Raw genomic sequence first — 62541 nt, 5'->3', positions numbered from 1 at the left:
TTCAGGCCTTTCAGCTTCCAAAGCACCTTCTCCCTCTTAACAGTAATACACTCACTTCTGACCCCTGACTCTCTCGAACATCCAGCATACTGCTAGTGTCTTCCACAGTGGAGACTGATGCAAAATACTTATTAAGTTAATCTGTCATTTCTTTGTCCCCCATTACTACTTCTCCAACATCATTTTCCAGCGGTCCGATATCCACTCTCATTTCTCTTTTACTCTTTATATATCAGAAAGCACCTTTTGTATCCCCTTTTATATTATTGGCTAGCTTACCTTCATTTTTCATCTTTTCGCTCTTTATGTTTTTTTTAGTTGCCTTCTGTTGTTTTTTAAAAGTTTCCCAATTCTCTAACTTTCCATTATATGCCCTCTCTTTTGCTGTTATGCTGTCTTTGACTTACCTTGTCAGCCACAGTTGTCATCCTGCTTTAGAATACTTCTTCAGGAGGTACGAATGTTGCATTTTCCTAATTGCTCCCCGAATCTCCAGCCATTGCTGTTCTGCTATCAAACCCGCTGGTGCCCCCTTCCATTCCACTTTGGCCAGATCCTCCCTTTACTCCATTATAATATGGATATATCTGGCTTTAGCTTCTCCTTCTTAAACTGCAGGGTGAATTCTATCATATTATGATCACTGCCTCCTCTTAAGATCCCTAATTAAATTTGTTTCACTACACAACACCCAATAGAGAATTGTTTTTTACCTAGTGGGCTCAAACACAAGCTGCTCCAAAAAGCCATCTCTTAGGCATTCTCTAAATTCCGTCTCTCGGGATCCAGCCCCAACCTGATTTTCCCAATCTTCCTCCATATCGACTTGTATATTGAAATCCCCCAGGACTCTTGTGTGACACAGTTCCTGAAGAGACAGTTTAAGAGAAGCAAGTGGGGGCAGTCAGCACGTTTTGTGTGCCACAGTTCTTGATGAGACATTGGATTGTGCAGAATTAGGGGCTTGGCAAGGTTCAATAAAAAGAAATTTGCTCATCAAGGCCTCAGTGAGGGGAGGAAGAGGACGTAAGTAGATTTTTTTTCATTATTTATTCTTTCCTTCTTATTGTACATTTGGAGCAGTGAGAATGCGAGGCAGGGTAGTGGAATGCTCCTCTTGCAGGATGTGGGAAGGCAGGCCCACTGTCTCTGATGACTACCCCTGTAAGAAGTGCATCCAGCTGCAGCTTCTAACAGACTATGTTAAGGGCTTGGAGCTGGAACTGAATGAACTCCAGATCATTCAGGAGTCTGAGGGTTTAGTAGACGGGACAGACAGGGAGGTAGTTACGTCCAAGGTGCAGGACACTGGTAACTGTGTCTTTTCAACTCTCTCTCACAATCCAACGTCTCCTTGGGAACTGTGGCACGCAACTGTCATGGGGGATTTCATATGCAGGTAGACTGGGAAAATTAGGTTGGTGCTGGATCCCAACAGAGGAAATTTGTAGAATGCCTACATTTTAGAGCAGCTCATGGTGGAGCCCACTAGGGGCGGCTCTGGATTGGGCATTGTAGACTGATCCAGATTTGATTAGGAAGCTTAAGATAAAGCTTATGATACAATGATCGTAATATAGTGGGATTCACCCTGCAGTTTGAGAAGGAGAAACAAAAATTGGATGTATCAGTATTGCAGTGGAGTAAAGGGAATTTCAGAAGCATGAGAGAGGAGCTAGACAAAGTTGATTGGAAGCGAACACTAGCAATGATGACAACAGAAAGCAATGGCTGGTGTTCGAGGGGAAATTCAGAAGGCCCAATAAAGATACAGCTAAAATAAGAAGTATTCTAAAAGGACGATGATGCAATTGTGGCTAACAAGGGAAGTCAAAGACAGCATAAAAGCAAAAGAGAGGGCAGATAATATAACAAAAATTAACGGGAAGGTAGAAGATTGGGAAACTTTTAAAAAACCAATAGAAGGCAACAAAAAGAGCCATAAAGAGAGAAAAGATGAAATACGAAGGTAAGCTAACCAATAATATAAAAGAGGACACAAAGTTTTTTCAGATATAAAAGAATAGGAGAGCTGAGAATGGATATCAGAGCACTGGAAAATGACCTGGAGAAGTAGTACTGAGGGGACAAAGAAATGACAGACAACTTAGTAAGTATTTTGCATCAATCTTCACTGTGGAAGCCACTAGTAGGGCAGTGTATGGAGTTGAGAGGGATAATAAATCAGCCATGTTGGAATGGTGGAGTATTCTCAATAGGGTGAGTGGCCTAGTTCTGCTCTTTCAACTTATGGTCTATATTATAGACCACCAAACAGTCCATGGGATTTAAAGGAGCACACTTGCAGAGAAATTGCAGACTGTTGCAAGAAACATGAGGCTGTGATAGTAGGTGATTTTAAATTTCCACATATTGACTGGGAGTGCATACTGTAAAAGGTCTGGATGGGAAAGAGTTTGCCAGATGTGTTCAGAAGAGTTTCTTTAATCAGCACATAGAAGTCCCAACTAGAGAGAGTACAACACTAGATCTCATATTAGGGAATGAAACAGAGCAAGTGACAGACGTTTGTGTAGGAGAACACTTTGCATCTAGGTAATCATGGAAAAATGTTTTTCCTCCCCCTCCCTTCTTCTATTCCCCACTCTGGCCTCTTACATCTTCTCACCTATAACTTCCCCCGGTGCCCCTCCTCCTTCCCTTTCTCCTATGGTCCATTCTCCTCTCAGATTCCTTCATCTCTAGCTCTTAACCTTTTTCACCCGCCTGGCTTCACCTGTTACCTTCTAGCCAGCCTGCTTCCCCTCTTCCCCCCTTCCCCCCCACCAACTTTTTATTCTAATGTTCTCCCCCTTCCTTTCCAGTCCTGAAGATGGGTTTCAGCTCAAAACATCGACTGTTTGTTCATCTCCATAGATGCTGCCTGACCTGCTGAGTTCCTCCAGTACTTTGTGTGTGTTGCTTTGGATTTCCAGCATGTGCAGAATTTCTTGTGTTTATAATTATGGAAAAGGATAGGTCTGGTCCTCGGGTTGAGTTTCTAAATTGGAGAAAAGACAAGTTTGATGGTATCAGAAAGGATCTGGCAAGTGTGGACAAGGACAGGTTGTTTTCTGGCAAAGGTGTACTTGGTAAGAGGACAGCCTTCAAAAGTGAAATTCAGGGTTTGTATGTTCCTGGCAGAATAAAAAGCCTATTAACAATTTAGAGGAACTTTGCTTTTAAAAAGATATTGGGGCCTTGGTTAAGAAAAATGATCTGCATAGCCTGTATAGGCAGGTAGGAACAAATGAGAAACTTGAGGAGTATAAGAAATGCAAGAGAACACGTAAAAATGAAATCAAGGAGGACTTAAAGAAGGCATGAGGATGCTCTACCAGACAAGATGAAGGAAAATATTAAGGGCTTCTACAGATATATTAAGAGCAAGAGTATACCATGGGACAAAATTGGTCCTCTGGAAGATCAAAGATCAAAGATATGGGAGAGATCTTAAATGATTTTTTTTTGCAACTGTACTTACTCAGGAGATGGACACAGAGTTTGTACAAGTGATGCCAAGCAGCAGTGAGGTCATGGACCCCATCAGATTACAGAGGATGAGGTGTTTGCTGTCTTCAGTCAAATTGGAAACATAGAAACATAGAAAACCTACAGCACAATACAGGCCCTTCGGCCCACAAAGTTGTGCTGAACATGTTCCTACCTTAGAAATTACTTTTCTAAGCTCCATGTACCTATCCAAAAGTCTCTTAAAAGACCCTATCGTATCCGCCTCCACCACCGTTGCCGGCAGCCCATTCCACGCACTCACCACTCTCTGTGTAAAAAAAAAACTTACCCCTGACATCTCCTCTGTACCTGCTTCCAAGCACCTTAAACCTGTGCCCTCTAATGGCAGCCATTTCAGCCCTGGGAAAAAGCCTCTGACTATCCTCACGATCAATGCCTCTCATCATCTTATACACCTCTATCAGGTCACCTCTCATCCTCTGTCGCTCCAAGGAGAAAAGGCTGAGTTCACTCAACCTATTCTCATAAGGCATGCTCCCCAATCCAGGCAACATCCTTGTAAATCTCCTCAGCACCCTTTCTATGGCTTCCACATCCTTCCTGTAGTGAGGCAACCAGAAATGAGCACAGTACTCCAAGTGGAGTCTGACTAGGGTCCTATATAGCTGTAACGTTACCTCTCGGCTCCTAAATTCAATTCCACGATTGATGAAGGCCAATACACCGTACGCCTTCTTAACCACAGAGTCAACCTGCGCAGCTGCTTTGAGCATCCTATGGACTTGGACCCCAAGATCCCTCTGATCCTCCACATTGCCAAGAGTCTTACCATTAGTACTATATTCTGCCATCAGATTTGACCTACCAAAATGAACCACCTCACACTTATCTGAGTTGAACGCCATCTGCCACTCCTCAGCCCAGTTTTGCATCCTATCAATGTCCCACTGTAACCTCTGACAGCCCTCCACACTATCCACAACACCCCCAACCTTTGTATCATCAGCAAACTTATGAACCTATCCCTCCGCCTCCTCATCCAGGTCACTTATAAAAATCACGAAGAGTAAGGGTCCCAGAACATATCCCTGAGGCACACCACTGGTTACCGACCTCCATGCAGAATATGTCCCGTCTGCAACCACTCTTTGCCTTCTGTGGGCAAACCAGTTCTGGATCCACAAAACAATGTCCCTTGGATCCCATGCCTCCTTACTTTCTCAATAAGCCTTGCATGGGGTACCTTATCAAATGCCTTGCTGAAATCCATATATACTACATCTATGGCTCTACCTTCATCAATGTGTTTAGTCACATCCTCAAAAAATTCAATCAGGTTTGTAAGGCACGATCTGCCCTTGATAAAGCCATGTTGACTATTCCTAATCTTATTATACCTCTCCAAATGTTCATAAATCCTGCCTCTCAAGATCTTCTCCATCAACTTACCAACCACTGAAGTAAGACTCACTGGTCTATAATTTCCTGGGCTATCTCTACTCCCTTTCTTGAATAAGGGAACAACATCCGCAACCCTCCAATCCTCCAGAACCTCTCCCATCCCATTGATGATGCAAAGATCATTGCCAGATGTTCAGCCATCTCCTCCCTCACCTCCCACAAATTAGTGTGGATAGATCCCCAGGGCCTGACAAGGCATAAAAGTCCTGGGGAAGGCTAGTGCAGAAATTGCAGGGACCCTAGTAGAGATACTTAAAACATCCTCACCTATGGGTGAGGTGCCAAAGGATTGGAGGATAGCTAATGTTGCTCCTTTGTTAAAGAAAGACTATAAGAATAATTCAGGTAATTATTGGCCAGTAAGTATTGGAAAATTATTCAAAGGTATTCTAAGGGACTAGATATATAAGAATTTGGATAGACAGGCACTGATTAGGGATAGTCAGCATAGCTTTGTTCATGGTAGGTCATGTCTAACAAAGTTTATAATTTTTCGAGGAAAGTTGATGAAGGCAAAGCAGTGGATGTTGTCTACATGGACTTCAGCAAGGCACTTATCAACGTTCCAAATGAGAGGTTGGTCAAGAAGGTTCAGTTGTTTGGCATTCAACTGATGAGGTGGTAAATTGGATGAAACATAGGCATCGCAACAGAAGCCAGAGGGTGGCAGTAAATGATTGCCTTCCAAACTGGAGGCCTGTGACGAGTGGTGTACCACAGGGATCGGTGCTGGGTCAGTCCATGATTGTTTGTCATCTGTATCAACAATCTGGATGATAACTGGTAAACTGGATCAGCAAGCTGGTGTAGTGAACAGCCAGGAAGACTATCAAAGCCTGCAGTGGGATCTGGACCAGCTGGAAAAATGGGCTGAAAATGGTGACTGGAATTTATTGCAGGAAAATGTGAGCTGCTGCACCTTGAGAGGACCTACCAGGAGAGGTCTTACACATTGAGGGGTGGGGCACTGAGGAGTGTGGTAAAACTGGGATCTGAGAACACAGGTCCATAATTCATTGAAAGTGACATCACAGATAAATAGAGTCATAAAGAAAGATTTAGGCACATTGGTCTTCATAAATCAGTGTATTGAGTACAGGAATTGGGATGCTATGGTGAAAATGTATAAGACATTGTAAGGCCTAATTTGAAGTATTGTACACAGTTTTGGTCACCTACCTATTGGAAAGCTGCAATTAAGATTGAAAGAGTGCAGGGAAAATTTACAAGGATGTTGCTGGGACTCGAGGCCCTGGGTTATAGGGAAGGTTGAACAGGTTCGGTCTTTATTCCCTAGAATATAGTAGACTGGGGGGAGATTTGATAGAGGTATACAAAATTATGAGGGATATTGATAGGGTAAATGCAACCAGGCTTTTTCCACCGAGATTGGGTGAGACTGCTACTTGTGGTCATAGGTCACATGTGAAAGGTGAAATATTTAAGGGCAACATGACAGGGAACTTCTTCACTCAGAGGGTGGTGAGAGTGTGGAATGAGCTGCCAGCACAAGAGGTGGATATGGGTTTGATTTCAACATTTAAGAGAAACTTGGACAGGTACATGGATGGGAGCAACATGGAAGGCTATGGTCCGGGTAGAGGTCAATGTGACTAGGCAGATTAACGGTTCAGCATGGACTAGATGGGCTGCAGGGCCTGTTTCTGTGCTGTAATGTTCTATGACAACTACGACTATCATACATTGCCCTTTTTAAATGTCTTTTCTATCTCCCATTGTAACTTGTACCCCACATCATGGTTACTGTCTGGAGGCTTGTGTATAACTCCCATCAAGATCATTTTACCCTGGCAGTTTCTTAACACTATCCACAAGGATTCTACATCTTTTCATTCTATGTCACCTCTTTCTAAGGATTTGATTTTAATTTTTACCAACAAAGCCATCCCACCCTCTTGCCTACCTGTCTGTGCTTTCAATACAATGTGTATCCTTGGATGTTAAGTTCTCAACTCTGATCTTATTTTAGCCGTGACTCAGTGATGCCCACAACGTCACACCTGGTAATCGCTTGCTAGAAGATCATTTACCTTATTCCATATACTGTGTGCTTTTAAAATAATACCTTCAGTCCTGTTTTCATTACCCTTTGGACTTTTCAACCTTGTTACACTTCAACACATCCCACTGACTGCAATCTTGCCCTATCATCTAACTGTCCTTCCTCACAGTCTCGCTACACACCGCCTCTACTTGTATACCAACTGCCCCATCGTCAGCCCTATTTCTCCAGTTCCATTCCCCTGCCAAATTAATCTAAACCCTCCTCAACATCTCTAGCAAACCTGTTCGCCATGACATTGGTCCCCCTCGAGTTCAGGTGTAACCCATCCTTTATCTACAAGTCATACCTTCCCTAGAAGAGAGTACAGTATAATGATACTGAAACCCTGCCCCCTGCATCACTCTCTCAGTCATGCATTCATCTGCCAATCATCCAATTCTTACCCTCACTGGCACATGGCATAGGCAGCTATCCAGAGGTTACTACCCTGGAGCTCCTGCTTTTCAGCTTTCTACCTATCTCCCCATGTTCTCTCTTCGGGTCCTCCTCCCTATGTCCCCTATGTCATTATGACCAAATGTACCGTGACTTCTGGCTGTTCATCCTCCCGCTTTAGAATGCTGTGGACCCAAACCGAGGCATCCCTGACCCCCGGCACTTGGGAGACAAAGAACCATCCAGGCTTCCTCTTCGCATCCACAGAATTTCCTGTTTGCTTTCTAATTATGGAATCCACTATCACTGGTGCACTCCTCGTCTCCTCTCTGAGCCATAGAGCCAGACTCAGTGCCAGAGACACGGTTGCTATGGATTCCCCCTGCTTGGTCGTTTCCCACCGCCCCCCAACAATATCCAAAGAGGTATGTGTATTATTGAGGGGAACGGCCACAGGGGTACTCTCCACCGGCAGTCTGAACCCTTTCCTTCTCCTGACAGTCAGCAAGTTAGTTACCTCCTCATTCTCCCATATGAGCCAAAGGTCAGCCAGCTGCTCTGCAATCTTCTAACATGCTCTCTAAGGAGCTGCAGCTCCGTACACTTCATACAGAGATGGTAGTTATCAGGGAGACTGGAGTTTTCCCAGAGTTCCTACATCTCACACATATCACCAGCCTGGGATCCATTCACAAAACATTAGCTATGTACTAACAAACAAAGAAAAACAGAACTTTTCTAGAAACTGCCTTAGAGCCCCAATCTGTTCTCACCAAAGCCAGTTGAGCCAAAGCCTCCCAAGCTAACCCTAGCCCACTCCAACAATGGCCAATCCCACAACGGCTGCTCTGCTTACACTTCTCTTCTTTTTATTGGCCCTTGCTAAGTTACTAAAACCCCAAGCAATCTCCCATTCAGCAGACGAGTCCTGATAGGCTCTGCTTATTTTTTTTCTAAACTGGTGCATAAACTTCATAAGTAACTGTCTCAAACTCTCTCTGCAATCTTCCACTTGGCAGTCAAGTCCCACCAGGCCCCGCTCATTTTTTAACACTAAATGACAGCCTGCAGATTGTGCCAACAGCAATTTCAGGAATTTGCTGCTTGACCGATTTGCCATTTAATGACTAACAGTTAAACGCACATGCTAGGAAACAACAGGAATTCTGCAGATGCTGGAAATTCAAGCAACACACATAAAAGTTGCTGGTGAACGCAGCAGGCCAGGCAGCATCTCTAGGAAGAGGTGCAGTCAACGTTTCAGGCCGAGACCTTTCGTCAGGACTAACTGAAGGAAGAGTGAGTAAGGGATTTGAAAGTTGGAGGGGGAGGGGGAGATCCAAAATGATAGGAGAAGACAGGAGGGGGAGGGATGGAGCCAAGAGCTGGACAGGTGATAGGCAAAAGGGATACGAGAGGATCATGGGACAGGAGGTCCGGGAAGAAACACAAGGCGGGGGGGGGGACCCAGAGGATGGGCAAGGGGTATATTCAGAGGGACAGAGGGAGAAAAAGGAAAGTGAGAGAAAGAATGTGTGTATAAAAATAAGTAACAGATGGGGTACGAGGGGAGGTGGGGCATTAGCAGAAGTTAGAGAAATCGATGTTCATGCCATCAGGTTGGAGGCTACCCAGAAGGAATATAAGGTGCTAGGAAACAAGACGGTTTGGAGTTCCTAAACACAAAACATCCTGCAAATACTGGAATTTCAGAGCAACGCAGAAAATGCTGGAGGAATTCAGCAGGTCAGGTAGCACCTAGGGAGGGGAATAAACAGTCAAAGTTTCAGGCTAAGAACCTTCATCAGGACTAGCCAATCTAGATGAAGGGTCTCAGCCCAAAACCAGAAAGTAGAGGGATAAACAGGCAACTGGCTGGTTCTGATGAAGGGTCTTGGCCCAAAATGTCAACTGTTTATTCCCTTCCATACATGCGGCTCGATCTATTTGGTGTTCCAACTTTCCATTAGACAGCTCACAGACTTTGCTATTCTTACTAACGTCAGCTTAAAGTTCAAAGTTCAAAGTAAGTTTATTATCAAACTAGATACAGTGCCTATAAAAAGTATTCAACCCCCTTGGGAGTTTTCATATTTTATTGTTTTACAATATTGAATCACAATGGATTTAATTTGGCTTTTTTGACACTAATCAACAGAAAAGACTCTTTCATGTCAAAGTGAAAACAAATTTCTACAAATTGGTCTAAATTTATTACAATTATTAAACACAAAATAATTGTTTGCATAATTTCTCACCCCCTTCAAGTCAGTATTTAGTTGTTGCACCTTTGACAGCAATTGATGCCCTCACCTGCATCTCCTCCATTTCCTGCACTTCTCCTTACCTACCACCCCACCAGCCTCCGGATCCAGCACATTATCCTCCGCAGCTTCCACCACCTTCAACAGGACCCCACCACTAAGCACATCTTTCCTTCTTCACCCCTCTCTGCTTTCCGTAGGGATCGGTCCCTCCGCAACTCCCTTATCCACACATCCATCCCCACGCATCTCCCACCTGGCACTTATCCCTGTAAGCGTAAGTGCTATACCTGTCCATACGCCTCCTTTTTTGCCACCATTCAGGGCCCCAAACAGTCCTTCCAGGTGAGGCAACACTTCACTTGTGAGTCTGTTGGGGTCATCTATTGCATCCGGTGCTCCCGTTGCGGCCTCCTCTACATCGGTGAAACCCGACACAGATTGGGGGATCGCTTCGTCGAACACCTCCGCTCCGTCCGCCACAACAGACAGGATCTCCCGGTTGCCACCCGCTTCAACTCTGCTTCCCACTCCCATTCAGATATGTCCATACATGGCCTCCTCTACTGCCATGATGAGGCTAAACTCAGGTTGGAGGAGCAACACCTCATACACTGTCTAGGTAGTCTCCAGCCCCTTGGTATGAACATAGAATTCTCCAATTTCCGGTAATTCCCTCCCCCTCTCTTCCTCTATCCCTATTTCACTCTGCCCCCTCCCCCAGCTGCCTATCACGTCGCTCATGGTTCCGCCTCCTTTTTCTACTACCCATTGTTTTCAGGGCTATAATGTCCCTGCTTCCCCTCCCCCACCCCTTTGTCTTTCAAATTACCGGTCTTTCAACTGAACATACAAGCATTCTTCAAATCCTTCCCCCTCCTTCTTTGTTCAGTCCTGACGAAGGATTCCAGCCCGAAACGTCGACTCATTGTTTCCACTGATGCTGCCCGACCTGCTGAGTTCCTCCAGCGTGCTGTGAGTGTAGCAATTATAGGCTTGAGTCTGTGTGGATAGGTCTCCATCAGCTTCGCATTTCTGGACACTCTAATTTTCCCCCATTCCTTTTTATAAAACTGCTCAAGCTCTGTCAGATTGCATGGGGATCATGAGTGAACAGCCCTTTTCAAGTCCAACCACGAATTCTCAATTGGATTGAGGTCTGGACTCTAACTTGACCATTCCAGGACATTAACTTTGTTGTTTTTAAGCAATTCCTGTGTCGCTTTGGCTTTATGCTTGAGGTCATTGTCTTGCTGGAAAGCAAATCTTCTCCCAAGTTGCAGTTCTCTTGCAGACTGCATCAGGTTTTTCTGAAGGATTTCCCTGTATTTTGGGGCATTTTGCTAATTATGTGAGTTCTAAAAGCAATTGGCTACACCAGTGATAATTTGATGTGACATAGTAAAGGGGGTGATTACTTATGCAATTAATTATTTTGTGTTTTATATTTGTGTTGGCACGTGGCCAAGTATTTAATGCATCGGTCTAGTGATCTGAAGGTCGCTAGTTCGAGCCTCAGCTGAGGCAGCATGTTGTGTCCTTGAGCAAGGCACTTAACCACACATTGCTCTGCAACAACACTTGTGCCAAGCTGTATCAGCCCTAGTGCCCTTCCCCTGGACAACATCAGTGGTGTGGAGAGGGGAGACTTGCAACATGGGCAACTGCCGGTCTTCCATACAACCTTGCTCAGGCCTGCGCCCTGGAAACCTTCCAAGCCGCAAATCCATGGTCTCACGAGGCTAACAGATGCCTATATATTTATAATTAATTTAGGTCACTTTGTAGACATCTGCTTTCCCTTTGACATGAAAGAGATTCGTTCTGTTGACAAATGTTAAAAAAAGCCAAATTAAATCCACTGTGATTCAATGTTGTAAAGCAAAACAACATGAAAGTTTCCAAGGGAGGTGAATATTTTTTTATTTATTGGCACTGTATATGTCACCATATACAACTCTGAGATTCATTTTCTTGTGGGCATACTCAATAAATCCATAGAATAATAACCATAACAGAACCAATGAAAGACCGCACCAACTTGGGCATTCAACCAGTGGTCAAAAGACACCAAACAGAGCAAATCAAAAAAGAAAGAATGATAATAGATAAATAAGCAATAATTATCAAGAACATGTGATGAAGAGTCCTTGAAAGTGAGTCCCTATTACTGTGGGAACGGTTCAGTGATGGGGCAAGTGAAACTGAGTGAGGTTCTCCCCTTTGGTTCAAGAGCCTGATGATTGATAATTGTTCCAGAACCTGGTGGTGTGAGTCCTGAGGCTCCTGTGCCTACTTCCTGATGGCAGCAGCGAGAAGAGTCCTGGTGGTGGGGAGTGCCTGATGATGGATGCCCCTTTCTTGCGACAGCATTTCGTGTAGATGTGCTCAAGCGTGGGGAGGGCTTTACCCATGAAGGACTGGGCTATATCCACTACTTTGTATAGGGTTTACCATTCAAGGGCATTGGTGTTTCCATACCAGGCTGTGATGCAGCCAGTCAATATACTCTCCACTACACATCTATAGAAGTTTGTCGAAGTTTTACATGTCATGCTGAATCTTCCCAAACTCTGAATGAAGTAAAGGCTCTGCCGTGTTTTCTTTGTAATTGCACTGACATAATTGCCCAGGACAGCTCCTCCGAAATGTTAACACTGAGGAATTTAAAGTTGCTGACTCTCTCCACCTCTGACCCTCTGACGAGAACTGCCTCATGGACCTCTGGTTTCCTTGTCCCGAAGTCAATAATCAGCTCCTTGGTCTTGCTGACATTGAGTGAGAGGTTGAGTTTGTAAACCTACCTAGCTGTAATTCCACTCAGCACCTGGTGATTGAGTAACTGACATTTTGCGATCTTTGCCAATTTCCTAAAGAGCACAAATCTTTACAAACTAACAGGTTGCTCCTGAGTTAACAGCCCATCCTTGTATCTTTGATCTTCATAGAGCAATCGAGTCACACAGTATGCAAACAGGCCCTTCAGTCCAATTGATACATCCAAACTAAGCTGCCCACATATCGCCCTCTAAGTCGCCCCTGTCCACATACATCTAGATGGCTTTTAAATGTCACTGATGTGTCTGCATCAACCACCATTCTGGCATTTCATTCCAAACTCACAACACCCCTTGGCATGAAGGGGTCGCCCCTGATGTGCCTTTCAAATCTCTCCACTCTGATCTTAAACATATGTTCCTTGATGTTAGCAACCCCCCCCCGAGAAAAGATCAATTGCTTCCACCTGTTTAATCTCCTCCTGATCTCATTTACAGTACCTCTGTCATCACTCCTCAATATCCTACGTGCCAGAGAACAAAGCTCTAATCGATGCAATTTATCCTTGTAACTCAAGCTCCGAAACTTATAGAGTCATAGCAGAGAAACAATCCCTTCGGTCCATCTAGTCCATTCTAAACTATTATTCTGCCTAGTCCATTTGATCTGCACCCGGACCATAGCTCTGCACACCCCTCCCATCCTTATAACTATCAAAATTTCTGATCAAACCCACATCCACCACTTCTACCCTCATCTATTTCAACACTCACTGTCCTCTGAGTGAAGAAGTTTCCCCTCATGTTTCCTTTAAACCATTTCAGCTTTACCCTTAACCCATGAATTCCAGTTATATATCACCCAACCTCAGTGGAAAAAGCTGGGTTGCATTTACCTTATCATAACCTTCTTAATTTTATATACCTCTATCAAATCTCCCCTCTTTCTCCTACACGTGAGAGATTAAAGCCCTAGCCTATTCAACCTTTCCCTCATGACCTGGCACACGCTTAGAAATTTTCTCTGCACTCTATCAATCTTGTTGATATCCTTCCTGTCCAAACAAAAGTCTGATAAAACTTTTCCAGTTTACTAACATTTTGGGGTTAACATAATGTGCTGAAAGAGAGTATGCAGACATTGTCCAGTCACACTAACTGAACACAGATACCCAAGTAAAACTCTATCTTTGGAGAACGCTTCACTGAACACCTACGCTCTGTCCGCCAGAGAAAGCGGGATCTCCAGTAGCCACACATTTTAATTCCACTTCCCATTCCCATTCTGATATATCTATTCATGACCTCCTCTATTGTCACGATGAGGCCACACTTAGGTTGGAGGAACAACACCTTGTATTCCGTCTGGGTAGCCTCCAATCTGACAGCATGAACACTGATTTCTCGAACTTCCAGTAATGCTTCCCCCCACCCTTAACCGTTTCCCATCCCCTTTTCCCCCTTTCACCTTGTTTCTTTGCCTGTCCATCGCCTCCCTCCGGTGCTCCACCCCCTTTTCTTTCTTCCATGGCCTCCTCTCCTCTCCTGTTAGATTCCCCTTTCTCCAGCCCTGATTCTCTTTCACCAATCAACCTCCCAGCTCTTTACATCACCCTGCCCCCTCCCGGTTTCACCCATCACCTTGTGTTTTTCTCTCTCTTCCCCCCCACCCCCAGCCCTACCTTTTAACTCCATTCCTCGTCTTTTTTTCTCCAGTCCCGCTGAAGGGTCTTGGCCCAAAACATCCACTGTATTCTTTTCCGTAAATGCTGCCTGGCCTGCTGAGTTCCTCCAGCATTTTGTGTGTGGTACTCTATCTTTGAGAACCTAGTTCATACAACTTCAGTGTTCAAACCTGAGAGTCAAGGCCATCAGACACACCCAGACAAAATAACGATGCTAACAAAAGCTTGTTTACACTTACTTAGTACCGGGCAGTCATTTTACTAATTCTTAAATATTATTGGCCTTTAACATGTAATTGTTATTGGTTTTTAACATCTGAAATATGGATTATGACTGATACTTAAATATGCAAATAATGAGATTCAAGGATGCGCAAGGCTCCACAGTGGAGAGAGTGGAAAACATCAAGTTCCTTGGGGTGCAGATCTCGGACAATCTCACCTGGTCCAAGAACACCACTGGGATTGTGAAACAGGCCCAGCAGAGATTGCACTTTCTGAGGAAGCTTAAACAAGCATCACTCCCCACTAACATCTTAACTACATTCTACAGAGGCGTGGTTGAGAGTGTGCTGACCTTTTGCATCACAACCTGGTACTCCAGCTGCAGTGCTGTCGACAAAAAAGCCTTGCAGAGGGTGGTTAGGGGAGCAGAGAAGGTTATTGGGGTCTCCCTACCTTCTGTCCAAGACCTCTTTCAGAGTCGATGCCTCCAGAAGACACGGTACATCACTAAAGACCCCTCAGACCCTCTCCATGAACTGTTTGTTCTTCTGCCATCAGGCAAACATTACAGGAGCATCAAAACTAAAACCACAGGGCTACTAAACAGCTTCCTCCCACAGGCAGTCAGACTGCTAAATAGCTGCTCTACCTGACTCTGCTTTGGACACTTTTAACATGCACTGGACACTTATAACTTGATTTTAACTGACATGTGGCTGTTGTGTTTTACTATTTATTGTTATGTTTATTATTTAGTGTTGCGTTTGTTACGTTATGATTGCACTGCCCCTGAGAAACTCTGTCTCATTCTGCCCTGCAGAGCTGATGTACGGTTAGAATGACAATAAAGTTTTTTGAATCTTGAATCTTGAATCTTCTATTGGAACTATGACTGTATAAAAATGGACAATTTTGAACTTTAACTTCAAAACAATTTAGTGAAAGGGGCAGAACTGTTCTCCTTATGCACAATAAAGTGTGACTGAAGAACGAATGCAAGTCGATTTAATCAGTGACAACATAATCTATCCATGTAACTCAGACCCCCAAGTCCAGGAAACATTCTAGTATATCAATTCTGTATTCTTTCTAGTTCTTTCTAAGTTTTCCCTATAATGGGGTGATCAAAACTGTACACACTACAACAATGTGGCTTCACTAATGTCTTAGTGTGTTAGGTCCACCTCCTACACCTTATAAAGTGGCTACTGAGTGCTGCTGCTGCAGCCCACTCAGTTTACGATTCGAAGTTTTGTGCTTTCAGAGATGCTCCTCTGCACACCACTGTTGTAACACATTGTTATTTGAGTTACTGTTACCTTCATGCCAGCTTGAACTAGTCTGGCCATTCTCCTCTGACCTCTCTCATTAAGAGGGTGTTTTTGCTGACATTACTGCCGCTCACAAGATGAGCTTTTCGCACCATTCTCTTTAAACCTAGAGAGTTGCACGTGAAAATTCCAAGAGATCAGCTGTTTCTGAGATACTCAAACCATCCTATTGGACACCAATAATATGTTGTTGTTCGTCCATCGTTGACGTCAATGAGGACCTTGACACCATAATGATGGTGTTGAGACTAGCGCGTGATTTGGATTTAAGTGAGGGAGAGTTGCGCAGCGTCAGCCTCACTCTCTCTTCCCAATTCCCATCTGGATCCAGTGGCAAGACAGAGTCTAGACGGCTGGAGATGGGACTAGGCACAGTGGATGACCAGGACGTCTCCTGTGTCTTGTCCTGCTCTACGCGTTCCACGACGCTTGCAGAGACCGCCTTCTTGACCGTTGGACCTTCCATTGGTCTCGTCCGCTCAATCCGCCAAAGTCTGTCTTCACATGCTGGGATAGACAACTCCCTATCTCACCGAGGGTTTGAGACCCGTCGGCTACCCTCACCTGGTTTAGCCAGCTTGTCAAAGTCGTTGCCCAGGGTGTGGCTGCTGTCGTATGCAAACAGCTACGGGGAGCCACAGGTGAGAGCTGAGTGCCAGGTGGGGACCAAAGGTGGACTAACCGCCCTGAAAAGGACGCGACATGTTCCCCCACCAGAGGTGCTACCCCTCCCTGACAGCCCATATATACCAATAATATAAAGACCAACAGGTACACGGCTGAATCGTTCTGTAGAAACCCTGCACATTTGATCATAAGACAAGGGAGCTTGGTTAGGCCCTTTGGCACATCAAGTCTATGCAAAAGCTATATTGACAACTGCAGTAGAAATGGTTTTGGAAATCAAACAGCCTTCATGTTTATGGTCAGGGAATAGACTCCCAAGATTTAGATTGAGATAGTGGAGACAGTTGCTTGTGGAGTTTTAAGCCCTGGATTTAAAAAGCAAACAAGCCTGTTGGAACATTCTTTGGCGATTAAGATGGTTTGGGTTAATAGGTGCTTGGCAGGGGCCAATAAAAAGAAGGTAGATTTAAGCAGAGTAGCCATAATGTGAGTGGGACAGAGTTGGAGTGAGGAACAGAGGCTTTGGCTGAAGACGCTGCAGCAAGGATGAAGCTGAGGCTAGGTTAGGGCTTCTGTCAGGGTGCCCTGTCTTTCTCTATTAGCGCCTAGCTACAGTAGTGAGAATGTATCCCAGGTCAATAGTGTCTTCTCATGCACTATTGTGGGGGATTTGGAAACCTCAAGTTTCCTTGATTCTGACATGTGAGAAATGCATCTTAAAGATCACATTAAGGAATTGGAGCTGGATAACCTTTGGCTGATTCAGGAGAATAAGGAGGTGATAGGTAAGAGCTGCAGGGAGGTACATGCCTAAATTGCAGGAGGCAGGTAGCAGGGCAACTGTCAAGACAGGGAAAGGGATTAGTTAGAGAGTGCAGAGCAGCCCTATGGCTGTTCCCTTCAGTAATCAGTATACCACTTTAGATTCTGTTGGGAGGAGGGCAGAACGACATCCCAGGAGAAAGTTGCAGCAACCTGGTCTCTGTGGTTCGGAAGGGGAGTGGGGAGAAAAGGAGTGTAGTGGTAATAAGGGATTCAATCGTCAGAGGGGCAAACTGGAGAATCTGTGGTCATGACAGAGGTACTCCGGGATGATATGTTACCTCCCAGTTGCCAGGGTTAGGGACATCGCAGATCAGGGCCACAGCATTCTTACGGGGGTGAAGAAGCAGCCAGAAGTCAGAGTACGTAATGGTACAAACAATATAGGTGGGAAAAGGGATGAGGTCCTCAAGAAGGAATATAGGGAGCTAGGTAGGAAGCTGAAAAGTAGAACCTCAAGGATTGTAATCTCTGGATTGCCGCCAGTGAGGTAAGGGTGATTTGTCAGACGAATGAATGGCTGAAGAATAGGTGTAAGGGGCAGGGTTTCAGATTTATGGATCATTGGGATCTCTTCTGGTGGAGGTATAACCTGTTCAAAAGAGACAGGTCACACCTGAACTTGAGGGGAACCAATAATCTTGTGGGCAGGTTTGCTAGAGCAGTTGGGAAGGGTTTAAACTAGTTTGGCAGTGGAGGGGTGCAATCCAGAGTGATGGGGCAGAGGAGGGGACAGCTGGTGCAAAAGTGTCAAGACTGTAAGGAAGGAAATGCCGTGGAAAGGGCATATTTGCAAACTGTTTAGATGGGGCAAAATTTGTCCAGGCAGGATTCCTGACACCGATACAACAAAAAGAGTTCATTGTGATTCCCCTTGGTGTATGGGAAAATAAAATGGAAATTTACAAGACAAAATGGTGTTAGGTTGAAGTGAGATTGTTTTGTGAAAGTACACGAAACCAGTCCACAGCAATGTTTTGAGAACGTCAAGGAAGTACAAGTCTGCAGCCATAATAGTGGAAAATAGTGAAAAACATGTTTGTCTGAGCTTGAGGCCGTAAGAGATAAGTGGTACTGCTGGTATCACCAAGGGAGTTATAAGCACTAGTGGAAGGGGGTTTGAAGCTTATAAGAAATGGCAATTCCTTTGAGAGTAACAGTGAGTGAGAGAGAAGGAAAGGGGAGAGCTGTGCTTTAGGCTAGGTCACAATCAGCACTAGTGCTAAGAGTTGGAGAAGATAGGGACAAGTATGTCATGGGAGTTAGAGTATCTTGATTCTGTTAGAAAGGGGGGGAGGCTGCATGAAGTTTGTCAACATTCTGCAGATGAGCTTGTTTAGTGGATAATCAAAGTATTACTTTGATTTCTGTACTGCTACTACTGTAGACATTTTTTTTCTGTATTGCATTTGTGCTAGTTCTAATGTGTTTTCTTGTGGTTTAATACATGTGAACTGCCTCCCTTTGTCTGCAAATGTCCTGATAGAAATGTTTAAATAATTTTCAGTATACAATTGGCATAGTCGGCAGGATTCAGCAGAATAGATGCTATATTTTGCAAACAACAGGATATTTCGGAGGATGAGACTGAGATTAAGATACCAGGGTGGATGGAGAACACCCTACAGTGTCGTGGCAGTGGCCAACATGTTGTCCACGCTTTGCCCTCCCATGAGCTGAAAGGCACCAGTGGAACCTGTGTTTTCTGAAGGAGGAGGATGAGTTTCAGGAGTTTCCAGCAGAAGGCTGTGCAGGTTCAGATGAGGATGCCAAGATATTGAATTGATCATGTACATTAACAAGATTAATGATGGGGAAACAAGAATCAGAGTTTTGAAGTCAGAGGAGGGGATGGGAAACATTAGAAATAAAGCAGGCAGTAACCCCCAGCTAACTCGCAGGGAGGTGTTTCAAGTCCTGTTAAAGGAAATAGTGGATAAAGCAAAGTTGATGGTATGCCCAGGGGAGCCAAGTATGCCTTATGGGAACATCACTGTGATAATAAGAAGGCTGAGCCTAGACCCTCACTTGGACGAAGAATCAACTCCTGGGTTTAGGTGGAGAGGCTGATTGAGAGAATGATGGACTTCAGGGGCATAAGGATTGATCCAGAATGGCCCAGATTCCCCCAACCTCTCTGATAGGGGTGGGGTCAGTCAAGATAATGAAGCCTTACATGACTGTAACTTTGTGGTGGGGAGGTGGGAACAAACAAAAGTTTAATGCTTTGGTGGACCCAGATCCCAACTAACACCAGGGGCCCCTGGTGCAAGTAGAGGGTTTAAGGGCAAATATAATGAAAGCACGGGAAATAAGAGTATCGATTGGCTATTGGGGAAAGGCCGCCAATGAAAGCCCAAGTACTGATAGCCATGTTACCTGGAAATATAATTGGAATGAATGTGCTGCAGTGACAGACAGTGCAGACTAAATTAGGGAAGTTCATATTTAGAATTTTCAAAACAACTGTTTTAATGGGAGCCTCTTACAATACTGTCACCAAGAACTATGGTTTGTGAAGCAGTACTGAGCACTGGGAGCACATTCAGAGATCTCTGACACTATGGCATGCAACCTCAGAGTATAACAGTGCTGTCTGGGCAGCGAAAAAAAGTAAATTAGATAGCAACTGGAGGATGACAGTTGATTATTGTCAGTTAAGTGTGTCCCTTCATAACTGCTGCACAGTGACCTTAGTGGAAAGAATATCAGAGGAAAGAAATGGTAGGCTGTAATAGATATGGCCAATGCATTTTTTTCCTTTCCCCTGTCACCAGAGTCACAGGATCGATTTGCTTTCACATGGGAAGGCAGACAGTACACTGTTACCAGATTGCATCAGGGGCATGTGCATAGACCTACCTTGTGTCATGGATTGATAGCACAAGACCTCAAGGTATGAACTCTCTCCCCTAATATAGAGGTAAGCCCGCTATATCGATGACATAATGCTAAGAGGATACACAGAGTGGGGTAGGTGAAGCCCTGGACACACTGGTAAGACACATGAATGACCGATTGTGGGTGCTGAAGAGCCAGACAGTACACTTCCTGGGTATCCAGTGTGTCTCAGGACACCAAGTAATCCCGGACAAAGTACAGAGTAAGATAACTGAATGGCTACTCCCACCAATAAGCAAGACCCAAAGGTTTGGGGACTATTGCAGGTGGCACATAGCACACTTAACTGTTTTGTTCCAACCATAATATAAAGTAACTAGGAAGAAAGCAACTTTTAAGTGAGGTGGAGAGCGATAACACTTGTTCAAGACCACTGAGGAAGCAGTGGCTCAGGCCCTGCCTCTGGCTCCTCGCTTACCCAGATTGCCCTTTGAGCTAAAGGTACATCAGGACACCACTGTATGCAGTTTATGGCAAAGACAGAGTGGCGTGAACACTCCCCTAGCATTCTGGTCCCACACCATGCCAAGTGCAGCTGAACAATACACATCCTTTGAAAGACAACTGCTAGCCTGCTACTGGGTGTTGGTGGAGATGGAAGCCTCCACCGATGGGAGCCAAATCATTTTGAGACCCGGCCTCCCTATCATAATGTGGGTGCTCTCAGAAGCTCCGTTAACAAGATGGGGACACCACAGCAAACTTCTATTGTGAAGTGGAAGTGATGCATTGCAGAATGGGTGAATAAGGGCTTGAGGGAGTCAGCAAGTGTAGCCCACATGCCTGTGGATAAAAACTGTAGAAAACCACCAGCCTTCCCTCTCCTGTTGCATGGGGTGTACCATACAAGCAGTTGTCTGAAGCAAACACCATCTTGGTTTACAGATGGCTCCAGTCGCTGACAAACCGGTGTCCAGGGGCCGGACAGCAGCCACATTGGACCCAGTCACAGAACCACTTGCAGCAGCAAGGAGCGTGTGGCTCCAACCACACTGAACTGATGCTGGAAATCTGAGCAACACACACAAAATGCTGGAGGAACTCAGCAGGCCAGGCAGCATCTATGGTAAAAAGCACAATCGATGTTTCAGGCTGAGACCCTTTGACAGGACATCGGAAGGACCTCAGACCGAAACATCAACTGTACTTTTTTCCATAGATGCCGCCTGGCCTGCTCAGTTCCCTCAGCATTTTGTGTGTGTTAAATCGAATGAAGATCACTACTTTCCATGTAGACACTCTCTAGAAAGATACTTCTCTATCCACCACCTTTAATAATGAAGTGGACCAGTTAGATCAGTTATGCCAGATCAACACCCCTTAATTCCATACGAAGGGACAATGGGCATGTAATATAGCTGGTCATTTGGGGGTACATGGTATGATCGAATGGGCTAAACGAGGTATATCATAAGATCATAAGATATAGGAGCAGAATTAGGGCATTTTGCCCATCGAGTCTGCTCTGCCATTTCATCATCCCCTCTCAGCCCCAATCTTTTCCCTTCTCCCTGTATCCCTTCATACCCTGACTAACCAAGAATCTATCAGCCTCTGCCTTAACTATACCCAATGGCTTGGTCTCCACAGCTGCCCGGGCAACGAATTCCACAGATTCACCACCGTCTGGCTAAAGAAGCTCCACCTTATCTCCATTTTAAATAGGCATCCCACTATTCTGAGGCTGTGTCCTCTGGTCTTAAAACTCCCCCACCATTGGAAACAACCTCTCCACATCCACTCTATGGAAACCTTTCAACGTTCAGTAGGTTTCAATGAGATCACCCCCTCATGAGTACAGGCCCAGAGCCATCGAACACGCCTTTCCAACCCTTGGAATAATTTTTGTGAATATCCTGTGAACCCTCGCCAATATCAGCTCATCCTTTTGCAGATAAGGGGCTAAAGCTGCTCACAATACTCTAAGTGAGGCCTCACCAGTGTGTTATAAAGCCTTAACAGTACATCCTTACATTTATGTATCGTACTAGTCCTCTCAAAAACAATGCTAACATTGCATCTGCCTTCTGATGAATGTCCCTTTACACCTCAGATTTATAATTTTCTCCCCATTTAGAAAATAGTCTACATTTTTTTTTCTTCTACCAAAGTGCATGACCATACGTATCAAGCAGTAGTGAATCAAGGCAACTGGATTTGCTGTGTTGTCTAAAAGACATTTCGTCACTCATCCGAGAGGCTTCTTCAGTTCTGATCCATGGTAGGTAGTTTTCCTGCTTATAAACCCTGAGAGTTGTTTAAGGGATAGCAATCACGTGAGGGTCGTTAGGAGTCATAGAGGTAATGAGAGGGTCATTAGTCTTACCTTTGCATGAACGGAGGTGTGAACCGTAGTGGAGGAGCAGGGGTAGAGATGTTAGGATCGCATTGTAAGTATCTGATAGGTGGTGTCGTACCCCACTCTCTCTGTTCAGGGATGGGTTTTCCAGTTTGACAAAGATGGCTACTTTAACCCCTCTTTCAAACCACCGGTCCTCCTGTCCAAAATGCGCACATTGCTGACATCAAAGGAGTGTCCCTTGTACTTTAGGTGTAGATATACAGCTGATTCTTGACCTGAGGTGTCAGCCCTCCTATGCTGGGCCATCTGTTTGTGAAGTAGTTGTTTTGTCTCACCGATATACAGATCTGTGCAGTTCTTATTACACTAGACAGCATATACAATATTGCTCTGTTTATGGTGGCTTGAAGGAGGAGTTAAAGACGCCATTTTTGTTAAACTGGAAAACCCATCCCTAAACAGAGGGGTTGGGGTAAATTATCACCTATCAGCTACTTACAATGTGGCCCTAACATCTCTTCCCCAACGTCTTCACAATAGTTTACACCTTCATTCATGCAAAGATAAGACTAATGACCTTCTCATTACCTCTATGACTCTTAATGACCCAGCTATCCCTTAAACAACTCTCAGGGTTTATAAGCTGGAAAACTACCCACCATGGATCAGAACTGAAGGAGCCTCTCGGATGAGTGGGAAAAGGTCTTCTAGACAACTCAGCAAGTCCAGTTTCCTTGATTTGCTACTGCTTGATATACAATGACCTGGATGACTGAGAACCTTCATAGACATATTGCATGACCATACATTTCCTGACACTGAATTCCACCTGCCATTTCTTTGCCCATTCTCCTAATCTAAGTCCTTCTGTAGCCTTTCTGCTTCCTCAAAACTACCCACCTGTCCTCCTAGCTTCACATAGTCCACAAACTTGGCCACAAATCCATCAATTCCATCATTCTAAATCATTGACATAAGGTGTTAAAAGAAGCGATCCCAACACAGACCCCTGTGGAGTCACTGGCAACCAACCAGAAAAGGCTCCCTTTATTCCCACTCTTTGCATTCTGCCTGTCAGTCAATTCTCTATCCATGTTAGTATTTTACCTGTAATACCATGGGCTGTTAACTTGTTAAGCAGCCTCATGTGTGGCACCTTGTCAAAGGCCTTCTGAAAATCCAAGTACACAACATCCACTGATTCTCCTTTGTCTAACCTGCTTGTTATTTCTTCAAAGAATTCCAACAGATTTTTCCTTAAGGAAACCGTAATGACTATGGCCTATTTTATCATGTGCCTGCAAGTACCCCGAAATCACACCCTTAACAATCAACTTCAACATCTTCCCAACCGCTGAGGTCAGACCTATAATTGCCTTTTTTTTGCCTCTCTCACTTCTTGAAGAATGAAGCGACATTTGCAATTTTCCAGTCCTCCAAAATAATGCCAGAATCCAATGATTCTTGACTACCTGTGGACATGATTAAAGAAGTAGTTAATTATCAGCAGCTTAAAAGAACAGCACTCCCTGAGAAGCTGCCTGCCCATATTAAAAGGTATGACAGACTGATTACATTGGACTCCTGCCATAGCAGTAACAATTTAAATATTTGCTTACCTATTCCGGTCTGTCAATGGCAATTCCTTGTACAAAATCTGACCAGGATCATACACTGAAGGGGATTACAAAAGTTAACTAGTTATTATGGGGACCCTCAAATATATTGGTCTCATTTGCCGGGACAAACTGTGAAAGACTGAGTTGCCAATAAAGGCATCTAATCACAAACAAGAGAAAATCTGCAGATGCTGGAAATCCGAGCAACACACACAAAATGCAGGAGGAACTCAGCAGGCCAGGCAGCACCTATGGAAAAGAGTACAGTCAACGTTTTGGGCTGAGACCCTTCGCCAGGACCAATAAAGGCATTTATTGAGTGTATCACATAGCCTATCACCCCAAAGCATCAGGGCTGAACAAAAGAAAAACAGACTTTTAAAATAATAGATTTATTTACTGAAACCAATTCACACCTTACAGGTGTGGATGACTGTACTACTCCAAGCCTTGAACAAGCTGAATACCAATGACCAGGGTGATCAAGGGTACTCCAGAAACAGAGGATAAGGGGTTCTGAAGACAGGGCTCCCGTGGTAGGAGGAAAGGTATGAATGCATATTCCAAATTTTCCATTTTGCAAGGGGGACATTGCAGCAAATGGAGATGGTAACAATTATTGGACAAGTTCCATCTCTGGGTAAGACCAAAGGAAACAAGGATAAGACTATCTGGTGTGTTTAAACAGGGAGAAATTGACCAAGGGAAAATGATTTAAATCTTTGTAAGCCTCCAAGAGAATCATGACCTTGTCATGGTTTGGAGGCTTTGACTCTTGGTAGGGTCACCCTTGCCAAACATGTCAAAGGGTAGAGGTCAGACTATGAGTGGTCCACTGGTCCTCCAGGTTTGGGGGTTCAGCTCAGGGCTAAAAGGCAGTAAGTAAGTAAATCTTTGTAAGACTGATAATAACAGATACTTTGTTTTCTCCCAGGTGAAATAACAGCCCTGGAATTAATTTTGTCAATGGCATGGACCTTCCCCTGAGTAGAGGTCACGATCTGGACGGGTGGGAAGAATGTACAATGGCCATCTATAGAAGAAGATGTCCTCTGATACAACACATTTCTGTGAAATGTAACCATGATTAATTGTGATCAGCTTTGCATTATTCAAAGTATGGAACTGGGGACTAAATAGAGGGCAAGAATTAATTATAATGGTGGTTGTTTATAGTGAAGATTATTTTAGCTTGTTGCTTATACAGAATTCACATTATAAGCCCACTACTTAAGTAATTATAATAATTCTAGTTAACTTTTATTTACTATAATTTTTGTATTATATACCAATGAGGAATTAAGAGGAGTGTAAGTAAAGAGTTAATTGTGATTTCCCCCTTGGTATATGCTAAAATAAAATGGAAGTTTATAAGACAAAATGGTGTTAGCTTAGAGTGGGATTGTTTTGAGAAAGTACAAGAGGACCAGTCCACACACAGAAATGTTTTGAGAATGTCAAGTAAATACAAGTCTGCAGCCATAATAATGGAAAATGGTAAAAATCATGTTTGTCTGGGCTGGTGGTTGTAGGGGATAAGGGGTACAGCTGGTACCACCAAGGGATGGAAAAGTACTAGTGGAAGGGGTTTGAGTATAAAAAGGGTAACTCCTTTGAGAGTGACAGTGAATGAGAGAGAGGGAGAAGGAAGAGTTTTGCCTTGGGCTAGGTCATGACTGGTGCTAGTGTCAAGATTTGGAGATGATGGGGGCACGTATGTCCAGAGAGTTAGAGTACATCAGTTCAGAGCGAGAGAGCATGAAAGAGAGAAAAAAAGGCTGCATGAACTTTGTCAGCATTCTGCAGATGAGCTTGTTTACTGGTTAGCTATTAGTTTGATTTCTGCACTGCTACTACTGTAGACATTTGTTTTTCCTTTCTATATTGCATTTGTGCTGGTTCTAATAAAGTGCTCTCTTGTAGTTTAACACGGGTGCAGTGCCTCACTTTGTTTGCAAATGCACTGAGCTGAATCAGAAAAGAACACAACGAATTTTAAAGTACTTTTACCATAGCCTTGGACAGGGATAGAAGTAGATGATATGGGAAAGCATCTATTTGGGGAGGACAAACTATGCTGCTGTTAGAGCCTAAATTAGAACAAATGTACTGAGTGAAATCCACAATTAAAATGTAAACAAGTAAACAATGAGGTCTTGTAGGCCCGTGTTTAATCAGCATAAAACAATGGATTATGTTAAATGGCCTGCATCAAACTAGACAAAACTGACTAAATTAATTATACCATTATGTCTGAGTCCAAGGAAGCTTGCAGATCAGACCAATTTTGTCATCTAGCACATCAAACACAGTCGCAGGTATAGTTGATCAATCAATAGATGGGATATTTGTGTATTCAGAGAGTCAGCCCTCACAGCATTAATTTTGGGTGTCTGGAATCTCTGTCCACAGAAGCTTTTAGACCAACGTGTGGACAATAAACCCAAGACCATCAGAAGACTTGTGAGTCTCACATCAGTGGTGGGAAAACTATTGGAGAGGATTCTAAGAGACAGAGTTTACAAGCAATTGGAGAATCATAGTCTGACAGGGATCATCAACATAGCTCATCATTGGACTGATCATGGCTCAAGCACCTGATTGAACTCTTTGAGGAAGTGATAAAACAAATTGATGAAACCAGAGCAGTAGATGTGGTGCATAAGGTTCATTCAGAAATCCAGGAATGACTCGATGGGCCAAATGGACCATTTCTGCTCCTATAGCTGATGGAAACTTGGTTGAGTGGATTCAGAATTGGCTTTCCCACAGAAAGTAAATGAAGCATATTCTGCCTGGAGGTCAACGACCAATGATGTTCCACAAGAATCTGTTCTGGGACTTGTGCTTCAGGATTTTTATAAACGACTTGGATGAGGAAATTGAAGAGTGCATTAGTAAGTTAGCAGATGACACAAGGGTCACTGGTATTGTGGATACTGTAGAAGGTTGACGTAGGTGAAAGGTATGGACATGGTCTTCTTCCCCACGTAGGAGAGCCTAAAACTAGAGGGCATAGTTTTAAGGTGAGGGGGGTAAGAATTAAAAGGGTTCTGAAGGGAAACATTTTCACAGAGGGTGGTAGGTATATGGAATGAGCTGTCACAGAAGGTGATGGAGGCAGGGAAATTACAATGTTTAAAGACATTTAGAAGGTAGGTAGATGGATAGGAAAGGTTTAGAAGGATATGGGCCAAATGTAGGGAAATGGTATTAACTCAAATAGAAGTTGCAGAACCTGGGCCTCTGTATCTCTCTCTTCAACTGGACCCTCGCCTTCCTAACTGGATGACCACAATCTGTGTGGAATGGTGATACCATATCCTCCTCGCCGACAATCAACACTGGCACATCTCAGGGGTGTGAGCTTAGCCCACTGCTCTACTCTCTATATACACATGACCGTGTGGCTAGGCATAGCTCAAATACCATCTATAAATTTGCTGACGATACAACCATTGTTGGTAGAATCTCAGGTGGTGACAAGAGGGCGTACAGGAGTGAGATATGCCAACTAGTGGAATGGTGCCACAGCAACAACCTGGCACTCAACATCAATAAGACGAAAGAGCTGATTGTGGACTTCAGGAGGGGTAAGACGAAGGAACACATAGCAATCCTCATAGAGGGATCAGAAGTAGAAGTAGAGACAGTTCCTGGGTGTCAAGCTCTCTGAGGATCTAACCTGGTCTCAACATATCAATGTAGTTATAAAGAAGGCAAGACAGACTATACTTCATTAGGAGTTTGAAGAGATTTGGCACGTCAGCAAATACACTCAAAAACTTCTATAGATGTACTGTGGAGAGCATTCTGACAGGCTGCATCACTGTCTGTTATGGAGGGGCTACTGCACAGGACCGAAAGAAGCTGCAGAGGTTTGTAAATCTAGTCAGCTCCATCTTGAGTACTAGCCTACAAAGTACCCAGGACACCTTCAGGGAGCGGTGTCTCAGAAAGGCAGCATTCGTTATTAAGGACCCGCAGCACTCAGGGCATGCCCCTTTCTCACTGTTACCATCAGGTAGGAGGTACAGAAGCCTGAAGGAACGCACTCAGCCATTCAGGAACAGCTTCTTCCCCTCTGCCATCCGATTCCAAAAAGGACATTGAACCCTTGGACACTACCTCACTTTTTTTTTAATATACAGTATTCCTGTTTTTGCATGTTTCTTAATCTATTCAATATCCATATACTGTATTTTATTTATTTATTTATTTTTCTTTTCTATATTATGTATTGCATTGAACCGCTGCTGCTAAGTTAACAAATTTCACATCACATGCTGGTGATAATAAACCTGATTCTGATTCTGACAACTTGGTCAGCATGGGTAATTTAGGCTAAATAATTCCCATGCCGTGTAACTCCATGACTCTAGGATACTTCAATTTTGTGTACTACCCAAGAGGCTGTGAAGCATTATCATCAGTATGCTCAGCATGGAGATAAGCAAGTTTAGTGCTGGAAAGTAGCACTGAAGTAAAAGTTCAGATGTGATTCTGAATGGCTGATTTTTTTCCTGCTTCTATTTCTTCTGTTCTTGCTTCCAATACACTGCTCTCCTACTTCACAGGTAAGCACACAGACTCAGCTATTGAATAACATTAATCTCAACCATCATCTTTTCCCCTGCTTACCATAAACAAAAATAACCAATGAAATCGTTCCAAAGAGCCTGAAACTTACATGATAAGTCTTGATTTCCAACTACTGGTGCCTCAGAAGGGTTGGGAACTCCTCACAGAAAACTGCTAATGTGGTTTAAATAAGAGCACAGTTTGCAGTTCAGTAATCCAAGGTGTAGAATCTTCAAGCATGACAGGGAGAGAACAGGGATGTAGAAGTTGGCATGCATTATTAATTAAGGATTCCGCTACTGCATGATTACGGGAATGTATCCTGAAAGCTTTTTCTAATATGGGGATAGAGCTTAATAACAAAAAGGGGAGGCTATAATTTTGCCGGATTTGTTTCAAACAGTGAGAGATATAGCAGGTATGTAAATCACAGAGCCGTAAAATACTGTAATAGGGTTATCGTAGTAGGGGACTTCAACTTGCCCAATATTAACTGGAATTATCTAAATATGAGAGGTGGGTTTTCAAAGTGCATTGAGGAGAACATGTTTGAACAAGTACACTGACATCCGGGAACAGGTTCATTCAACATGTAGGGGTCATTCAAAAATGAAATACAGACAAGTCAGGGTTAACTAGTTTCCATAAGGTTGAAGGATATGGACAAGCCAAGAAACCCTGAATATTGAGGGTTGGATAAAGAAAAAGAAGGAAGTTTTAAATAAGTACTGAGAGCTGAAAACTGGGAAGGCATCTCAGGAGAATGCAAGAAAGTACATACCTAAAAACTTACAAACGCTTGTAGATTAGGAAATTAGAAAGATCAAAGGGGCATAACATATCACTGGTAGCCAAGATTAAAGAAAATACTAAAACACTTTATGTATTTAAGGGCTAGAGTGAGGGTTCTCAGCCTTTTTTTTTATGCCATAGACCTCTACCATTAACTGAGGAGTCCATGGACCCAGGTTGGGAACCCCTTGGTCTAGAGGGTAATCGGGGAAACTCCAAAAAGGAATTTGTGCATGCAGTTGAAGGATAGGGGTGAGGATTTAACTAAATATTTCTCATTTACACTTAGAAAGAAGAAATACATTCTGCTTCCAGAATTCAAGGGCTGGGGTTAATGGTGAAATTCTAAAACAAGTTACCGTTAAAAGATCTATTGGATGTCTTAGCTGGCTTAAAAGTGAATAAATCCTCAGGACCTGATGAAATCTATCCCAGACATCTTTGGGAGGAGATTGTTGTAGACTTGAAAGAGATTTTTAAATCTTTATTGGAAACAGGTGTGGTACCACATGATTGGAAGAGAACAAATTTGGTTTCCTTATTCATGAAGAACTGATAAGCCAAGTTGAGGAGTTATTAGGAAAACTTCCGAGGGACAGGACTACTCTACACTTAGAATGGCAGATATTAATTAAGGTAGTCAACAAGGCTTTACTAGTGGGAGGTCTGACTAATTTGATCAAATTTTTCCAGAGGTAAGATGGGCACATATGGTCCACAAAAGGTGGCACGGTGACAGTCATTAGCACAACGCTTTACAGTACCAGTAACCCGGGGTCACTTCCCACCACTGCCCTTGAGGAGTTTGTACATTCTCCCTGTGACTGTTTGGGTTTCCTCCAGGTGCTCCGATTTCTTGCTACAGTCCAAACACATCCCGGTAAGTAGGTCAATTGGTTATTGATTAGGCTAAGTTTAAATTGGGGGATTGCTGAGCAGCACGGGTCAAAGGGCTGGAAAGGCATATTCTGCAATGTACCTCAATAAATTTAACATTGATGAGTGAGGTGACACATTTTGGGAGAATTAATATTACTATGATACGTAATTTTGATGGAAGGGTCCAAGAGAATATTGATAAACAAAGGGTTCTTAGTGTGCAACTCCAAGGATCATTGAAGATAGAAGCTCAGGATGATAAAGTGGTAGATAAAGTAGATAGATTATTTCTTTGTTCTACTGTCAATGCCTGCAAGAAAATGAATCTCAAGGTAGTACAGTGGATTCCGGTTAATTGGGCCATCAGGGTAGCCACTTATTTGGGGCAACTTTTAAAGAGCAAAAACTAATCAAGGAAACCAGCCGGGACACTTAGTTGGGACAGGAGATCGTTGCCCGACAGTTTCTAACTAGCGTTAGTCATGTGCACTTGTATTGTCATTAGACACTACACCGCGCTTCGAGCAAACAGTTATTAAATAGCGTTAGTTATGCGTGTTTGCATTATGTTATACACTTGGGCTGATGGATGCCAATTCAGAAATTTGTGATTTTTGATAATTTTATATTTTATTTTATCTCTAAAACTTTCAGACACTTGCTAAGATGCCATGAAAGTATTTGACACTAGCTGAAAAGCTGGAAATAACTGGAGGTAACTGGAGTGCTGCAATCTACAACTACACATAGATTTTGTTCAATTGCGGTTTCAAGCATTTAGGGTTGGAGGTGCTAGAAACAGCCAGGAGTGAAAATAAAATGATTTCACTACTTCAACATGTTAGGAGCTATGAAAAATTTGAAGGTCGATAATCATCTTGAACATTACAACGAAAATGAAGATTTAGAGGATTCACTTCTTTTTTTTAGCGTGTCGCACCAGTCATCCATACTTGTCTGGCGGGTGGTGTCAGGATTGGTCTCCTCTCAGATTAACTGGGTCATGATATGAATGTTCCTGACTCCATCTTCTTTTTTTTTTTTACGAGGCCGAGTGGCTAGCTCGATGCTCAACCCAGCATGGATGGAAAGTGTGCTCGGGGGGGGGGGGGGGGGGGGTGGCCCGACTTGGATTCGAACTTGGGAGCCTCCACTCCGGAGTCCGGCGCTGATGCCATTGTGCCACCAGCCGGCACCACTTGTGGCATTCACTTGTTGAAAGCATTGTATGAAAACTCCATTGTATGAAATATGAAGATGAGGGACGTGTTGAAGATGACACATCTGAACTTGAGCAGGTGACTATACAGGATGCCAGAAAATTTATTGTTGGAATGAAGGAATCCATTATCTGCACTCGGTACCATCACTGATTTTGTTCATTTACAGTTAATCAAAAGAACACGGCAGTGTAGACTGGATGAATTCCTCTGACAATAACTATTAGATTTTAGATTTTTTAGATTGAGGACACGCAGTCCTATTTTATTGTCATTTAGTAATGCATGCATTAAGAAATGATACAATGTTCCTCCAGTATGATATCACAAAAACACAAGACAGACCAAGACTGAAAAACTGACAAAAACCACATAATTATAACATATAGTTACAACAGTGCAAAGCAATACCGTAATTTGATAAAGAACAGACCATGGGCACGGCGAAAAAAAGTCTCAAAGTCTCTCGAAAGTCCCATCATCTCACGCAGACGGTAGAAGGAAGAAAACTCTCCCTGCCATGAACCTCCAGCACTGCAAACTTGCCGATGCAGCACCCTGGAAGCACCCGGCCACAGCCGACTCTTGAGTCCTTCCGAAAACTTCGAGTCTCCGACCAGCCCTCCAACACCGAGCACCATCTCTGCCGAGCACTTCAACTCCAGCCCCAGCAACAGGCAAAGCTGAGGATTTGGGGCCTTCCCCTCCGAAGGTTCTCAATCACACAGTAGCAGCGGCAGCGAAGCGGGCATTTCAGAAGTTTCTCCAGATGTTCCTCCGTGCTTCTCACGTCTGTCTCCATCAAGTCAGAATTGTGCACGGTACCCTACGTAACAAATACAGATATCGTTCTGGAGCGGCCACGCACGCTGCGTCACGCCCCCATCTTCTCCTCCCTTGAAAATATTAGGAACAAATACACCATTTTATAGTACTATAATAGTATTAATGTTCTAATTTGCTCTGTATTTCATTTTAATACATAATTATTTAGTCTGTCTTTTTTCTACCTTTTTGAACAATCTCCATGAAACTTCGACTAATTGGGGCAGCCGCTTAATTGGAATGTGTGCATCCTGATGTGTCCCAATTAACCAGAATCCACTGTATATGGTAACATACACATAATTTATTGATAAATGTACTTTGAACTTTGAAGTAGGCATGCAGAGATGTTCCATTAGAATACAAGAACAAAGGGTCACGATTCATCTTTATAAAACAAAGGCTAGAAACTGCTGGAAAATTATGTAGTTATTTATTGTACAATAGGGAAAATGTAATTGCACTGGAAAGACTGCCAAGGAGATTCACTATCATTTTTCTTTTATAGGAAGACACTGAATAAGCTGATTTTGTTTTTACCTTGCACTGGAGAGGCTTGGGATTTGGGATAGGGCTGTAGATATACAGGTTTATAAGGAGCACTGAAAATACTGATGGTAGGAAACTTCTCCCTGTAGAAGAGGTGTCCAAAACCAAGGGGTATATTCTGGAGTAAAGGATGATAAGTTTATTAAAGGGAGGCGTTTGGAATCTAGAACACAGTGGCTGGGAAGGGAAGTAAGTGGAGACTCTCACAGTATTTAAGTAGCTAGACTATTATCTAAAACACGGAGGTATAGAAGGCGATAGACAAGTCTTTCCCAACCTTTTTTAGCCCAATGCCGCCCTAAAGCACTTCCATACTTGCCAATGCCCCCTAAAGCACCTTCATACTTGCCAATACCCCGCTCAGGCACAATATACTTTCCGGCGCCCCCTTAGTGTAAAAATATGTTCACCATATCCTAGCATGAAACAAAATGATTCTGCTTCAAATTTTTATTTATCTTTAAACCTAGCTTACACAGTACCTGTGCACAGTACAGCGGCTTCAATATCAATGTAATTCTTGAGCTTGATGCATCTGAGTGTAGCCCCCCCTCCACCCCCGGCCAGCCTCAGGGTCGCTCGGCTTGCTGTCGTCTAGAGAAACAGCCCTCAGCCCTGGCAAACTGGGTAATTAGTTTGTGTGGATGCTGTGTGATGTACCCCACCCCGCCCGAATAACAGACAATACACCAGATGCAATTAAATGATTTACAGTTTATAGATATTGCTGGAACTATATAATTAATAGAGAATAAAATATAAAAGGAAAATAAAAGGCGCCACACCTATCAAAGTTCAATCTCTTCGTGCACAAAACAGTTGGAGCTCGGGACCCTTCTTCTTCACCCTGCGACCCCTCGGACCACCTCGACCGGCCGCCTGGGACCAACAATGGTGGTCGACCAGAGTCCGTCTCCGTCTCTCCTCACCGAACGCCCCGCTCGGGGTCCGACCCCGTTAGCGGACTCACAGCACCTGGTCCATCCTCTGTCTCTCTCTCCCGCCTTCTCCCCCCAAACCCCGCGCATACAATATCTTACAGACACACCAAAAGCATAACAACTATCCCAATTGGTTCGTAACATCTTCTTATCAGTAACGTGATCCAAACAAACTGCTAGCGGGAGGACTTTCTCAGCAGTTAACATAACAAAGAAGCCCTTTCAATTATAACATAACAAAGAAGCTATTTTAATTAGACTACGCAGTGACATAAAAAAAAAGATACCCCCTTACGTGAGCAAGAATTAAGTATCTGGGTCAAGATGTGACAGCAAAAGCCTTAAATCCCCACGCGTAACACTATCCAAGCACTTTTGTGTTTTTTTTGGGAGTATGTGGTTCACTGCACTGAAGCCTCTTTCAACAAGGTAGGAGAATGGAAATACAATGAACAGCAGTCTGGCTCTTCTCCAAAGGCCGGGAAACTTTATGACAGTGTAGCCACATACCACAAAAGCCAACAATTTTGAAAAGCCTTTTTGCTTCTTCATCAATCTAAATTTGGATAATTTCTTCTTGTAATCTCTCTTCCTGTTTTTCCACCTTGCAAAGAAATGGGTTAATTACCCAGTCCGTAATTTCCAGATCGTTCAAATTCTTGAATCAATTCTGAAAATCCTTCTTCAGTGACTGCAATCCTCTTGCAATCACCATCTGTAAAAGCAAGTGCCATACTTTTCATGCATGTAAACTGTGATAACATTTTTCTTCCAATACTTGGCTTATATATTTCCAATTTTCATAAAAGTGGACACTGCACTTTTTGCCTGAATTAAATTGAAATTCTCACTCTGTAGATTTATATTTAGAATGGTCATTTTGCCATATAGATTGACTAGGTATGCAATATCTCCTCGTAGATGTTCAATCTTATTTCACAAGCTCTTGTCAACTTTGAGCAGAAATGTAACCACAGTGCCAAAAAGATCAAAGAAACCTTTCAAGCAGCAGCCCTTTGACAGCCAATGCACTTCAGTGTGAAGAAGAAAGTGTTCAAACTCTTCACTGTTATCTTGGCATAACTGGTGAAATATCCTGCTATTAAATGGATGAACTTTAATTTTGTTGACAGCAGATATTACAATAGTCATGCTTGAAAAAAGTTGCTGGCTGAGGCTTTTGGCTGAAAGATGTTGATGATGAATTACACAGTGGATCGCACAGATTTAGAATTTCTTTTTTCATAACATAGAAACCCTACAGCACAATACAGGCCCTTCGGCCCACAAAGCTGTGCCAAACATGTCCTTACCTTAGAAATTACCTAGGATTACCCCCAGCCCTCTATTTTTCTGAGCTCCATGTACCTATCCAGGAGTCTCTTAAAAGACCTTATTGTATCCACCTCCATCACCATTGCCGGCAGCCCATTCCACACACTCACCACTCTCTGCGTAAAAAACTTACCCGACATCTCCTCTACCTACTTCCAAGCACCTTAAAACTGTGCCCTCTCATGCTGGCCATTTCAGCCCTGGGAAAAAAACCTCTGACTATCCACATGATCAATGCCCCTCATCATCTTATACACCTCCATCAGGTCACCTCTCATCCTCCGTCGCTCCAAGGAAAAGAGGCCGAGTTCACTAAACCTATTTCATAAGGCAACCTCTCCAATCCAGGCAACATCCTTGTAAATCTCCTTTGCACCCTTTCTATCGGTCCACATCCTTCCTATAGTGAGGCGACCAGAAATGAGCAGAGTACTCCAAGTGGGGTCTGACCAGGGTCCTATATAGCTGCAACATTACCTCTCGGCTCCTAAACTCAATTCCACAATAGATGAAGGCCAGTGCACCATATGCCTTCTTAACCACAGAGTCAACCTGCGTAGCAGCTTTGAGTGTCCTATGGACTCGGACCCCAAGATCCCTCTGATCCTCCACACTGCCAAGGGTCTTACCATTAATACTATATTCTGCCATCATATTTGACCTACCAAAATGAACCACTTCACACTTATCTGGGTTGAAATCCATCTGCCACTTTTCAGCCCAGTTTTGCATCCTATCAATGTCTCACTGTAACCTCTGACAGCTCTCCACAACTATCCACAACACCTCCAACCTTTGTGTCATCAGCAAATTTACTAACCCATCCCTCCACTTCTTCATCCAGCTCACTTATAAAAATCACAAAGAGTGGGAGTCCCAGAACAGATCCCTGAGACACACCACTGGTCACCGACCTCCATGCAGAATATGACCATCTACAACCACTCTTTGCCTTCTGTGGGCAAGCCAGTTCTGGATCCACAAAGCAACGTCCCCTTGGATCCAATGCATCCTTACTTTCTCAATAAGCCTTGCATGAAGTACCTTGTCAAATGCCTTGCTGAAATCCATATACACTATTATCTATTGCTCTACCTTCATCAATGTGTTCAGTTACATCTTCAAAAAATTCCGTCAGGCTCATAAGGCACAACCTGCCTTTCACAAAGCTATGCTGACTATTCCTCACCATATTATGCCTCTCCAAATGTTCATAAGTCCTGCCTCTCAAGATCTTCTCCATCAACTCAACAACCACTGAAGTAAGACTCACTGGTCTATAATTTCCTGGGCTATCTCTACTCCCTTTCTTGAATAATGGAACAACATCCGCAGCCCTCCATTCCTCCGGAACCTCTCCCACATCTCAAACCATCGGTCTGAGTGCATCCCTTCTCTATCACCTGCCTATCCTCCCTCTCACACTGTCTCCCAGCTTTCTCTATTTGTGAGCCAACCGTCTCTTCCTTCGTCTCTTCAGTTCGGTTCCCACCACCCAGCAATTCTAGTTTAAACTCTCCCCAATAGCCTTCGTAAACCTCCCTGCCAGGATATTGTCCCCCTGGGATTCAAGTGCAACTCGTCCTTCTTGTGCAGGTCACTCCTGCCCCAGAAGAGTTCCCAATGATCCAGAAATCTGTATCCCTGCCCCCTGCTCCAATCCCTCAGCCACGCATTTATCCTCTATCTCACTCTATTCCTATACTCTCTGTCACGTGGCACAGGCAGCAATCCCGAGATGACTACCTTTGTGGTCCTCTTTCTCAACTTCCTTCCTAACTCCCTGTAGTCTGCTTTCAGGACCTCCTCCTTTATCCTGCTTACATCATTGGTACCAATATGTACCATGACCTCTGGCTGTTCTTCTTCCTACTTCAGGCTATTGTGGACGCGATCAGAAACATCCCAGACCCAGGCACCTGGGAGGCAAACTACCATCTGCGCTTCTTTCCTGCATCCACAGAATCGCCTGTCTGACCCCCTAACTATAGAGTCCCCTATTACTGCTGCCATCTTCTTCCTTTCCCTACCCTCCTGAGCCACAGGGCCAGACTCTGTGTCAGAGCTGCGGCCACTGTTGCTTCCCCCAGGTAGGCCGTCCCCCCCAACAGTACTCAAACAGGAGTACTTATTGTTAAGGGGGACAGCCACAGGGGTGCTCTCTGCCTCTGAATCCTGCCCTTCCCTCTCCTGTTACCCATTTATCTGTCTCCCCAGGCCCTGGTGTGACTACCTGCCTATAACTCCTATCATCTCATCACTCTCCCTGACCAGATGAAGTTCATTGAGCTGCATCTCCAGTTCCCTAACGCGGTCCCTAAGGAGCTGCAGCTCGACACACCTGGCACAAATGTGGCTGTCCGGGAGGCTGGGAGTCTCCCAGACTTCCACATCTGACACCGAGCACAGAACACCGGCCTCACGCACATACTTCCTGTCTGTAATCTATACTACCTTGCCTTAACCCATTATCGCTGAAGCCCCATTGAAGCAAAGCCTTCCTACTCTCCTACACTGTCTCCCTCTACTCATATGCCTGCTCCTCTGAGGCCCGCTCTATAAAGCTGTCTCCTTTTAAACTCTTCTCGCTAGCTGATATCACGCACTTGCGCAGTCGTGCCCCATCAAACCGCTGAAGAAATAACCGTCTCCTTTTAAACTCTTCTCGCTGTTCTCACTGGCAGATGTCTAAGCGCTTGCGCAGTCGTGTCCCAATCAAACCGCTGAAGAAATAAATGCCACTAAATCAGCATGGCGACCTGTCATATATGGTGCTCCATCTGTTGCACAAGAAATCATGGAATACTTTTATTGTCAACATACACTTTGAGCTCATCATGGACTGATTCTTGTTGATATTTGTTTTGAACTTTTTACAAAAAAGAATCTCTTCATAAACTTTTCTATTTTTTATAAACCATACATACGCCATTAGCAATGCCTCGTTGTCTCACACAGTTGACTCATCCAGTTGTATCCCAAATTCTGTTTTTGTAGCTCTGTGCACTGTTGATACTCAACTATGAGTCTTTACTCATTTCATCAATATTACTAAAAACAGAGTTATTACTCAGAGGAATATATTTTAAAATACTGGTATCTACTATGAGAACACTGGTGAGCACTTCTGATACAGCAGGCATTATTAATCTTTCGCCAGTTGTATGAGATTTTCCACACTTTGCTATCATTTTGGAAATGTTATAGGAAGCACTATCACGGTCATACTCCAGGTACGTAACATTGTTTTGACACACTTTCTGTAGTTTCTTTCCCTTAGCAGGATTACAATTCAAAGCTTCACTGCCTTCAAACCCAGAGACTGCACTATACGGATTTATCCATCATTAAGGAGATATATTAAAACTTTTTTTAAAACGTAAACTGGGAATGCCTATCAGACAGCAAGTTAACACGGATGGAACAATGGTAGCAGCACGCAAAGGCAAAGATGAAGACAATCACAACAGGGAAAATTACACTGACAAGGATTCAGATTGGAATCTGAATACTAGTCAGGATAGAGGTGGTATTCAGCAAACTACCTTTATACTATTCCAGTTAGCCTATTTGACCAATCACACAAGGTCTCATAATCCCCAAAGGTGGTTCCTGACTGCACATATAAGCTGAAGTTGCTTTGAAAACCTCAAGAGGAATTCTCAGGATCAGCAGGCTCACTGGATCTATTTCACTGTTTGGTTCCAAGCAGAGCTGTGTCGTTGTGTGACCTGTTTTCCATAGATCTGTAGAGAAAGTTGGGAGGGTGTACTTGACTTACCAACTATTAAATTGCATGAACTCGTTCTGTACTATGAGTCAAGGGAAACTGTTGGGCACCCTCGTTGCTAATTTATGCATCCCCAATGACGTGTTTGGTTGGTAAGGTTGGATGAGATTGCCAAGTTGCATACACATTGAGATGACGAGTACACACCACCTGCAGAGCAATGGTTCTTCCTATGTTCCAGTGCCTCCTCCTTTTTTTGGAAGTGCCTGCTGTACAACAATCAGTCTGTCTGTCTGATCTCATGCCTCAAGTTAGGGTGACACTTACCGTCCCCCCCCCCAAGAATCTTGAACACCCCAGAATGACTGCTATTGTCCCTAATGTCCCCTTCGGACAAGTAACCGCCCCCACTGGGAATCACTGCTATAAACCTATTGCTAGAAAATGGGATTGTTGCAGGTGTTGTATAGCACGGACATAGTGAGACGAGATATTCTTCTACTCTACCACTCTCATTTTTGGCAACAAGTGGCGTCTAATGGTATAAAATAAATGATATAAAAGTAACTTTCACTTCAAAGTTTCGAGGGCACTCGTCTGCTTGCCTTCGCTGTTCAGTGAGTGAGGGAAGAATCACATTAGGGCTGATACACATAATAAACGTTAAAAGCGTCGAAAGAACGGGGAAAAGGAATGAAGGTTGAATTTGAAACTGGACAAACTGGTGAGGCTGAACGGCAGCAGAATGGGAAGTACAGTATTTAGCGAAAATGAATTCCCGCTGCACGACTTTCCTCACCGCCTTCCTACTCCTAAGATGGTCACCGGAAATCAATTTCCTTGCCCCGCAGTGATCTGCCGCCCCGAATCGTCTCCAGGAAGAAGCGTCACTTCCAGACACCCGGTGTATGATTTCTATTGGTTAATTGCTGCGTGACCAATCATCAGACGCCAACTGGCCGCCGGGGGACTTCGCCGGGCACAACCTAACCCAATAGTGTTACGTTTCCGAGATGTAGATTGAGTGACACATCCATTGACCTCTCAGTGACAAGAGTACTAGGGGCGGAACAAAGCCAGGAGAGAACGTGGACCAATGGGCGTGTGGAACTTTGGGTTGGTTGCGCGCTGCGGTGTGTTGCCGGTAGATACCGTGCGCGGCCAAGTGCGGTGTGGAGATGCAGCGGATCGGCGTGATGTTGCTGGTGGGTGGTGTGGTTGCCGCCCTCATCTTCTTCGTGATGCCATCCGAGGCGCTGAAAGAAGGAGAGTGTGAAGGTAGGAGCCGGGCTGGTGGTGTGGAGGGGTCCGCGGCGGAAGCAGTGTGGGCCCCACTTCTGGTCCTTGCCGTTGTGGATCCTGTGCTGTCAGCTACTCCATCCAGTACTTCAGCCCTCATCCTGCATTCACTCGTCCCCTTCAAAGTACTTTAACTGTGCTGAAAGAACCCCTACCGTGCATCCTCTTCCCACGTGAGGACTCGGAGCAACACACACAAACTGCTGGGGGAGCTCAGCAGGCCCGGCGGCATCTAGGAAAATGGTACAGTCGGCGTTTCGAGTGTCCTCTCTGAGCTCCTCCAGCATTTTATGTGTGTTGCTCAGATTTCCAGCGTCTGCAGATTTTCTCTTGTTTGTGAGGACACGGACTTGGTTTCCACTATACCTACGGGTTCTCCTTTGTGATCATGTTTTAATTTTTTTTTTCTAGAAGCTCTTCCAAAGCAGACAAAACCAGTGTTGCTGTTTCCTTAGGGAAACTTGGTGTCCTGGAGGTTAGAGAAAAGTTAAGGGGAATACGCCAAAATGTGAGAAGCTAGGTTAAAAGCTAAGGGGAATTGTTAAGGAATTGGGAGGGTCGAAAGTGAGTATGAATAGATGAAAATTTCCCCATTTTAACGGATAAACCCAGTATTACTACATTTCAGTAATGTAGAGATTAAATCTTGAGTGGCAATCTTAAAATGTGCTGAATAAAAGCAATGGAATAAAAAGTTCAAAAATGAGAATTCAAATGTATTATAACAAAATGCACGCAAAAGTTGCTTGCAACGAAGATGTGGACGATTGTGTTTGTCAAAAAATGCGAGTTTAAAAAGGCCTTACAAACAACAATGAAACTGCAGATGAACCTTTTGTCTGTTTTTCTTGCCCTTAATGAAGCTTTCACTAAGGTAGGTTTCAACTAAGATTGGCCTCCTCCTCTCTTGGAATCAAAATCAAGTTTATTATCACTGAAGTCTTATGCCTTGTTGCAGCAGTACAATAGAAAGACAGAATTACCACTCATGGCAAATAAACATAGTGCAAGAAACGATAAAAGAACTAATGAGGTGGTGTTCATAGACCATTCAGAAATCTGGCAGAAGGGAAGAAGCTGTGCCTGAATCATTTGAGTGTGGCCGTCAGGTTCTGTCCCTGCTTCCCAGCAGTAGTGATGAAAGTAGCACATGCCTCAGAAGGTAAGGATTCTTAGTGGAGCTGTGTTATTGAGGGACCACCCCTTGAACATTTTCACTGGTGATGAGGGCTGTGAACCTGAGGGAGCTAGCTGAGTCTTGCAATCCTGTGTATTGCAACCTCCATATCAGACACTAATGCAGCCAATCAGAATGCTTTGCACTGTACATCCATAGAAATTTGGTGACATCAAATCTCTTCAAGCTCCTAATGGACTGGGAGCCCTTGTGATTATTTTAATGATAGATCCTCTGAAATGTTAATGTCCAGAAACTGGAAGGTGTGGAGCTGCTCGCCCTTTCAGTCTCCCATTGGATGCACATGTAGAGTTGAAACCGTAGGCTGATTAGGGGATGTAATCGTGCTCTAATGACAAAATTGCATTATATAAAACCACTGTTCCAGATTATCTCAGACTTGCTGAGTAACATCAGTAGAAATCCACTACTATTTCTTAAGAACTGAATACAGTGAATCTGAGGGCCTCACTTCTGCCAAAATGAACAGGATGATACTGATTTTTTAATCAATGAATGCGAAAACCAGATTAATCTAGAAGAGGAACATTTGATTTTAATTTTCACTGCACTTGAGATTTCTGGTAGCTTCTTCCCTTTGAGTCAGTTGCAGGGGGGAAAAAAAAGGATTTTTTGGCAAGTTGATTAATTGTATTTACTCTTATTTGAGCCTGACCTCCAATTTCTCTGCAGTAGTAACTATACCAGGTCTTTCTTTATGTAGGCCATTGTATGCAAGTGCAATCACCATTAGCACATGACAGAAAGTTGATTTCTGGCATTACTAGGGGAAAAAACTTGATGTTTTAAGAAGCAGTGACTAGATTTGGAATTCACAGAATAGATACAACACTGAAGGAAGGAATTTGAATTACTGAAATACTCCCACTCCCTTTCTCTTGCACATGGCAATGAAAATTCATCCCTTGTAGGTATTTATCTGGATCTTTCTTTTGATCAATGATTTAATCTACTTCCACTGCTCTGTGTGGTAGATCCTGACCACAAGGTGTACTTAGAAATGAGGTGGGTGGTTGAAGTTATCTTTTAATTTTGGTTATTTTGCAAGTCATCTTAATTCTATGCTCCTAGTTCATGCAGTTATTGCCTGTACTTCCGTTAGGGCCTGTAACAGCATACTGTGTTTGTTGGAGAATGATTCTAGATTGAATAAATCTCCTGCACCACCTCTTAAGAAGTTTCTTTCACAAAGAGTACATACAGAAGTGAATGCAGTGCTTCAAACCAGTGTTTTTTTAAGTGATCATAACTTCCTTGATCTCGTGCTGAAGAGTGTAATATCCTTGGCACCACCCTTGAAACTATTATTTAGAAGGTTACAGCCAGCATCTCTGCACCTTTCCCTCAGCAATATGGTTGCATCCCATCAGGGCTAGCTTATTTATTCACTTTGTGTAGCTACAACATCAGAGTCAGCTGTGGCCGGGTGCTTCCAATGCATCGGCAGTTCTCGGCACCTGGAGGTTTATGGCAGGGAGAGTTTCTCCTTTTTCCCCCTGCTATCGGGAGTCGATCAGAACTTTGAGACTTTTTTTTGCCGTGCCCATGGTCTGCTCTTTATCAAATTATGTTATTGCTTTGCACTGCTGTAAATATATGTTATAGTTTGGTTTGTCCTGTTTTTTTTTTGTGATATCACTCTGGAGGAACATTGTATCATTTCTTAATTCATGCATTTCTAAATGACAATAAACGAGGACTGAGTGTCCTCATAATCTAATTTAATCTTTCTGAATACTGATATAAATCATTTAAATGCTCAATTATGCTGCCAAGGCTGTCTGCTGTTTCTATTTCTACACTCTCTCATGCTGTATGAGAAATGGTGCACTTTTGAAATCCTTGTATGTTTTTGTACCTTATAATCAGCCTGCAGGATGATGCTGTAAGTAAGTGTTTTATTGAACCTGTGCACAGTGTAGGTACGTATAAGGAATTTGACTTTCTTTGCTTATTATTAATGCTGCCATGGTCCACAAACTTTCCTTGTGTACTCACTCCTCCCTGCCCCCTCCAGAATCCATGCAGTTACTTCCCCATCTCCTTGCCATGGGGAAGCAACAGGTCAATGCATCTCCAACATTCCTCTTCTATTTCCATTCCCACCAAATAAACTTCAGTCATACCTCTTCAGTATACACTGCAAATATGAATATATCTGAATCACTAGCAATATTTGCATACTGTTATGAATAATAGTCAAGTATTAACAAGTAATCCAATGACCGAGACTAAATGTCTGGGGAGATACTCAGATCGCAGCCAGTGGGCCAGGAAGCAGTAAGTGCTACACTTTACAGTGTCAGGTATGAGATCAGGGTCCGCTTCCTGCTGCTGCGTTAAGGAGTTTATACGTACTCCCCGTAATCCTGGGTTTCTTCCCACATTGGAAAAGTGTCAGTTTAGGGTTAGTTCTGACCACGTTCTGTTGGGTGCTAGAAGCATGGTGACACTTGTAGTCTGCCCCTATCACATCCTCGCTGATTTAATTTGATGCAGTCAAAGCATTTCACTGTGTTTTGACACACAGGTGACAAATAAAACTAAGGTAATCTGTTTGTAGAATTCCCTTGTAACTGTCATTTGACTCATCTCCCTGCCCCCCACCCCACACCCATTCAGTTGAGAGAGTTTAAGTACTGTTGTCATAGAACGCTATGGCACAGAAATGGGCCCTTCAGCCCATCTAATCCATGCTAAACTATTAATCTGACTAGTGCCATTGACCTGCACCCAGTCCACAGCCCTCCACACCTCTCATCCTTGTAACTATCCAGTTGACCTAGTTGTTGAAATTGCACCTGCATCCACAACTTTAACTGGTAGCTCGTTCCACAACTGAGTGAAGAGGTTTCCCTTAAACATTTCATCTTTCACACGGGTGTGTTCTGCTGCTGCTGTGGCCAATCTGCTTCAAGGTTCGATATGTTCAGAGATGCTCGCACACCACTATTGTAATAGAAACATAGAAACATAGAAAATAGGTGCAGGAGTAGGCCATTTGGCCCTTCGAGCCCGCACCGCCATTTATTATGATCATGGCTGATCATCCAACTCAGAACCCCGCCCCAGCCTTCCCTCCATACCCCCTGATCCCCGTAGCCACAAGGGCCATATCTAACTCCCTCTTAAATATAGCCAATGTACTGACCTCAACTGCTTCCAGTGGCAGAGAATTCCACAGATTCACCACTCTCTGTGTGAAGAAGTTTTTCCTAATCTCGGTCCTAAAAGTCTTCCCCTTTATCCTCAAACTGTGACCCCTCGTTCTGGACTTCCCCAACATCGGGAACAATCTTCCTGCATCCAGCCTGTCCAATCCCTTTAGGATTTTATATGTTTCAATCAGATCCTCCCTCAATCTTCTAAATTCCAATGAGTACAAGCCCAGTTCATCCAGTCTTTCTTCATATGAAAGTCCTGCCATCCCAGGAATCAATCTGGTGAACCTTCTTTGTACTCCCTCTATGGCAAGGATGTCTTTCCTCAGATTAGGGGACCAAAACTGCACACAATACTCCAGGTGTGGTCTCACCAAGGCCTTGTACAACTGCAGTAGTACCTCCCTGCTCCTGTACTCAAATCCTCTCGCTATAAATGCCAGCATACCATTCGCCTTTTTCACCGCCTGCTGTACCTGCATGCCCACTTTCAATGACTGGTGTATAATGACACCCAGGTCTCGTTGCACCTCCCCTTTTCCTAATCGGCCACCATTCAGATAATAATCTGTTTTCCTATTTTTGCTACCAAAGTGGATAACTTCACATTTACCCACATTAAATTGCATCTGCCATGAATTTGCCCACTCACCCAACCTATCCAAGTCACTCTGCATCCTCTTAGCATCCTCCTCACAGCTAACACTGCCACCCAGCTTCGTGTCATCCGCAAACTTGGAGATGCTGCATTTAATTCCCTCATCCAAGTCATTAATATATATTAATGCCTGGCTATCTGAGTTGCAGTCACCTGCCTGTCAGTTTGAACTAGCCTGGCCATTCTTCTCTGATCTGTCTCATTAACGAGGTGTTTTCGTCCACAGAACTGCCACTCGCAGTTTATTTTTGTTTTTCACACCATTCTCTGTAAACTCTCTGGGCTGATTTTGGCGAAAATTCCAGGAGATCAGTAGTGTGAGATATTCAAATCACCCCGTCTGAACTGACAATCGTTCCATGGTCAAAGTCACTTGGATCACATTTCTTGACCATGTCTATATGCTTTTATGTATTGAGTTGCAGCTACATGATTGGTTGATTAAATATTTGCATTAACGAGTTGGTGTGGCCACTGAGTGTACATCTGAAAGGACTCCTGTCTCCTGGTTTGTTTGAACAAGGTGGTCTGTAATCTGAATTCCACTTAACCTAGTTGACCTCTTCTGCCCACCAAAGTGGCACAGGTGAAAAGAATTGCTGGTTCTAGGGCTGGGCAATATGGCCACAATATCCTAGCAAGGCCCGCAACGGATATGAAATCAGCTGTTGAGACTTTCATGTATGTCTGTCTCTGAAAGCAGAGCTGTGAAAAGCATGTGACAGAATTATTATTGGGTAGCCCACAGGAAAGAGTCGGAAGCCTTCAGTCCAGTGAGAAAATTGTTCCCACGTTGCACATGAGTGCATTTCTATAACTTACTGAGAACCTTTTGTGCATGGTATATTCACGGCTGTTTGTGTTTACTATTAGTTACATCAAAGGTTTTAAGTGTCCTCCTGCGATGCAACAGTAATTTTTGTTTCTTGTAAATTATACATTATTTCAATGGGAGAATTGGGAACGAGCAGGCATAAATTTGCAGTTACCTGTTCAAAGTTGAAATTGGAGGATTGGTGTTTTTTTTAAAAAATCGGAACTCTTCCATTATTGCAGTTAAATTCTGCAAACAGCTTGTGCTTCCAGCAGAAAGCCTTTTGTTCTTATATGCCAAATATTCAAAGCCCTTTTTTTTCGTCTTGCAGTTTGTACAACATTCTTGGATCGGTTTTACAAATCACTAGTAGAGAAAAATGTAAAATTCACTACTGACGTAATAGAGGAAGAACTAATCGTGGCATGCAAGGATGTCAAGGGCAAGGAAAACAGATTTGTAAGTGGTTGCTAACCAGTATTTCTACCATACAACTTGCATGCTTGATGTAACTTTTACCTATTCAAAGTAGCGTTATGTTTAATCTAAATATCTCTAAATTTACCACCTGTGTTACTTTAGCAGTGACAACAAGATCTAATCAAATCCAATCATCTTTCAAATTTTTGAATAGTGTCAGCCACTGAGTTGACAAATTGTACTCAGTGATATGTGTGGTGAGAATCCATACTCTAGGTACCTCACAATTCAAGCTAAGTAAGGAGGTACAGCTATTAGAGTTCTAAACAACACACACAAATCACTAGTGGAGGAAAATGCAAAATTCACTACTGATGTAATAGAGGAAGAATAAGAGGAACTCAGCGGGTCAAGCAGCGTCTATGGAGAGCAATGAAAGTCAGCATTTCAGGCTGAGGCCCTTCCTCAGGGCTGAAAAGGAAGTGGGAAGAAGATGGGTGCGGGATCTGAGTATAAGCTGATGGGTGAAACTAGGTGAGGAGAGGGGAATGACGTGAGAAGCTTGGAGGTGATAGACCATAAGATACAGGAGCAGTGGTTGGCCATTCGGCCCATTGAGTCTGCTCCATCATTCAATCATGGCTGATCCAATTCTTCCAGTCACCCCCACTCCCCTGCCTTCAAAACCTATCTATCTCTGCCTTGGGTGCACCCAATGACTTGGCCTTCACAGCCGCTCGTGGCAACAAATTCCACAAATTTGCCACCCTCTGACTAAAGTAATTTCTCCGCATCTCTGTTCTAAATGGACATCCTTCAATCGTGAAGTCGTGTCCTCTTGTCCTAGACTCCCATACCATGGGAAATAACTTTGCCATATCTAATCTGTTCAGGTCTTAAACATTCAGAATGTTTCTGTGAGATCCCCCCCTCATCCTCCTGAACTCCAGGGAATACAGCCCACGAACTGCCAGATGTTCCTCATACGGTAACCCTTTCATTCCTGGAATCATTCTCGTGAATCTTCTCTGACCCCCTCCAATGTCAGTATATCCTTTCCAAAATAAGGAGCCCAAAACTGCACACCATACTCCGTGTGGTCTCACGAGTGCCTTATAGAGCCTCAACATCATATCCCTGCTCTTATATTCTATACCTCTGGAAATGAATGCCAACATTGCATTCACCTTCTTAACCACCAACTCAACCTGGAGGTTAACCTTTAGGGCAAGAGTGGCCAACCTTTTACATTTCATGCGTCAATTTTATCACGCACAAGTTCGGATGTGATTTTTTTTCCACGCATGAGTTCTATATTAACATTTTTACAAGAATTGAATGGGGGTACAAGAGTTGTATGGCACATCTGAACTCGTGAGTGAAAAAATTCATGCATGGAATGTAAAAGGTTGGCCACCCCTGCTTTAGGGTATCCTGCACAAGGACTCCCCAAGTCCCTTTGCATCTCTACACTTTGAATTCCCCCCTCATCTAAATAATAATCTTCCCATTTATTTCTTCCACCAAAGTGCATGACGATACACTTTCCAACAATATATTTCATTTGCCACTTCTTTGCCCATACCCCTAAACTATCTAACACTCTCTGCAAGCTCTCTGTTTCGTCAACGTTACCCCCTCCTCCGCCTATCTTTGTATCATCGGCAAATTTAAGTTGAATAGGATAAAGCCTGGAGAAGAAGGAATTGGAGAGTAGAGTGGACCATGGGAGATCAAGAAGCAAGAGGGGAGCCGGAATGGAAAAAGGGAGATGGGGAGAAATCATCTGAAGTTAGAGAAATTTCTGTCTCATTATAGGAAGAATGTGGAAGCTTCATTGAGGATTGGGGGGGGGGGGGTGGAAATTTACTAGGATGTTACCTAGATTAAAGAGTACCTTTTATGAACATAGGATGAGTAGTGACTTGATAGAGGCTCAAGATAAGAGGCATTGATTGAGTGGACTTTTTCCTAGGGCAGAAATGGCTAATGTGAGGAGGCGTCATTTTAGTGTGATTGGAGGAAAATATAGGGGTGACGTCAAAGGTTATTTTTACACACAGTGGTGAGTATATGGAATGCCCTGCTGGCAGTAGCGATAGAAACAGATATATTAGGGGCATTTAAGAAACTCCTATATAGGCACATAGATGATAGTAAAATGGAGGGTTATGTAGGGGAGAAGGATTAGGATTTTAGAATAGGTTAAAAAGTCGATTTAACAACATGGGTTGGAGAGCCTGTTTTGTGCTTTTATGTTCTATTCATCATTAACCCCTCCCCCCTTTTCCGTCCCAATAAAGGGTCTCAGCTTGAAATGTTGACTGTTTATTCCTTTCCATAGTTGCTGCTTGACTTGCTGAGTTCCTCCAACATTTTATGTGTGTTACTCTGGATTTCTAACTTCTGCAAAATTTCTTGTTTGGAGTTTAAGAGTTTGGAGAGGGACATTTGTGGGTAGTACACAAATTAATGCATCATTTTTTATTTTCAGTGCTATTATATTGGAGCAACAAGTGATGCAGCAACCAGAGTGGTCAAAGAGGTTTCCAAACCAATGAGCAATCATGTGCCGATCACTAAAATATGTGAAAAACTGAAGAAGTCAGATCATCAAATCTGTGATCTGAAATATGGTAAGGACCGGTGTAGGGGAGGGCATGTGGCACTCGGGCACTTGTGTTATGAAGGTGTAGATGGTAAGGACCAGTGTAGGGGAGGGCATGTGGCACTCAGGCATTTGTGTTATGAAGGAAATGTGATTTCATTGAAGTAGGTATGTGCAGGCATTCACAAAAGTAATAGTGAAATAAGCGTACACAACTAAAGGAGTGTTCTGAGAGCTATCGCAGACTGTGCCAGATAGCCTCCTATATCATAGATAAATATGAATAAAAATACATATTTTAATCTGCTGTTAATAGCAGCATAAAATCTACCGTCTGATATATTTCCTAATATCAGCACTCCAACCCCCATCTCCCACCCCCTCTATAGAAGAGACTGTTGTATACGATGGGTGAAAGGAGCTATTGAGCTCTGAAACTAGAAGTTGCAGTGGTCATGCTTTCACTGCGCCTGGGACATTTCACTCTGCTTATTCCATCTGCTTGGTAACTCTTATTTAAAAAAAACAAGTTAGATTTGCTTTATACAGGCACATTTAGCAAGTAATAATTGTTAACTAGTGTCAGAAGCTTAGACTTTTTTTGGAAGAATAAGCACAGTATGTGAAGTACTTTAAAATATAAATCTCACAGGTTAATGATATTAGTTGATCAACTTTTATTAAATCTTTTTGATGAAAAGTTATCAAATTGAACTGTGAACTTTTCGTTCTGCTCTGATGCCTGAAATGCTGGGTACTTTGAGTATTTGTTTTAATTATCCCATCATTACTGTAGCTCACCTTGTTCTGCTATTTAACATCCTGGAGCTTATTGAGAAAGAACTGTATTCATTTTGAATTCAAGAAGTCCCAAGCTGAATTGGCAAGTAACAGTTTCACTTGCGTTGTACATTGTCCAGGACACAAGGGATAATTTCATCTGCTTGCAGTGATATTCGAATAAAAATAACATGGCAAATAGGTAGAGCATTTGCAGGTTAATTTCAAGTCTGCGGGCTCATTTGAATTTGTCTTTGTCTCTATGCTTCCCTTTTGGGGATGAGTAAAACCAGTGAGCTCCTCGCTAATTAGCAATAAACTGAAGCACTTTTGGCTCAGTGATGGTGCTCACCTGAATCACAAGGATGGGCTATGCTCCCTTCAAGAAAAGCTGACTTATAATCTTGAGTTGACAGATCTGAGGGGTGTTTTTCGTGTTTGCTCCTGGTGCTTTCAATTGTATGTTTTTTTTAAATCGGTGCACTGTCAGGTGGGTGTGAAAGTTGATGTGGCATAACTTCAAAACTAAGTGCCTGGTGTTTTGGCTGCTATATCCTGTGCTGAACAGAGAAAGTGATCAAATCTCAATGTTTGCACACAACTATCTTTTCAGAAACAGAGACTTACTGTCTCTGAGGGGTTAAGGATAATGTCACTGACCATATACCTGTCTTTCCCTTCTGCTGTGCCAAATGACAGACAAGCAGGTGGATCTGAGCACAGTGGATCTGAAGAAACTACGGGTCAAGGAACTGAAGAAGATCCTGGATGAATGGGGCGAGTCTTGTAAAGGCTGTGCTGAAAAATCGGACTTCATCCAGAAAATCACTGACCTGATGCCCAAGTACGCACCCCATGCTGCCAAATCGCGTAGCGATCTCTAATGACGCCCTTGCCACTATCTCATGACTGTACATTCTCCATCGTTTTTCACTTTTTTGTATTTATTAATAAAAAAGGGACTTTAATGCCATGATTTTGTTATAAAATAGACTGATTCTTGGGACATGCTGTTTTGTAGAGCTTTTCTTTTTGTTTGGGAAGTGGAGGAAATTAACAGGATGTGAAGAACTTATTAAAGTTGTCCAAAACTTGATGTTCACTGACTTTTCTAAGTGGTTAATGAATGATCATGCCAGCAGATACCCAAAGATAAAAGGGTATTTTGTTAATACTTCTATGCTGCTTGTCTTGGCCTTTGATATCAGACTAGTTCCAGCTTTCTAAGTAATTGCCATTCTTGAGAAAGGCCTTGTGTACGTAGTTTTGAGGAAGTCGAACTGCTTTCTCAATTGCTCACACATTGTGAAACCCAAACTTGACTACTTAGTGTTCTTTTTCAGAAAGGTTCTATGACAATGAACATATGGCCGAGGTTTTTTTTTCCTTCTCTGAAAACAACTGAGGTTGGAGAAGGGACTGCAGTCACTGCAGTTTTCCTTACTGGAAAATGAAGGTGTTGAGGACCTGAAAGGGTTGAAGATGACTGAGATGACCTCATCTTTTTTCCCCCCAGTAGAAATGTTGTTTGTAGAGATATGGTTACATTTGTGGACAGGATCCAAAGAGCTTTTAGATTGCTCAAAGAACTGAGACCGTGCGCCAACCTGAGAGAAAGGCAGGGTTCTGGCAAACAGTTAGGTGCAAGATTGCCTTGCTGACGTTTGGTGCCATTTTTCCTGGTCTTCCAGGAGTTCCTCACCCACTCTCCACCCCCACCCCCACTGAGTTGTTTTCTATCCCTCTAAGTTGAGTGGTGAGAAAAATTGTACAATCTTTGCTTTACAGTTTTTAAAGAATATTTTTTAATACCAGATACTGTATTTCTTTTGATGTAAAGCATTAAAATGACTGCTTCTTTCCATGCCTCTAGTATGGGCACATGTTCTTCCCCACCTACTGTCCTTCTCAGTGATGTTTCACATATAATCACTTGTTAGTCATGCACCCCAGAAACAAATCCTTCCAACTGTCAACCACCAGCCCTTTTCTACCTGATCCCAATTTTCTCCCTTGCACTCCCATTGTCCCAACTGTCACCCATATTCCCCAAGAGCAACTAAGTAACTAATCTGCATCAGTAGTTGGCAAATTTTTGTTATGTGACAGGAGATCCCCATGACACGGGCAGCATCCAAGGTCAAGATTCAACCTGGGTAGCTAGAGGATTGTGTCAACAAAACTATTGCCTCGAAAGGACAGCTAGGTAGGCAAGAAGGGGTGGTGTGGCTTTTGCTTTAAAAAAATGAAATCAAATCCTTAGAAAGAGCTAACAAATGACCAGAAGTAAAATCCCTGTGGGTGGGGTTAAGGAACTGGGGGTTAAAAAAAGACATTGATGGGAGTTGCATATGGGTCTGAGTAGTAGCCAGGATGTGGGATACGAATTACAATGGGAGATAGAAAAGGCATGCAAGAAGGGCAATATTACAATAGTCATTGTGTATTTCAATATGCAGGTAGGTTGGGGAAATAGGTTGGTGCTGATTTTGGATCCCAAGAGAGAATTTGCAGTATTCCTACAAGATGGCTATTTGGAGCAGCTTGTGGCTTTGAGCTCACTGGGGGATCAGCTGTTTCAGATTGGGTGTTGTGTAATGAACTGGATTTGATTAGGGAGCTTAAGGTAAAGGAACCTTTGGGAGTCAGTGATCATAATATGATAGAATTCACCCTGCAATTTGAAAGGGAGAAGCTAAAGTTAGTGACATTACAGTGGAGTAAAGGGAATTGCAGAGGCGTAAGAGAAGAACTGAACAAAATTGATTGAAAGGGGACACTAGCAGAGTAGCAAGGGTGCAGGATAGATACATCCCAAAGAAGCAATATTCTAAAGGCAGGATGACACAGCCGTGGCTGACAAGGGAAGTCAAAGCTAACATAAAGGCAAAAGAGGAGGTGTATAATAGACCAAATAATTAGTGGGAAGTTAACGGATTGGGATGCTTTTTAAATCAGTCTTCACTGTGGAAGACACTAGCAGTATGCTGGATGTTTGAGAGAGTTGGGGCAGAAATGAGTGCCTTACTAGGGAGAAGGTACTTGGAAAGCTGAAAGGTCTGAAGGTAGATAAGTTACCTGGACCAGATGGACTACACACAGGAGGGTCCTGAAAGAGGTAGCTGAAGAGATTATGTATGGAGGCATTAGTGATGATCTTTCAAGAATCAGTAAATTCTGGCTTGGTTCCAGAAGACTGGAAATTAACAAATGTCACTTTATCCAGCAAGAAGGGAGGGGGCAGGAGAAAGGAAATTACAGGCCAGTTAGCCTAACCTCAGTGGTTGGGAAGATGTAGGGAGTCGATTGTTAAGGATGATGTTTTGGAATACTTGGAGGCACATGGTAAAATAGGCTGAAGTCAGTATGGTTTCCTTGAGGGAAAATCTTGCCTGACATGCTGGAATTCCTTGAGGAAATAACAAGCAAGATAGACAAAGGAGAATTGGTGGATGTTGTGTACTTGGATTTTAAAAAGGCCTTTGACAAGGTGCCACATGTGAGGCTGCTTAATAAGATAAGAGCCTATGGTATTACAGGAAAGATGCTATCATGGATAGAACAATGGCTGATTGGCAAGAAGCAAAAGAGTGGGAATAAAAGGATCCTTTTCTGATTGCCAGTGACTTCTTATGTGTCAGTGATCTGGATGATGAAATTGATGGCTTTGTGGCCAAGATAGGTGGAGGGCAGGGTGTGTTGAGGAAGCAGAGAGGCTGCAAAAGGACTTGGGTAGACTAGGAGAGGACAAAGAAGTGGCAGATGAAATACAATGTTGGGAATGTATGGTTATGCACTTTAGTAGAAGGAATGAAAGTGTAGAATATTTTCCATGGGGAGAAGATTCAAAAGTCTGAAGTGCAAAGGGATTTGGGAGTCCTCGTGCTGGATTCCCTAAAGGTTAACTTGCAGGTTGAATCAGTGAGGAAGGCAAATGTAATGTTAGCATTAATTTTGAGGTAATGAGAATATAAAACATGGATGTAATGCGGAGGCCTTACTTGGAGACTCGGGAGCTTTTGGGCTCCTTATCTAAGAAAGGATGTGCTGACATAGGAGAGGGTTGAGGGGGATCTCATTGAAACCTACTGAATGTTGAAAGGCCTAGATAGAGTGTGGAGAGGATGTTTCCTACAGTAGGGGAGTCTAGGACCAGAGGACACAACCACAGAAATGAGCGATGCCAATTTAGAATGGACATGAAAAGGAATTTCTTTAGCTGAGGGTGGTGAAACTGGAATTCATTGCCACAGGCAGCTGTGGAGGCCAGATCACTGAGTGTATTTAAGGTGGATATTGGTAGATACTTGATTAATCAGGGTGTGAAAGGTTACAGGGAAAGGCAGGAGAATGGGGTTGAATAAATTTATTATTAATGACAATACTACAGAAATGTTTTTTTCTCTGCATCTGTGCTAATGGATTTTTCACACATTGGATGAAATAACATTCAAGAAGAGATGTTAATTCACCTTCCCCTTTCACCTCAACCCTCATGTGTTGATGGTCCTGACTTGATTAGTTCTGGATATTCTGTCCTCCAGCCTAGCACCTAGCTAACTCTCTGCTCTGCTGCGTGCTTTGTTAGCTTGCTTTGTCACTCTGTTTAGTTCTTGAGTCTATAAAACATCTTCCAAAATTCTGACCCAATCTCTGTTCAGCTGCTTCCACCCAACAGTAGAACTCCCCCCAATTTTACCCACCATTTTTAAGGTTCACTCTTGATTAGATTTTTTGGATAATCAGGAATATTGACAGATATTCTGTTAACTATATCCAAACAGTAGATAAGCAGTGGGATTGAAAATAAGGTATTTGTAGGGGTGATTGTGGCTATAAATACCCCTTCTCCCCATTATGTTGACTTGTTTAATGCTATATCATGCAAAAAAAAAGAATGAGAACGGGCTACTAAGGTGAAAGAAACCCTGATTGGAAATGGTGTCAGGTTCATTACTTACAATTGAAAGGAATAGAGGTAAATGTAGTGGATTTAAAAACGTAAACACGAGGAATTCTGCAGATGCTGGAAATTCAAGCAACACACATCAAAGTTGCTGGTGAATGCAGCAGGCCAGGCAGCATCTCTAGGAAGAGGTACAGTCAACGTTTCGGGCTGAGACCCTTCGTCAGGACTAACTGAAGGAAGAGGTAGTAAGAGATTTGAAAGTGGGAGGGGGAGATCCAAAGTGATAGAAGACAGGAGGGGGAGGGATGGAGCCAAGAGCTGGACAGGTGATTGGCAAAGGGGATATGAGAGGATCATGGGACAGAAGGAAAAGGGGGAGGGGGTAAAAAACCCAGAGGATGGGCAAGGGGTATAGTCAGAGGGAGAGAAAGAAAGAATGTGTGTACATAAATAAATAACGGATGGGGTACGGGGGTAGGTGGGACATTAGCGGAAGTTAGAGAAGTCAGTGTTCATGCCATCAGGTTGGAGGCTACCCAGACGGAATATAAGGTGTGGTTCCTCCAACCTGAGTGTGGTTTCATCTTTACAATAGAAGTGGCTGTGGATAGACATATCAGAATGGAAATGGGATGTGGAATTAAAATGTGTGGCCACTGGGAGATCCTGCTTTCTCTGGCGGACAGAGCGTAGGTGTTCAGCAAAACGATCTCCCAGTCTGCATCGGGTCTCGTCAATATATAGGCCACATCGGGAGCACCAGACGCAGTATATCACCCCAGCCGACTCACAGGTGAAGTGTTGCCAGGAGGGAGATCGGTGGGGGGGGGGAACGAATGGACAAGGGAGTCGCATAGGGAGCGATCCCTGCGGAAAGCAGAGAGACGGGGGGAGGGAAAGATGTGCTTAGTGGTGGGATCCCATTGGAGGCTGCGGAAGTTACAGAGAATAATATGTTGGACTATATTTGGAATAATATGTTGGACTAATATGTTAATACGTCCAACATATTATTCTCTGTAACTTCCAGAGAAAGCAGGATCTCCCAGTGGCCACACATTTTAATTCCACATCCCTCCCATTCCCATTCTGATATGTCTATCCACGGCCTCCTCTACTGTAAAGATGAAGCCACACTCAGGTTGGAGGAACAACACCTTATATTCCGTCTGGGTAGCCTCCAACCTGATGGCATGAACATTGACTTCTCTAACTTCCGCTAATGCCCCACCTCCCCCTCGTACCCCATCCGTTATTTATTTATATACACACATTCTTTCTCTCTCAACTTTTTCTCCCTCTGTCCCTCTGACTATACCCCTTGCCCATCCTCTGGGTTTTTTCCCCTCTCCCTGTTTTCCTTCTCCCTGGGCCTTCTGTCCCATGATCCTCTCAAATCCCTTTTGCCAATCACCTGTCCAGCTCTTGGCTCCATCCCTCCCCCTCCTGTCTTCTCCTATCATTTTGGATCTCCCCCTCCCCCCACCACTTTCAAATCTCTTACTAACTCTTCCTCCAGTTAGTCCTGACGAAGGGTCTCGGCCTGAAACGTCGACTGTACCTCTTCCTAGAGATGCTGCCTGGCCTGCAGCATTCACCAGCAACTTTGATGTGTGTTGCTTAAATGTAGTGGATATTGTGTTACTTATAAAACAAATTTGAATCCATCTTCTTGAGGATTAAGTAGGTTGGAGTTGTATGACCCAACCAACAAATCTACAATGCAGAAAGACAGGTTCCCTTCATGATCTAAAGTTGTTCAGGTATTCAACAACATGCTGACAGAAGCTATACTGGAAATGCTGATAATAATAAGAAAAGTACTGTATTTCAATTCTTAGGCCTTATATGTGTTATTTTAAGAAATTTGCTTACAGAGCTTGGCCTTGTCTTGATGATAATATGGCGTTTCCAATACCTCCACTTAATGAAGACAACATAATTTAGCAAACTGGATATTGTAACCTGCATTGTTGGACAAGATTTTGCGTTGACAACTTATGTGGTGCTTGAACATGTGACCTCTGACTAAGAAGGACAAGTGTTTCTATCAAACAACAACAAAAAACATAGAATAACAGTGAGACCTCTGTCCTGGTTTACTGGTGATAACTAGTGGGCAACAAAAGTCATTATTCAGCATGCAAAAAAAAATGCATTTCCAATACAAGGGTCAAAATGTGTGAGTCCCAGTCCTATCAACATCACACAAGCAAGTCGTTTATCCTTTTAAAGTGAACAGATTGCTGATCTCCTCAGAACCTAATAACAAAGTATAGTATGTATCAAATTTAGTACCCGCAGACAGAGTTGGTGAATGCTCCGATTCAAGTAAGGCTAAATATTTTGTGGATATGTTTACATAGGCAAATAAGTAAAATTGAGCATCGCTCTTAATAGGACAGAACAAAGATTATACAATTATACAATTGTAATATTTTTGACAGGTAACAGGAATGTCTGAAAATGGTGCAAATTCAGGCTGAAGTGGCCTTTTCCCACCTAAACCTGTCAGATAAGGGCAGCATACAAATCTTTAGGACCCACACTTCCCAATCAACATTCTCTTATTTTTACGGCTGCACAAACTAACGCATTGTTCTGAGCAGGAAATTTTTACACTGCCTGAAAACTGAACTGCGTGGCACTTTATTTATTTTTGTAATATGCATACTATGAATAGAATGAAAATTGAAAAATCATATTTTGATTTTACACAGTAATTGAGTATAATGACATACAGTACAACAAAGAAAATCTTTCACATCTTGCAAACTTTTTCTTGTCTGTTTTATTACAAATGCATTGTCTATAAACACTGTCTAGATTAATTTCACATCCATATGAAAGATGCATCTTAATCCTCATTAGATCATCCAAATATTCCACTTCTGGTCTGTTTCTGGATTTACATTTGATTGAATTCATATGACTGAAAGCACCAGAAACTTGAAATGTTCCAACAATGTCAACAAGAATTGACAGTTCGGCCATTCTGCATGGCAGTACTTAGTAACACCCCCTTTGGCAAGTATCACAGCTTGCAAACACTTTTTGTAGCCAGCTAAGAGTCTTTCAATTCTTGTTTGGGGAATTTTCACCCATTCTTCCTTGCAAAAGGCTTCTAGTTCTGTGAGATTCTTGGGCCGTCTTGCATGCACTGCTCTTCTTGAGGTCTATCCACAGATTCTTGATGATGTTTAGATCAGGGGACTGTGAGGGCCATGGCAAACCCTTCAGCTTGTGCCTCTTGAGGTAGTCCTTTATGGATTTTGAGGTGAGTTTAGGTTCATTATCCTGTTGTAGAAGCCATTCTCTTTTCATCTTCAGCTTTTTTACAGATGGTGTGATGTTTGCTTCCAGAATTTGCTGCTATTTAATGGAATTCATTCTTCCCTCTACCAGCAAGTCTTCCCCATGCCACTGGCTGCAACACAAGCCTAAAGCATGATCGATCCACCCCAGTGCTTAACAGTTAGAGAAGGGTTCTTTTCATGAAATTCTGCACCCTTTTTTCTCTAAATATATTTTTGCTCATTGCGGCCAAAAAGTTCTATTCAAAAGGTTCAAAGGAACATCTAAACGAGCCCGATGCATTTTGGAAACAAGTCCTGTGGACTGATGAAGTTAAAATAGAACTTTTTGAATAATCTAATTTACATTCTTCCCATTTGTTTCCACTACCGAACTCCCCTCCAAACCTCTGCTTTTCCACACAAATGGCACATACATTTTAAAATGCAAAAAAAACTCCAATTTTTATTTTTTTGTTTTTGATGCAGAGGGTAGTTCAGTATCTATGTTGCAAAATCCTTTCTACTTTAAATGTTGTACAGCTCTGTTCTTCAAAGCATTTAATTTTTTGCTTTTCTTTTCAACATGCATAGGACTAAAAATAATAATTATTTGAGATCATTAAAAAATATTATTTGAAAAATTTAACATGTCAAAAATTATAATTTTAATAAATGACCACAGTCATGCGAACAATTTTATGGAAATGAATATTTACCTTGTTCCAACATTTTTTAATTTAAATAGATTGACTTTTTTGAAAGATTAGGTTACTAAATAAGTCAGAATATGGAATTTATCACATCAAACAAACACAAACCACAACTCACAACACAGGTAAACAATGTTAGGCAGTCAAAATGACTGATAGGCACAATGGCAAAAGGAAGTTGCTTTGACTATAGGCATCAGCGTTCAGCAAGCCAGCAGCTTATTAATAGTGAACTACCAACTTCCATTCTGTGCTTTTTGCTAGAATTTGTACAGTAGACTAACTTGAAACACTGACAATGTAAATATGTTTAAGCTCTAAAATGTTTTATAGAGTAAAGGTTGTAATATGTTTATTATTTAGAAAATGTATGATTATGTTCATATTTCATATTTCACAATTATATTATCATTCTATAAAAGAAAATTCTAACTGTGCGACAACAAAGGCTATGTGCACGAGAGCATTTGAGTTACTGTGTGGCCACACACCTGTGCAGCTTAGAGAGAACAGTGTTCACAATCTTCAAAGTGGCCCAGTCCCATCCCAATCTGCTAGAAGCAGGATTCAAATGCATCATTGTCAATCCTTCCAGATAACCGCCTTCATAAACTAGACCGTGAATTTCCAGTATAAGCCAATGTAACATCTCATCCCACTGTTCTACAAACTATAGTACTACCAAATGTCATTACTACAACACGATACTACAAAACAACAATAACATAGATTCACCATAATTCGGGTCACCCATAATACTATCATAGCCCAGCAAAATACTATCTCAAAGTCAAGCACTGCTATTACATATGAATCTAAATCCAGAAATCAGAGCCCAAGACCAAATCCTTGTACTTGTCATTATATCCACACTACACCTATGTGCCCTTGATCCTGCAAGAACGTGTGGAATAAAATATTAAATGCAGGTATGAAATATGAATAATTAACTTAGTACTAATTCTCATCACTTATTTTAATTTTTTATAGAATATGAATGGTTGAAAATCTAAAAATCCCAAACTACATAGTAAAATCATTTTCTTTAAACATTAATGTAAAACATATTTTAATATTTTAATATCACACATCACAGTAGAACTTGTTGAAAAATTGAACGATCTCAAACTCCATGAGGAATGTTACAAGAAATTTAAAGTTGTGACTCTTATCAGCTCCTGTAAGCCTTCTCATGCTGTAAGTGCCACTTTTATATAGAAAGCAATCCCCAATACTGTATAGGCTCTGATGTGGAGCCTGCGTCTTATGCCTTCAGCAACTTTTTTTCCAACTAAACTCAGATATTATCAAGCTCCCAATGTCCTCTATTTAAGACATTTTAAGATTGTTGAATGTCATTCTCAGCACACAAGTATAAAGGAGAATAAAATATTTGTTACTCCGGACCCAGTGCAGCACAGAAAACAAAACACAGTAAGATAAAGAGCATAATAATTTTAAAAAACCATGATAAATACATATGATAGCTTATATACATAGATTGATTGTATGTCCACAAAGTGACACTAGGCACAGGAGTGCTTGTACATAAGGAGACTTTGACGGGAAATGATAATGTAGTGGCGGTGGTGGGTGTGGAGGGGTGGGTTAGCGGGTGGAGGTGTTGATCAGCCTTGCTGCTTGAGGAAAGTAACTACTTTTGAGTCTGGTGGTCCTGGTGTGGATGCTACGTAGCCTCCTCCCTGTGGGAGTGGGGCAAACAGTCCATGAGCAGGGTGGGTGAGATCATACAGCTTTCTGTATATATGCCCTTAATGGAGAGTCGGCCGCAATTGCGTTGAGCAGTTTTGACTACCCGTTGTAGAGCCTTCCTGTCTGCTTCAGTGTAGTCTATGTACCATGCAGTGATACAGCATGTTAGGATGTTCTCTACTGCTGATCTGTAGAATAACATGAGGAGAGATGTGCATAGTCCAGGTCTCTTCACCCTCCTTGCAAAGTAGAGGTATTGAAAGTAGAGGTTTTGGGCTATTTACATTTCTCCATTGTTAAGGGAACAAGTTATATTACGAATAGCTCCACCTTGGTCATGAAATATTTTGCTGCATCCCAAATCCAGTGAGCAACGTCATTGTGCTTCTTTTAGTTATTTCAGAAAACTGGGTTAATGGTCATTAACTACAGATAGTGCAGGTAAACAAGGATGTGCTGATTGAAGATCAGAGTAATCAATGCAGTGAGAAAAGTCTCAATAATGGTGCCATAATTTGAAAGTGAAGGACTGTGAAGGACTATTTGAGCATATGACTGAGGGCAATAGTCTGGGTGCCAATAATTGTGAACCACAGTAGAAGTTCTCAGGGTTCAGATCACAGTATTTGTGCCAATAATTTGAGGTTCACAGCATGGATGTCAGTGGTTGAAAGTCATAATTTTGGTGTCTGAGGATCATACCATGAGGGACAGTGATTAAAAACATAAAAAATAGGAGCAGAACTAGGCCATTTGGCCCATCAATTTCACTCCATGTCTGATTTATTATCTCCTTATCTCTCTCAACCCCATTCTTGTGTCTTCTCCCCAAAACCTTGGATGCCCTTACTTATCAAGAACTTATCAACCTCAGTTTTAAATATACTCAATGACTTGGCCTCCACAATCATCCATGGCAATGAATTCCACAGATTTACCACACTCTGCCTAAAGAACTCCCCCTCATTTCTGTTCTAAAGGGGTGTCCTTATATTCTAAGGCAGAGTATATATGAATCTTGAATCCTACACTCTCCAACTAGTGGAAACATCGTCACACATTCATTCTATATTCAGTAGGTTTTAATTAGATCCCTCCTCATTCTTCTAAACTACAGTAAGTACAGGCCCAGAGCCAACAAATACTCTTTTCATTCCTAGGATAATTCTCCTGAACCTCCTCTGACCCTTCTCAAATACCAGCACATCCTTTCTTAGATCAGGTGTACAAAACTGGTCACAATATTCCAAGTGTGGTCTGGCCAATGCCATAAGACACAAGACATAGGAGTAGAATTAGGCCATTCAACCCATCAAGTCTGCTCTGCCATTTCATCATGGCTAATCTAGTTTTCCTCTCAACCCCATTCTCCTGCCTTCTCCCTGTAAGAGATAATGCCCTGCCTAGTCAAGAAACTACCAAGCTTTGCATTCAATACATCCAATGACCTGGCATCCACAACCACCTGAGGTAACAAGTTCCACAGCAACATCAGCCTCTAGCTAACGAAATTCCTCCTCATCTCCATTCTAAATGGTTGCTTCCGTATTCTGAGTTGTGGCCTCTGGTCCTAGGCTTCCCCACTACAGGAAACATCCACTCTACGTAGGCCTTTCAACATTCAATAGGCTTCAAGGATCTCCCCCTTCATTATTCTAAATTCCAGCAAGTACAAGCCCAGAGCAATCGATCGTTCCTCATATGATAACCCTTTCATTCCCAGAATCATTTTCATAAACCTCCTCTGAATGGTCTCCAATATTAGCACATTCTTTCTTAGATAAAGTGCCCAAGACTGCTCACAATACTGAAAGTGAGGCTTCACCAGTGTCCTATACACCCTCAGTAATACATCCTTGCTTTTATATTCTAGTCCTCTTGAAATGAATGTTAGTATTGCATTTGACTTTCTCACCACTGACCCAACATGCAAATTAACCTTTAGGAAATTCTGCATGGGGACTCCCAAATCTCTTTGCACCTCAGATTTTTGAATATTTTCCACATTTAGAAAATAGTTTATGCTTTTATTCCTCCTAGCACAGTGCATGACCATACACTTCCTGACATTGTATTCCATCTGACACTTCTTCACCCATTCTCTGAGACCGTCTAAGTCATTCTGCAGGGCGCAGAGACGGTCCATCCCAATCAGAATAGCATGAAACAGCAAT

At 42.9% G+C, this 62541-nt stretch overlaps 1 protein-coding gene and 1 long non-coding RNA gene across 2 annotated transcripts; both read left to right on the top strand.

Annotated features, from left to right (window-relative positions):
* The first annotated feature begins 8579 nt into the window (after positions 1–8579).
* LOC140210876 (uncharacterized) lies at positions 8580–25854 on the top strand. The gene is made up of 3 exons (XR_011889320.1): positions 8580–8695; positions 19905–20023; positions 24884–25854. It is a non-coding gene; the product is annotated as an uncharacterized lncRNA (long non-coding RNA).
* Positions 25855–39906: 14052 nt separating this feature from the next.
* Positions 39907–50712, top strand: manf (mesencephalic astrocyte-derived neurotrophic factor). The gene is made up of 4 exons (XM_072280715.1): positions 39907–40079; positions 46263–46390; positions 48846–48987; positions 50439–50712. The coding sequence occupies exons 1-4, from the start codon at positions 39980–39982 to the stop codon at positions 50621–50623; spliced, it is 555 nt and encodes a 184-aa protein (XP_072136816.1). The 5' UTR covers positions 39907–39979; the 3' UTR covers positions 50624–50712.
* Positions 50713–62541: the final 11829 nt, after the last annotated feature.

The sequence above is a fragment of the Mobula birostris genome, chromosome 16 (genome assembly GCF_030028105.1).
Source record: "Mobula birostris isolate sMobBir1 chromosome 16, sMobBir1.hap1, whole genome shotgun sequence".
NCBI classification, from domain to species: domain Eukaryota; kingdom Metazoa; phylum Chordata; class Chondrichthyes; order Myliobatiformes; family Myliobatidae; genus Mobula; species Mobula birostris.
Note: the sequence above shows the minus strand (reverse complement) of the source record. Positions and strands in the feature narration are given on the sequence as shown.

Excerpts from the sequence above, each read along its gene's own strand:
- manf (XM_072280715.1), top strand. The coding sequence starts at position 39,980 with ATGCAGCGGATCGGCGTGATGTTGCTGGTGGGTGGTGTGGTTGCCGCC. Across the intron at positions 40,080-46,262 it reads GAAAGAAGGAGAGTGTGAAG|TTTGTACAACATTCTTGGAT; the intron begins GTAGGAGCCGGG and ends TTCGTCTTGCAG. Across the intron at positions 46,391-48,845 it reads AGGGCAAGGAAAACAGATTT|TGCTATTATATTGGAGCAAC; the intron begins GTAAGTGGTTGC and ends TTTTATTTTCAG.